Source organism: Oryctolagus cuniculus, chromosome 1, assembly GCF_051225735.1.
Source record: "Oryctolagus cuniculus isolate XC-2025 breed Fujian yellow rabbit chromosome 1, ASM5122573v1, whole genome shotgun sequence".
Lineage (NCBI taxonomy): Eukaryota > Metazoa > Chordata > Mammalia > Lagomorpha > Leporidae > Oryctolagus > Oryctolagus cuniculus.
Genome location: NC_142867.1, coordinates 42,801,583 through 42,873,671, shown reverse-complemented (window position 1 = coordinate 42,873,671; position 72,089 = coordinate 42,801,583).

Genomic DNA, 72,089 nt, shown 5'->3' with positions numbered 1-72,089 from the left:
ATCAATTGAATAAAAAGCCTGCTTCTGTGCACTTTTACTACATTAATTGGTTAAAACAAACTCCAAAAATACACTATTTGATGAGAATTTGTATTTCTATACATGAATGTCTATTGGAGTGCAATCCTCTATCCCTGCCATCATTCTTCTATAGGATGTAGATTTAATGATTTGTTTTTGCCATCATTATAGAATAATTAAGGGGATCTGGCCTGGCTAGCAAATCCAGTCTCTCTGGTTAGACTCTTAAGCTTTTATTTACTAAACAATTAAAACAGTCCATCTGATAAACATTCATTTCAGGGGAACACTATGTGACATGAGAATCCCCAAACCAAAATTAAGACAGCGGCAGTTGCTTTTAGTAAACTTGTTGGCTTCATATGAAATTGCATGTCCTTGACAAGAGGAGAGAGTAGAATGATATGTTTGGAGGGTCTATATAATATAAACTTTCCTATGTACGGGAGAAAAGTTATGATGCATAACTAAAAGAATAGGTATATCACAATAGGGAGTTCTCTTTCAAAGTACATGAAGAACCAACAATTAACAAAAGTTCTTACTATTTATGTTCAAAAAAGAATTTAAGTGAGCTTCACAAAATTAACCTATTCACTTCACCTTTGACATTTTAAATATTTGGAATTTGGATTATGGTGAGAAGAGGTCTTTGTTATTTAAGTTATGCTTCCAATTACTAAAAATCTCTTTAAATTTTTGAGCTTTAATTTGGAAAAAAATAAAATAGTTTATAAGTCATGTCTTCCCTTTTAGTTATAAATACAAACTGATAAATTATTTAGATTATGTAAATAATAGAAAGATAAATAACAACACACAATGTAAATTATTTATTCAAAGTATCCTTTATTATTTAAAAGATCTATCTTAGATGAAAATTAGTGTGTAAACCAATCAATTCAGGGCTAAGTTAATTCCATTTGATGACTTATATGGAATCATAAACTCCTGGACAGTGGAATTTTACTTATCAGGTTATTTGTTTAAATTCTACATCACACCATAAAGGTATGGTGATTTTTCAATTATTGGGAATATGAATATTGAAAGAGAATCAAAAAAAAGACTGCATGAAAACTATGTACAACTGTCTTTCAATATCCAGGAACCCCAAAATATTCAGTTGAATACCCAGATATACAGATGGTCAGGTACCTTATATACAATGGCATAATATTTCATACTATCTACATTTATCATCTTGCATAAATTATATCAGATTTTGATTATTTATAACAATTTGCATGGTGTATAAATTGTTGCCATAGTTTTTGTTGTCTATTGTTTACTGAACAATTACTAAAAACATCTGTGCATATGCAATACAGATTTTTTTTCAAAAATTTTCCTTGTATAGTTGTTTGAGTCCACCAATGCAGAACTCACCCCTCAGATTAGGAGAGCTAATTATAATAGATGAATTAAGCACTGTTAAGTCTCAGAACTTAAAAAGTGAAATAAAAGTCTCTATACTAATTAGGAGGGGAAAAAAGAAATTCTAAGGGTAAAAACCTTAAGATAAGTTACTTAAATATCCATTTGTTTTATGTGTGCTTATAAAAGTCAATATAATGTATGATAGGGAGACAGTATAATGGAAATTTTAATCAGAACCTAAGTTTCAGCATGATGTAGCCTATACATGACTTTCCTAATATCATGACAAAACTTGCTTTTGATCCCAGTCATGTGTCACACAACTGTGTTTTCCTCAACAACACACTGTGTATACCATGATGGTTCCATGAGATTTTAATGGTACTGAAAAATTTCTAGTACTAAATAACATATAGCCGTTATAAAATGCTTTGTATTACTTGCATTTTGTGGTGATGTCAGTGTAAGTAACATCATTGTACTGATTTTCTTGATTACACTATGATTCCATTATTTGATTGACCCATGGTTCCTAGGTTTATGTAAGTATAATTTTGAAATCATATATACAAGCATTCTTTATAGCTTATGAAAATATGTGTTATAAGTAAAACTATGTGTGGATTTCAAACTCCATTTCCCCACAAACCTTTTGAAATATCCTCACGCACTCTGGCATGTTCACACAATGTCAGAATCACCCAATGACAGGTTTCTCAAAACATGTCCACCACTAACCACAATTGTATTTTTCAGTTTATCTTTGATACTGTTTGTATGCAAATAGACACATTTTGGAATTAAACTCAGAGATTTCACTATTCTGTATAAAATGTGTGTTTTAAGTATATTGCTATCTATAATAGAAAAGTTTAATAACCCTCTACATTAGATTTATCTGATTTTGAATAATCACCTATCAACACTATAAACAATTTGAGCACATTAGTATTGGTGAGTGGTGATGAATGGAGAACACTAAAATATCAAATACCTTGAAATAAGAATACATTAGTTTAATGGTATAGAGTTGCAGCAGACTGTGAAGCGTTAGATAAAGAATTTGATTAAATAAATGTGACCTGGGATTTATGATAATTACTGTGAACCTATTATTAATACCAGCCAAAAGCAACTGAGATGAACAAGATTTTATTGACTAAATTAGTTAAGTGATCAAGCTGAGAGTGATCAATTTAAGTCATGATCAGTAACAGCTGGTCTATCTTTGCTACACAAAAGAACCACTAACCAAAGACTAAGGAATGTTAGAGAAGTCAATGTGACAATCTGATGGGGTACACTACAGTTAGTATTACTAGGCAATGTGTCCTGCAGATGGCTCAAATGGCTCAGTTTATATATCCCATTCTCTCTATTATTATGTGTAGAATCCCTAAGGCAAGGCAGCTTTCTGTAGCTGAGATACTTCTTTTTTAAGATTTTTATTTATATATTTATTTGAGAGGTAGAGCTAGAGAAAGTGAGAGGTAGAGACAGAGAGAATGGTCTTCCTTCCGTTGGCTCACTCCTCAGATGGTGGCAACGGCTGAACCTGTGCTGATCTGAAGCCAGGAGTCAGGAGCTTTCCCCATGCAGGTGCAGGGGCCCAACGACTTAGGCCATCCTCCACTGTTTTCCCAGGCCATAGCAAAGAGCTGGTTTGGAAGAAGAGCAGCCAGGACTAGAACCTGTACCTATAAAGGATGCTGGCATCACAGGCGGAGGACTAACCCACTGAGCCACGGAGTCGGCCCCTAGCTGAGATATTTCTTAAAGGAGCTGGAAGGAGAATCCTGCGCACTGATTGCAATAACTTTAATAAAGAGCTAGCTGGAGGCCAGCATTGTGGCATAACAGGTTAAACCGCTGGAATCTCATATGAGCACCAGTTTGAGTCCCAACTGCTCCGCTTACAATCCAGCTCCCTGCTAATGCACCCAGGAAAGCAGCAGAAGCCGTGTGGGAGACTTATAAGAAGCTCCTAGCTCCTGGCTTTGGCCTGGCCCAGTCTTGGTGTCAGAGGTTAATATCCACAACAAAGCAGCCAAATTTGGGAGGCAAAATAAAGAGCAAGTGGAGAAAATATTTTACCTGTTTAGCTGGCTGGTATCAGTTATATTCTGGCTTTGGAATGCCCTATTTCTGTTACAGTATATACATGAATATCTGAGCTATAATTTCAGGAAAAGATACCCCACATACACCCAAGATTTGGGACTCCTATTTCTCAAATTTAATCAAATCCAATACTACCCAACCCAACCCAACCAAACCCATTCTAATTTCTGTCTCGCACTCTCTGTAGCTTCTGCCTTTCAAATACAGAAAATAAATCTTATAACAAAAGGTTTGGTATCCTCCTTGCCTCTGGCATTTGGATCTACTTTGTTGTTTGCTTTCAGACAGTAGACAAGAGAGCCTATTTTGTCAAAGGGCACATAACTAGTTAAATGTCACACCTGTCACTCTGATGCTAATCATGCAACACAGAAATTAGAAAAATTACAATATATCTAATGGTTCGTAGTGGTATTTATCTCCCTCCTCACTCTCCATTCTTGATTCCCAACACCTTCAGAGCATTCACATTTGTGGCCTCAATCTTGGGCACGGTGAGGTTACCTAAAATCTTACTCCAAAAGTAGCCTGAGTGCTGCTCTTTTTGGAACATAAGTGTTGTAACAAAGGTAATATTTGGGTTCAATGTGTATTTTTTTTTGTATCCCACTGAGTGAAAGCAACTCTACATCCTGCTAACGTGGCTTATGCCTGCCTAAGTAATGATTCATTTTCTTTTTTTTCCCAAAGAAACCTTAATTGAAAGAATACAAACTTCATGCATTTCATAATTAAAATTTTAGGAATATAGTGATTCTTCCCACCATATATTCTCCCACCTCTTCCCCTTCTCCCGCTCCCATTCCCAGTCCCATTGAACTTAGGTATGCCAATAGGAGAGATGCAGGTGTCTTAACTGATAAAGTAATTGTGAGGCCAAATATTCCCGTTATGTTGATTTGTTAATTAGATAGTGTTAATTCTCAAACTTCCCTCTCTGTTACCATCTCATCAAAATAAACAGAAAAATGGGTTAAATAATATGGAAGTTCACTTCCGCCTGGTGTAACTCATCAGCATTAGCTTTCCTAGGGCTAGAGGAAATACTGCCATCTCCATTCAATAATATTTGAGGTTCCAGAAATTAGCCCAGCTGTAGTACAGAGAGATAAAGTACATTGTACTGACTTAGGGATTAGTGAGTGATTAATAACTCAATAATTCTGAACAAAAATATAATCTGGATTCATTAGATCTGACCTGGAAATTTGTAACTAAAACATTCTCAAAGGCCTGGACTGGCTAATTATCAAGTGGGGTAGAAAAAGATGTCATGAAATATGAGAAAAGACAAGCTTAGAATATGAAATTATAAACAGAAGAAGCTGGTTGATAGTGGGATAGGAAAAGGAGCAGATGAGCTAAGCTGAGTCACATATATTCAAATACAGGATCATGAAAATGCAGGTGTACTTGCTACTGAGGTTTAACATCTGCAAAACTTCCAAAACCAGCTCACAGACTTAACCATATCATACTTCCTGTTTTTGAATCTTCATCAATGTATATTAAAATCTTTCCAAAATATATTAGCACGCTTCCTCTTCTTGATCAAGATAAAGAAGGCTCTTATTCCTTACCATTTGCTGAAACTGAACAAAAAACCCAAAGTCATCAATTTTTCAAGTCTAAAGGACATCTAACACAGAAGTTGCAGTTTGAAAACCATCATATTCATTGTGCAATTTGGTGGATTTTGTGGTAACAAAATTATCACAAGAAGTATTTGGCACATTCAGTAATGGTATACATGGACAGAGTTGTATGATTTTCTCCAATGCACAAATTTGTGTCAATTTCTATTCCCATTTTTTCATTATTAGGTTTGTACTGCTAAGATTTTTTCATATAATGCATAAATTACCTGTATTATAGCTATGCTGATATTGACAAAGTGCTTATTCACTGAGGCAAATTATATGCACTTATTCTTGTCATATCACTGCTGTTCAGTATAAGGTGTCCTTACTTAACGACAAACTGTAATTAAAAGTGTAATGAAAACATATTCCTTGTCAAGACCATGATCATTTTTGATGTTGAATAAGGACAGTATTGTTGAGTCTATGAGAATGCAGTTCTCAGATATTTAAGTTTTTTCAATGCATTTAAGATTACCATTTTGAAATTATTGGTTTAAAATCATAGCAGGTGTTAATCCACTAAAAAATGGAAAATTCAAACCAATATTTATTAAATATTTATCAGACACAGACATTTTACATGTGTAATAAAGAATGAAACATGTAATAATAATTTCTTCTTTTTTAAAAGATATATTATTTATTTGAAAGACAGAGAGATCTTCTTTCCATTGGTTCACTCCCCAAATGGCCATAACTGCAGGAGCTGGAATATTCTGAAGCTAGGAGCTAGGGTCATCTTCCAGATCTCCCAAATGGGTGCAGAGGCCATCCTCCACTGCTTTCTCAGGCCATAGCAGGGAGCTGGATTGGAAGAGGAGCAGCCGGGACTCGAACCGGCACCCATATGGGATGATGGCACTGCAGGTGGCAGCTTTACCTGCTATGCCACAGCGCTGGTCCCAACACTGATATCTTTAATTAATCTGTCTATACATTTGTGAGTTCTTTCTGCCTTTGTAGTCACTTGTGGATTTCCATTAACAGAGGTTTAAAAATAATTGTAACTATGCTATTTGCTTACAAGGAAAAACATGAAAATTTGGGTAAAGAAGATGTTAAAGAAAAATGGAAAGAAAAGTAAGTTGTTGTTTTTTATTTTGATTTTTTTTAAGATTGGCCTTATCTATTTTGTGACCTATCTCCATTCATTTATTTTTTTATTTGAAAGGCAGACACAAAGCCCAAGGTAGAGATACAGAGGAAATTCAGAGTTGAGAAGACTGAAGTTTGGGGGGAGGGGGGAGAGAATCCTTGTCCACACACACACACACACACACACACTCACACTCACATACACACCCTTTCTTACTGTTCCTGACACTTTCCTCCTTAGTAATAGGAATATGAATGTGTTTTATTCTCAGCAAAATAAATAGCAGAGTTAATCATAATGAATTCCAAAATATTTGCAGGAAATAGTATAGATAAATGTTCTTTTTACTGAGGCTGCTAAATTTGAGGATTCTGTTTCAGAAATTGCAGCAGTTATTTAATCTTTCCATAGAGAGAAAGCCTTACTATTACTGTAGCTAATAAAGAGATAAGAAATAAATAAACTTTTAATCTGAAGGGTTTTTTTTCTTTTTTTTACCTCCTGTACTTAACTGTGTTCGAAGCTTTCCTTGTTGAAGTCCATACATTTTTGTTTTTTAACAATCAGAATCAAGTTACTTTTTTACTTTAGGTTGTTTTATTTGGGTTAATTTGTTGCAACTGAAAAATTCCTGCTAAATTCAAGCAGGCTGAAATCAGTATTTAATGAGACTAGAGAACAGCAGTTGTTTTTCTTTAATGATGTAATCACATTTTAACAATGTGCTCTATAAAGGAGGATTTATTACCCAGTCAAATCCAATAGGTCACACTGCATACATTGTAGATATTTTACTTCTGTTCTACTGTGCTTCTTTTTTTAAAAGAATTCTTCATTTTATTTGGAAGTCAGAGTTACGTAGAGAGAGAAGGAGAGACAGAGGTCTTCCATCCACTGGTTCACTCCCCAATTGACTGCAATGGCTGGCGCTTTGCTGATCCGAAGCCAGGAGCTAGGAGCTTCTCCCAGGTCTCCCACATGGGTGCTGGGGCCCACGGACTTCGGCCATGTTCTACTGCTTTCCCAGGCCATAGCAGAGAGCCAGTTCAGAAGTGGAGCAGTGGGGACTTGAACCGGCACCCATATGGGATGCCGGCACTGCAGGAGGCGGCTTTATCCACTATGCTACTGCACCTGCCCTTCACCATTGTTTTTTACAGAAGTATTCATTGGTTAAAAACTTCTGGAAGCAGTCAGAAGGCATCAATAGGTTGCTGAATAATAACCAATTATATTCTCATAATAAAATACAAAGCATCTTAAAAAAGCATCAATCATTTTTAAGTGTCCATACATACCAGACTACTCATATACTACTTTGCATATTATTCTTTCTTTGAGTTTTGTTTTTAATTGACACATAATAGCTGTACATATTTATGGAGAAATCTTGTATGTGTCAATACTTGCATACATTATTGTGTAATAATCATTTCAGTGCATTTCATACATATATCACCTCATATATCTATCATTTCTTTGTGATGAGAACATTCAAAATCCTCTTCTAGCTATTTGAAGCATTAAATAGTATTAAGTTATAGTCATTCTATTGTGAACTAGTTACCAGAACTTATTCCTCACATGAATTGTAACTTTGTATCTGTTGACCATTCTGTCCCTGTCCCTGCTCATTCCAATTCTTCTCAGCCAAACATAACCCCTTTATCTCTACTTCTATGGCATCAATTTTCCTAGATGTCACTTGTGAGCCAGATTATAGAGTGTTTTTCTTCTGTGCCTACTCTGTTTTATTTAACCTAATATCTTCCAGGCACATCTACATTGCTTCAAACAACAGAATTTAATACTATTCAATTTAATCTATTAACTCATTGATAAACATATAGGTTGAATCCACATTTTGGCTACTGTAAATACTACAGCAATAAACATGGTAGTGCAGGTATCTCCTGAACATGTTGTTTTTTTTTTTTTTTTTTTTTGACAGGCAGAGTGGATAGTGAGAGAGAGAGACAGAGAGAAAGATCTTCCTTTTTGCCGTTGGCTCACCCTCCAAAGGCCGCTACGGCCGGTGCGCTGCGGCCGGCCCACCGCGCTGATCCGAAGGCAGGAGCCAGGTGCTTCTCCTGGTCTCCCACAGGGTGCTTGGGCCATCCTCCACTGCCTTCCCGGGTCACAGCAGAGACCTGGCCTAGAAGAGGGGCAACCGGGAAAGAATCCAGCACCCCGACCGGGACTAGAACCCTGTGTGCCAGCACCGCTAGGTGGAGGATTAGCCTATTGAGCCGCGGTGCCGGATGAACATGTTGATTTTATTGTTGGGATATTTATTCAGTAGTGGGATTGCTGAATCATATGGTATTTGTACTTTTAATTTTTTGAGAAACTTCCAGAATGTTTTCCATCATGGCTATATGAATTTACATTTCTACCAATAGTAGTAAGAGTTTTCCTTTCTCTACATCAATGCTAGCATTTAATATTTTTGTATTTTCTGAATTTGGCAATCTTACTAGAGGGAGATGACATTTCATTTTATTTTTGATTTGCATTTTTTTCCGGTTAGTGCTTTTGAGGATTGTTTTCAAATACATGTTGAGCATATGGCATTTCTAATGAAAAATAGAAATATCTGATTAGGTTTTTTGCCAATTTTACAATATTACTGCTGGCCAGCAGCAGAAGATTGCCCAAGTGTTTGGTACTCTGCCACCCATGTGGGAGACCTAGATGGTGTCCCATACTGCTGACTTCGGTCTATCCCAGTCCCAGCAATTTTGGCCATTTGGAGAATAAACCAGGTAGAAGATTTTTCTCAATTTTTTTTTTTTTTTTTTTTTTTTGTGACAGGCAGAGTGGACAGTGAGAGGGAGAGACAGAGAGAAAGGTCTTCCTTTTGCCATTGGTTCACCCTCCAATGGCCGCCGCAGCCAGCGCACTGCGGCCTGCCCACCACGCTGATCCAAAGGCAGGAGCCAGGTGCTTCTCCTGGTCTCCCATGGGGTGCAGGGCCCAAGCACTTGGGCCATCCTCCACTGCACTCCCAGGCCACAGCAGACAGCTGACCTGGAAGAAGGGCAACCGGGACAGAGTCTGGCGCTCTGACTGGCACTAGAACCCAGGTTGCTGGCACCGTAGACGGAGGATTAGCCTATTGAGCCGTGGTGCCGGCCCTCAATCTCTTTCTCTTTCTCCCCTCCCCTGTCACTCTGCTTTTCAAATAAATAAATAAATAAATTTTTAAAATTTGAGTTGATACTCTCATACCTTGCCACTGCTTTATCAACTAAATTTATGAAGTGTAGATATTCTAAATACCTGGCTTTCATTTTAACAGTGTTCGCGGGAGTAGATTCTGCCCTCAGAAACCATTTTCTTTGCTCTTCCATAAGAAACAAGTACTCATCCATCAAAGTTTTATCCTGAGATTGCAGTAATTCAGTTACAGACTCGATCTCCACTTCTAATTCTGCTTCTCTTGCTATTTCCACAAGTTCTGCAGTTACTTCCTCCACTGAAGTCTTGGGCCCCTCAAAATCATTCACTGGGGTCAGAGTCAACTTCTTCTAGTCTACTATTAATGTTGACGTTTTGACCTCCTACCATAAATCATGAATATTTTCAATGACACTAAGACTTATTAATCCTTTCCAGAAGCCTTGTCATTCATTTTGCTCAAACGTATCCAGAGTAATCATTCTCTAAGGTAACTTTAGCCTTACAAAATGTACTTTTATTTGTTATATAAAAAGACTTGGAAGTCAAAATTACTCCTCATGCCTGGGCAGCAGAATTCATATTGTATTAGTAGGCATTGAAACAGCATTATTCTTATTGTACATCTCCATTTGTGCTCTCAGGTGACCGGGTACATCATCAGTGACAAGTACCATATTGAATTTTTTTTTTTATTTTTTAACAGTAATTCTCAATGGTTGAATAAAATATTCAGCAGCATAACTTGTATATAGGTATTTGTACTCATCTAGATTTTGTTGGGCTCCTATAAAGCAGAAGAGGATATTCTCCATAATTTTTAAGGACCCTAGAATTTTTGGAATTCAGCAGTTGCTGTCACTCCTAACAAGATATTCTCAGTATTCTTTGAATCTCTGATCCCAGGCAATGATCTTTTTTTTATTTTTTAAAATTAACAAACTTTATTGTTTTTTTAAAGATTCATTTGAAAGGCAGTTATATAGAGAGAGAAGAACAAAGAATCTTCCATCCAGTGGTTCACTCCCTCCCTAAATGTCCCCAACAGCCGGGACTGGGCCAGGCCAAACAAGGAGCCAGAGTTTTTTCCAGGTCTCTCATGTGGGTGCAGGGATCTAAGCATTTGGACCACCCCCCACCGCTTTTCCAGACCATTAGAAGGGAACTGGATGGGAAGTGAACCAGCACCCCTATGGGATCACAGCATCACAAGTGGCAGCTTAACCCACCGTGACTCAATGCCGACCCCAGCTCCAACAAACTTTATTTTATAGAAAAGTTTTTTTTAGGTTTTCAGACAATTTGAGCATACCTGCAGTTTCTCATTATTAGCAACTTGCTTTTGTGTGGTATCTTAGTTACAGCTGCTGAGCCAATACTGAGTTAAGGTGGGGCTCACTCTTGAGTTCTGACAAATGTGTAGTGAAATGTATCCACTCTTACAGTAGCTGTCAGTATAGTTTCACTGCACCCAAAATCCCTGTACACCACCTTTTTATCCCCTGCCTGTCTCAAAACTTTTTGGCAACTACTGCTGTTTTTACTAGCCCCATAGTTTTGCCTTTTCTAGAATGTTATACAGCTGGCAATATAAAGCCTTTCCCAATTGGCTTCTTCCACTTTGCAGTCAGCATTTAAGGTTGCTCGTGCCTTTTCTTACCTTAATAGTTCTTTTAATCAATGAATAATATTCCATTGTCTGGAGGTGGCCATAGTTTGTTTAGCAATTGACCTGGTAAATCTTAATTGCTTCCAGGTTTTGGCAGTTATAAATAAAATTGTGGTAAACATCCATGTGTAGGTTTTTGTGTGAACACATGTTTTTAGCTCATTGGTATTTATAGCTGAATTGTATAGTAAGACTATGTTTAGATATTTTAAATTACCAAACTGTCTTCCAAAGCACATCATTTTGCATTTCCATTAGCAATGAGTGGTAGTTCCTATTGCTCCATTTTCTTTCTTTTTTTTTTAAACTTTTATTTAGTAAATATAGATTTCCAAAGTACAGTTTATGGATTACAATGGCTTTCCCCCATAACTTCCCTCCCACCTACACCCCTCCCCTTTCCATCTCCCTTTCCCTCTCCCATTCCATTCACATCAAGATTCATTTTCAAATATCTTTATTTACAGAAGATCAATTTAGTATATATTAAGTAAAGATTTCATCAGTTTGCACCCACACAGAACACAAAGTGTAAAATACTGTTTCAGTACTAGCTATAGCATTAATTCACATTGGACAACACATTAGGGACTGAGATCCTACATGAGGAGTAAGTGCACAGTAACTCCTGTTGTTAACTCAACAATTTGACACTCTTGTTTATGGCGTCAGTAATCTCCCTAGGCTCTAGTCATGAGTTGCCAAGGCTATGGAAGCCTTTTGAGTTTGCTGACTTCGATCTTATTCCGACAGGGTTATAGTCAAAGTGGAAGTTCTCTCCTCCCTTCAGAGAAAGGTACCTCCTTCTTTGATGACCTGTTCTTCCCCACTGGGATCTCACCCACAGAGATCTTTCATTTAGGTCTTTTTTTTTTTTTTTTCCAGAGTGTCTTGGCTTTCCATGCCTAAAATGCTCTCATAGGCTCTTCAGCCAGATCCAAATGCCCTAAGGGCTGATTCTGAGGCCAGAGTGCTATTTAGGACATCCGCCATTCTATGAGTCTGCTGTGTATCCCACTTCCCATTTGGATCATTCTCTCCTTCTTAATACTATCAGTTAGTATTAGCAGACACTATTCTTGTTTATGTGATCCCTTTGACTCTTTGACCTATCAGTATGATCAATTGTGAACTGAAATTGATCACTTGGACTAGTGAGATGGCATTGGTAAATGCCACCTTGATGGGATTGCATTGGAATCCCCTGGCACATTTCCAACTCCACCATTTGGGGCTAGTCAGCTTGAGCATGTCCCAAATTGTACATCTCCTCCTTCTCTTATTCCCACTCTTATATTTAACAGGGATCACTTTTCAGTTAATTTAAACACCTAAGAATAATTATGTGTTGATTACAGAGTTCAACCAATAGTATTAACTAGAACAAAAAAATACTAAAAGGGATAAAGTATTAAATTGTACATCAACAGTCAGGACAAGGGCCAATCAAGTCACTGTTTCTCATAGTGTCCATTTCACTTCAACAGGTTTCCTTTTTTGTGCTTGGTTAGTTGTCACCGATCAGGGCAATGTTCTTCCCCTCACCATGGACTTATTAGATTGCATTTGCTTCCAGTAAAAGTTTGCCTTTTCTTTCCTTTCTTTCCTTTCCTTTTCTTTCCTTTCCTTTTCTTTTATTTTCTCTTTTTTAAAGATACATTTATTTATTTGAAAGTTAGAGTTACACAGAGAGAGAAGGAGAGGTGGAGAGACAGAGATGTCTTCCATCTGCTGGTTCATTCCCCAATTGGCCATATCAGTTGGAGCTGTGCCGACCTGAAGCCAGGAGCCAGGAACTTCTTCCAGGTTTCCCACATGGGTGCAGGGGCCCAAGGACTTCGGCCATCTTCTACTGCTTTCCCAGGCCATCGCAGAGAGCTAGATTGGAAGTGGAGCAGCTGGTACTTGAACCAGTACCCACATGGGATGCTGGCACTTCAGGCAGCAGCTTTATCTGCTACACTACAGCGCCAGCCCCAAAGGTTGCCTTTTCTACAATGAAATTTTGTTGTTTAGTGTAACCATCTTCATCAATTATCTTTGGAAGATCTTTTGAATGTCCTGCTGTGGCTTCAAAATCAGCAACTTATCTTTTATTTTGTACTTTTATGTTATGCTAATGGCTTCCTTCCTTAAACCTAATGAACCAGTCTCTGCTGGCTTCAAATTTTCTTCTTTGGCTTCTGCACCTCTCTAAACCATTTTAGACTTAAACTTATGACCTTGTTCTGGATTATGCTTTGTTTTAAGGGAATGTTGTGACTGTTTTGATCTACCCAGATCAAGAAAATGTTCTCCATATCAGCAATAGACTATTTCACATTCTTATCTTGTGTTAAATGGAGTAGCCCTTCTAAGTTCTCTCATAACATTTCCTTTGCACTCACAACTTGGCTAACTGCTAGACCAAAGAGATTTTAGGTTTTGTCCTCTCAGCTTTTCATGCTTTCTTCATAAGCTTAATAATTTCTAGTTTTTGACTACTCTTTTACGTGAGCACTTAGATGCCATTTCAGGGTTAATTGGCCTAAAATCAACACTGTTGTGTCTCAAGGAATAGGAAAGCTTGAGGACAAGGAGTGAGATGGAGAAATATCAAGCAGGTGGAGCAGTCAGAACATACACAGTCCTTAGCACTTAATTTTTCCATCTCACATGGGTGACATCTGGGATGTCCCCCAAATTATAATGGTAACCTTGAAATATTATTGAATCTCTGATAAAGTACTACTACAACATATGTAATGTATCGAAATATTTGAAATATTGTAAGAATTATCAAAATTTAACTCTGAGAAGATTAAAAAAAAGTTTACAGTACTGAAAAATGGTGCTGAGTCTTGCTGGAAATGGGATTGCCACAACTTTTGATTTATATAAAAATTGTGAAGCACAGTGATATGAAGCTTTCTATAAGCATGACTATATTCAAATTACAATTATTGTTTTTTATTTTTAATTTAATTTTTTGACAGGCAGAGTTAGACAGTGAGAGAGAGACAGAGAGAAAGTTCTAATGGCTGCCATGGCCAGTGTTGCGCCCATCCGAAGCCAGGAGCCGGGTGCTACTTCCTGGTCTCCCATGCGGGTGCAGGGGCCCAAGCACTTGGGCCATCCTCCACTGCCCTCCTGGGCCACAGAAAAGAGCTGCACTGAAAGAGGAGCAACCGGGACAGAATCCGGCGCCCTAACCAGGACTAGAACCTGGGGTGCCGGCGCCGCAGGTGGAGGATTAGCCTAGTGAGTCAGGGCTCCGGCCTTACAATTTTTGTTTCTTCAACATTTTTCTTTCATCTTTATGAGTTTTAAAATATTGTTACTTCAGTTTATTTTTATACTAAAATAAAAATATATTTTTGTATGATGTTTTGATTATATATTAGCACTTTAGGTACAAAATATTTTTGCTTAAAACAATATATTGAACCATTATTTTCCATTTTGCCTTATTACTACATATTAATAGGTTGAATTTTAGTGTATTTTAGTAGAATGCATATTAATGAAATGCATTTTAATATGTTGCATTTTATTGAGTTTTTCTAGTTTGATTGATTTGTGGTTGTAGGACTTTTAAATTTGTATTTAAAAATATTAAACTCATTTTTTTCTGAAACTATATGCTTGTACAAGTCATTCTCTTAACTCCACAGTCCCCATCCTCCATTATACAGTTCATAGCCATTAATAAGTACATACAAACTAAATAATTGGACATTACATTGCCTTTTTGAAATTTTAAAATGTCTGTTTCCTTGATTGCTTTATTTAATTCACTTAGCTCTTTGTAAAATGTTCTCTGATGGTGCTGTGATTTACATATGTCTTCTATATTTTAATTTTTCTATTTCATATTGAGTCTATCCCCATATTTTTGGAGGACAAGTCTTATTCTGGCTCTTGCATTATATTCAATTCTACTCTAGCTAAACTTTGCTATTCAGCTAATCTATTTAACTATTTACACAGCTCGTATGTTAGTAATTTTCATGATCTTTGATTGATTATTTTTCATAAAAAACTATGTTTTATGGATGTGATAGCTCCATATTCCTGGGGCTATTAATTGAAAGTATTTACTACATCCACATTTGTGTTATTAACATAAGTATTTATGGCTTTTTTATTGATTTTGGTGTTCTTCATACACAGCCCTTCAAACAACCCTCTGATGATTCTTGACTTTGCAGATACTTTCATTTTAAATTGCCATTTGACTGTCTGTAGATGTTGTTTCTTCTTATTACAAACATATTGTACTTGTGTGGAAGGTGCTGAAATTATTGCTGAAATTAGAAGAGAATTAACATTATTTCATTCCTAGTATGGGCCTTCTCCTTTTTCTTTGGGATAGATGCCTTGTTAAATCATGGCTCTGTGTTTCTCTTCATATTTTTCACAAGCACATTTATTTTCAAAAGGTTTTTTGATACTAAGTCAACTATTCTTTAGGATTTGAGAATTATTTGATATTGCAACATTATGCTTATTGAGCTTGATAATGTTTTCACTTTATTTCAGCCTTGTATAGGATCTCAGGTCTTTGATTTTAATAAGAATGAATAAAACATTGGTTTAAAAATGCAGACAAAGTATATAGAAGTATTCTGAAAAATTAACTTATCTTTCAGTCTTCAAAATGGAGTCTCATGATTTTAAATTCGATTTTTACCTTTGTGGAGAAAAGAGAAAAATACTCTGAATTAGTCTGGATACCTCAAAGAAACAGAACCAATCATACATGTTATCTATCTATATAATATTAATATTAATAAAGTATATATGATTTTAACATATATGTTCATAAATATATCATATGTATGCATAAGTTTGTAAATATGCAAGCATGCATCTGTGTGTGGGTGTGTTTGTGTACAGTAGAGGTTGACTCACATACTTAGAGATGCTGCAAAGTCTCTCTGTCTATAAACAGAGAACCAGGATTTTGAGAGCAGAAGATGATAGATGTCCCAATTCAATTGACATCAAATTTGCCTTTTGCTACCTTTCTTTCATCTATTCATGTCCTCAGTGACCTGAGACATTCCCACCCAAACTAGTGAGGGCAATTACTAGGTCTATCAACTCAGACATTGATGTCTTCCAGATAGCACCCCCCCCCCCACACACACACACAAATACAGAGCAGGGGAGAGAGAGAGAGAGAGAGAGAGAGAGAGAGAGAGAATATGAATGGGGCAGATGCAAGCCATGCCAGGGTCCACAGGCTGGCAAAAGATTATAAGCTGGAATTTAGGCACTTTAGACACTTTTGCCTGTGGGGTCTCAAAAATGAATAAGACAGAATGTGGACATCTTCATCTGAAGAGTGCTTTGCCACATAGTTTTTGGACAGCACTTTTATTAGATGGTACCAGAAAGTCTACAAGCTAGTAGGCATGTAGGCAAGCTGTACATCAACTTTATGGTGGGAACAAGGCAAACGAATCCAGTCTGGGGATCCATGATAGAAAACAGACTGTGATGTACATCATGACAGACCCATCCCTTCAAATGCTATAGCAAGGTCACTAGTTCCTGAAAACACCAAATACAAATTAAGTTCCATTAGCCCCCTGTTGCCTTCACTGCCACATTCCTTTGGGGGCATGTTTGCCCATCCCTTGGCCTGTTTTGGCAGAAAACAGAAACTACAGCTGTGCGTCTAATTTCAGGGGAGTTTGCTCTCCTGAGAGACACTTGGGCAGTGTTCTGTACATTTGCCCACATTCCTAGGCTCTCTTCAATAAGAAGAATTCTGCACATGTGTAGCTCTACCAGATCATTGCTTAGAAACACTGACAAGTTTTAAAGGCAAAACAGCTTACGTAAAGATTTCTAAAAGTTACTTTGATGTTTTTATTCTATAAACAATGTGGAAGTTCAAAGCGCTATTTTGACATGGTCATTTTTGTTGCTTTTTAAAAAGATTTATTTCAAGGAGTTGCAGAGAGTGAGGGACAAAGAGAGAAACCAGGAGTTTCATCCATTTCTCATATGTGGGTGGTAAGGGCCCAAACATTTGGGACATTCCCTGTTGCCTACCTAGGCACATTATCAGGGAGCCAGATCAGAAGCAAGGCAGCTAGGAAAAAAATTGGAGCCAACATGGGAAAATCTGGAAGCTTTACATCATAAAATGAAATCATATAGAGCTTTTCCAAAACAATAAAAATGTTGTTGATACAGTAATACTTCTTGTCATAATCCATTAAATAGCTTCTTAATTTGATATGATCCCATTTTATAGTGTTCCTTTAGTTGTCTATGCTTTGGGGGTCTTATCCAAGAAGTCAAACTGCAATGATATCTTTAAGGGTTTTTCCTAGATTTTCTCCCAGCAGTTTCTTAGATTCACATCCTAAATTTAGGTCTTTGATCCACCTTGAGTATATGTTTGTATATAATTAGAGGTAGAGATCTAATTTCATTCTTCTGCATATATCCATCCAGTTTTTACAGCACCACTTATGGAAGAGATTATTCCTTCTGCAAAGTATGATATGGACATTTTTGTTCAAAAATCAATTGGCTTTATATGTGTGGATTAATTGCTGGATTCTCTATTTCATCAATGTTTAATAATTTCCATTGCAGAGAATTGTCACTTCTTTGGTTAAAATTATTCCTAAATATATTATTTTTTGTGTCTATTGTGAATAGGATTTCTTTCTTGATACCTCTTTCGGAGAGTTCATCAATAGTGTATAAAAAGTTCCTGTTATTTCTGCATTTATTTAGCAAGCTGCAACTTTACTGAATTAGTTTGTCAGTTCTAACAGCTTTATCGTGGAGTGCTTAGGTTTCTCTATGCACAACCTCATAAATCTGCAAACATGTATATTTTGACTTCTATTCCAATTTTGCAGTTTTGCATTTTTTTCTCTTTATTTCTTTTAGCTAAAACTTTCAATACCATGTTGAGTAGGAGTTGTGAAAGTGGATGTCCTTGTTTTATTCCAGATCTGTGGGGAAATGCTTTCAGTGTTCCCTGTTGAATCTGATATTGACCATTGACTTTTCATATATAACCCTTATAATTTCGAGGTATGTTCTTTATATACCTAATTTGTTGAGGGTTTTTTTTTTTTTATCAAGAAGGGATGTTGAATCTTATCAAAGGCTCTCTCTGCATCTATTGACATGATCATATGGTTTTAGTTCACCATTAGTTGATGTATAATGTTTATTGATTTATAAATGTTGCACCACCCTTGCAAAATTGGGATAAATTCCAATTGATTCTGATGGATGATGTTTTTGATGTGGTGTTGGATTTTGTTTACTAGTATACTTTCTTGACAATTTTGTATGTATGTTCATAAAGAATATAGATCTTTAGTTTTTGTTTCATGTGGTATCTTAGTTCAGTTTTGGTATCAGAGTGATGTTGACCTCATAAAAAGAGTTTAGCAGACATCCAACCTGTTGAACATTTTGGAATATTTTAAAAAATATTGGAGATATTTCCTCTTTTAATATTTTTTGGACATCAGTAGTAAAGTTATCAGGTCCAGGACTTTTTTAAGATGGGAGCATTTTCAATCTTCTTGTTATGGATCTGTTTAGATTTTTATATCTTTCTTGTTTTAATATTGATAAATTATATATAGGAATTTATCCATTTATTTGAGGTTTTCCAATTTGTTAGCATATGTTTCTGGTAGTTTCTTATCATCCTTTGTATTACAGTGGTGTCAGTTGTAATCCTTTTTCATCTCTATTTTTTTTTTTAGTTTTTCTCTTTTTTCTTTGTTAATGTGGCTAAAAGTTTGGCTATTTTATTTATTATTTCAAAGAACCAGCTTTTGTTTTGTTGATATTTTATATTTTATTTTAGTTTCAGTGCCATTTATTTCTGCTCTGATATTAATTATTTCTTTCTTCTTGCTAATTTGGGGTTTGATTTGTTCTTTATTTATTTATTTTTTTTTAATCCTCAAGATGTATCTCTAGGTCATTTACTTGAGACCTTTCTATTTTTTAATGCAAGCATTTAATGCTGTAAAATTCCCTTTTAATGTGTTGTCATTTGAACTTCTCTCAAGAACATAATGATATCCCCATCTTTCCTCCTTTCATCCACCCCATATCTCTTGCTTCTCTCTCTCTTTCTTTCCCTTCCTGCCTCTTTCTCTCTCTCACTCTCTTTCGTTCTGTCTTTTGTTTATTAACTTTGACAAACTCTGTGAATTTATCTCTTTTCTCTCTCCATCTTAACTCTTTGTCCTTCTGCTGAGTCTCAAAATACACCAAACTCTTTCCTGACTCAAGATCTTGGCTTTTGATGTATCCTCTCTATAGACTACACACCCTAAAATATTCTATATACATTTTTGTCTTATTGTCTACAATCTGGATTCAAAAACTACCTACCCTACATATACTAGAAGTTCATGTGCTTAGTTTTTAACTTGCTATATGATTCTAATCAAATAGACTCCAAACCCAGAGTAGATTTTTAACAGGAAGTGATTAAAATGCACAATTCGGCACGTGAAAATTCCAATATCCAGAACTCCTGTGGATTAATCTGTACTACATGTTTTTCTTAGTTCTTATTTATGTAGCTGTATCTCTTTGTCTTCCTGTTTGTAATTGAGTTGGTAAAAGATATTGCTATTGCAAAATAGTTTGTAGTATCTTGAGTCTTAAAACGCATTGTTTACAGCCCTGGTCTCTACTGTTGAGGAACAGTGTTTTTTCTTCATACTTTTGGCTGAATTCTTTACTTAATGTAGGCTTAAGCTCATGAGTATAAAGTATATTGGAATTGGATCTTTGTAAAACTTTAGAATGGGAGTAGGAGAAGGAGGAAGAAGAAGGGCTGGAGCATGGGTGGGAGGGAGGTGGGTGGAAAGTATCACTATGTTCCTAAATCTGTATACATGAAATACATGAGTTTTGTATACCTTAAATAAAATTTTAAAAATTTATTTTTCCATCCTGATAATATTTATTCTTCCTTATGTGAATATGGAAAGCCTGTGATTAACTGAATTAAGTTACAGAGATTGAAAAATTTATATTTAATAAAAACCTTCAAAGGATTAAATTTTTCATGGCTTGTACTTTGTCCTAGAATGAAACCTGTGGTGGCTAACATGAAGAAATTCAGTTTTATCAGAGCACACTTTTTTTCTATACTCTAAATTTCAATCCACCCTGATTAATCAAAACACATCTCAAACTGATAATTTGCTGTTTCCTTTACAAGCTAACATTCCAGAAGAAAATTTCATCAATTGAAATATTGGTCTATATTCTAACAAAGAAAACATAGAATGGGAAGTGAATACATTAACAAAATTAATATGTATTATTATTTATATTATACTTTTTAAAAGAGATTAGAGAAACAATGAAGTATGAATATATTTCAATGTGAATTCTTTTGGATAATAAAGTGACTGTTAATAGATAAATGAATCAAAGATGATTCCTGGATATGATGAGGTTAGAATCATGAATAGAGAGGGACATTAATACACAAAATGTCTCCTATATATCATGGCCCAATAAGATAGATTATGATCAAAACAAGGAGCTGGTCTATCCTTCAATATTTTTGAAGTCTACTGAGAAAGACTGAGAAACAAGAAACAATTAAAATATAGAATATTAGATGGTATAAAAGGGGAGTTATTGAATGTTACAAAAACAAATAAAGGCCACAGATTTTATGTAGAAAATTATGAAGAGAGAAAAGTGAGTAGTAGTGGACACCCTTAACAGTTGGAGAGAGGGGAGTGTTTCAAAACTTGGAAACAGAATATGTTGGTGAGATCCTGGCACATTTTAGTGAGTGGAAGTATGGTGATATAACCTGCAGAAGATATGACTAAAGAAGAAAGTAAATCAAAAATGATTTTAGGACTTTGTATTGGTAGCTATAGTGAACTATGCTTTAATATGTGCATGTACTTATTTAGATGTTTAAATGTCAATGCCCTACAAAGTTAGAAAACATTTTTAAAATGTTGCACTTCACTTGAGAATTAGATATTTAAGTGTGAAGATTGAATGAAACCTTTAAAAAAAATTAAAACATCTTCTTTGATACATATTTATGCCTTGCAACATGAACATGGAGTTACAACTTTAGTTCAAATACCAACATCGACCATTGTGCAAATGTGTCATTTAATCTTCCATAGCTTCAGATGAGAGTTAATCACAACTAAAAAAATAGTTAACAGGGGATATCATACAGATAAAATGAATGTATAGGTAACAATAAGGATGGATGTTCAAAAATACTATTTCTCTTCAATGGCATCACAGATTTTAAGGAAACATATGAAAAGGTGTTTAAAATGTCACAGTTGAAACAATCTTTTAGATGCAGCCAACTCTATATTGACAAATGCTAGGCACTACATTCTAAACACTAAATCTATTCTACAGCAATACAGGAGCTGCAAATATTTCCTTCTAACACTCTCCAGATGACAAATAAACTCAGCAATACATCACCCTCCTTGTCATAAATTTTCTCATGATTTATGTCTTTTCTCTTTTTTGACAGGCAGAGTGGACAGTGAGAGAGACAGAGAGAAAGGTCTTCCTTTGCCATTGGTTCACCCTCCAATGGCCACCGCGGCTGGCGCGCTGTGGCCAGCGCACCGCGCTGATCTGATGGCAGGAGCCAGGTACTTATCCTGGTCTCCCATAGGGTGCAGGGCCCAAGGACTTGGGCCATCCTCCACTGCACTCCCTGGCCACAGCAGAGAGCTGGCCTGGAAGAGGGGCAACCAGGACAGAATCCGGCGCCCCAACCGGGAGTAGAACCCGGTGTGCCAGCGCTGCAAGGTGGAGGATTAGCCTAGTGAGCCGTGGCGCCGGCCCATGATTTATGTCTTTCAAAGTATAAATATAAGCTTCCATTATATATATTTTTATACTTTTTAGGCTTTTATTCTATCCCCTTAATCACCTTAATCCAAACAGATTGTAATCAATAGGCCCCAAAATGCGGCAAAAAGCTTAGAAACTCATCACCCCCACTGTATTTCTTAATCATAATCCAAAATAGCTCTTATGCCTCTAATTATTTGTAAAACTATAAATAAGAATGCTATAATATTGATATCAGTGCTTGCACAGACAGTTGTTTCCCAAGTCCTTTTTCAGTGTAGACTGTGAGGTAGCTGAAATCATGCATAAATGCAATTCTAACTTCATGCATCTATTTGCAAAGACCAGTCTTTGTTTTAGCTTCTGGTGAAGGCTTCTGTATTTGCAAGACAGATCAATAACTCAATTATACCACTCTGAGACTGAACGAAGGAGACCAAACAACAATACTTTCTTTTCTAGTTTATTATCACTGGTTTTACAATGGGGTAGTGGATATTCAAACCATCTCTAAATATTTGTCTTCAAACACACACAGAGATCTATCACAGTGAGGACATAGGACATACAGGAACTCTTTTCAAAATGTTTTTCAACTAATTTCATTTTCATCATAGTACCCTAATATACAAAAAAGAGCAATGTTAGATTAAACCAATATGTTTTAATACTGAATCCACACTTTTGATGCATTCTTTTTTCAGGAATAAGCATTGGAAAATTCATCATTCAATTTATTAAAAAATGAAAAATTTATAAATAATTTAATTTTATATATTTGTATTTATTTTAATATTTTAATGTAGCAATATTTGTTAATATAAATTGAACAGATTTCATGTATTCCATAGGTATAGTTCCAAGAAGACAACAACACTTTCCTCCCTCCCCTTTCTTCCTTACATCAGTTTTTGCAAACACATAATTTTAATCAATCTATAATAACTGGCTTAGTTCATCACTATCCATAATATTCAACAAGCTAAAAGTAGGAGGACCACAGTTCCACAGGAGTATATACAAGGGGTAAAAACAACAATTGTGTCATGAAATGTCTGTCTCATTCCTATACATTTTTTGTATTCTACATTAACTGCTAAATATCAGAAAAAACATAATGATATGTGTTTTTTTTTTGAGACTTGCTGATTTCACTAAGCATCATGGCTTCTAGTTGCATCCATTTTGCTGCAAAATATAGGATTTCATTATTTTATATGGCTGAGTAGTATCTGATAGTGTCTATTTATCATAATTTCTTTATCCAGTCATCAGTTGCTGGACATCTGGATTGATTCCATATCTTAGCTATTGTGAATTGTACTGCAATTAACAAGGGGGCACAGATAACTTTTTTTTTTAACTTTTATTTAATGAATATAAATTTCCGAAGTACAGCTTATGGATTACAATGGCTTCCCCCCCAAAACTTCCCTCCCAACCACAACCCTCCCCTTTCCCGCTTCCTCTCCCCTTCCATTCACATCAAGACTCATGTTCAATTCTCTTTATATACAGAAGATCAGTTTAGCATACATTAAGTAAAGATTTCAACAGTTTGCACCCACATAGAAACATAAAGTGAAAAATACTGTTTGAGTACTAGTTATAGCATTAAATCACAATGCATAGCACATTAAGGACAGAGATCCTACATGAGGAGTAAGTGCACAGCGACTCCTGTTGTTGACTTAACAAGTTGACACTCTTGTTTATGGCATCAATAATCTCCCTAGGCTCCAGTCATGAGTTGCCAAGGTTATGGAAGCCTTTTGAGTTCACTGACTCTGATCATATTTTGACAAGGCCATGGTCAAAGTGGAAGTTCTCTCCTCCCTTGAGAGAAAGGTACCTCCTTCTTTGAAGACCTGTTCTTTCCACTGGGATCTCACTCATGGAGATCTTCCATTTAGGTCAATTTTTTTTTTCTTGACTGAGTGTCTTGGCTTTCCATGCCTGAAATACTCTCATGGGCTTTTCAGCGGGATCCGCATGCCTTAAGGGCTGATTCTGAGGCCAGAGTGCTGTTTAGGACATCTGTCATTCTATGAGTCTGCTGTGTATCCCGCTTCCTCAAATGCTGATTTCATTTTGTTTGGGTAAATTCCCAGAAGTGGGATGACTGGATCATATGGTGGATTTATTTTCATATTTCTTTGTTGTTTATTCTATAATGCAGGGACAAGTATTTTATTGAAGCCCTGATATGAAATTGACATTTTCTTCAAATAGATTTTCAGAAAATACTTTTGGGTGTGTTTGGGGAAACTAATTTGAAAAACAAAGACTACAATAGACAAAAACAAATAAAACAGAGCTCCTTTAATACAATTTTAAATGTATCAAATATTGGGCTAATATTATTACAATTATTGATAATTATAGTGGGTATGAAATTTACAGTCCAAATCTGAGAATAATAATCTCTAACTTAACTTCTTATTGCTCCTTAAGCCATATTTCTGCCAACTAAAATAGTTTTAGTATTTTAAGTTAACTCAAAAATTAAAGTTTAAAATTTATTCCATTTCAGTAAATGTTTAGTAATTCTTGGCAACCCCCTCTCTTTTCCAGAAGAGGCGTTATTTTCTGTTTTGGTCCCATGGGCCATGACAGTTTCTTACGTGCTTGTGATAGCCATTGTTTCTATCAGCACATGGAAAGGACACTTGGATACATTCTTAGGAGAATTGTTTCAGACTTTTTGAGAAGTCTGATATTGTCTTAAAATCTTGTGATATGATTGTCATTTTTAGTCCTTGTTTATACTCCTGCAGAACTGTGGTCTTCATACTTTTTACTTGTTGAATAGTAGGTTAGTGGTGGATTAAATATGTGATTGTAGAGCAGATTAAAATTATGTCTTTGCAAAAATTTATGAATAAAAAAGAAGGGTGGGGGATTGGAGAGGGAGATACATATGTCTATCTTCTTAGAACTATGAAACACATGAAATCTGTTCTTTTTGTATTAATAACAATTGTATCTACAAAAGATAAAGTGGAAAATGGTAATTGCTTAAAAAAAAGTTGTATAAATGCACGAAGTTTCCCAACTCAAGGATTTCTAGTAGTTTGTCCTAGTAAAATTATCACGTATGCTAGCAAAGGTTTAGCTATAAGGTTAACACAGCATTTTTATAACTCTAAAAGTAGCAGATGGCTATTAAAATCAGCCATAAAATGGAGTATTAACCAACCACTGAAATTCAGAGAACATTCTATCTCTTACCACAGATTTGGCAAGCTATTTGCTTCTAATCCTACATTATTGTCTTTTTTCAGTTACTATGGATGAATTGTCAGATCTTATCTCTTAGGTGTGCCTCTGTCTCCTGTTCAATTATTCAACCCACTGCTCACATTTTGTCCAGTGACTCACAATTAATGGATAAATGCATTAAGAGTACAGCAACAGATTTTTTTCTAACTCAAAGCTCATCCTCAATTCTATAAGTGAAAATATTTAAAAATTTGTAATCACTGCTAGCAGATTGGTTGTTTTCAGTTTTCCTTGAATTGAAATATAAAAATTAAGTTGGTAAGCCTATTATGATTTAACTTCTGCTATCTCTCCAATCATATCATTATAGGAATTATATCCCCTCTCTTGCTTATCCATGTATCTTATGTACATGTAAAATTTAATGCTTGTCTTCATATATTAATTCAATCATATTTCTCTAATACATTTTGCATTATGCATATTCCATTTTGTTTCCTCCCACCTTGCTTGAACTCACTCCAATTTGGATTTCATCCCCAGTTATTCTGACTTAGCCCTGTGCAAGTCAGCAAAAACTTCCAAATCACTAAAACTGAGGGTCATATTTAGTTTCCAACTTTATTTTGACTGCTCAGCACCATTATACATTTGATCATTTTCTCCTTCTTTTTTTTTTTTTTTTTTTTTTTTTGACAGGCAGAGTGGACAGTGAGAGAGAGAGACAGAGAGAGAAAGGTCTTCCTTTTTGCCGTTGGTTCACCCTCCAATGGCCGCCGCTGCAGCCGGCGCACCACGCTGATCCTGGCAGGAGCCAGGAGCCAGGTGCTTTTCCTGGTCTCCCATGGGGTGCAGGGCCCAAGCACCTGGGCCATCCTCCACTGCACTCCCTGGCCATAGCAGAGAGCTGGCCTGGAAGAGGGGCAACCGGGACAGAATCCGGCGCCCCGACCGGGACTAGAACCCGGTGTGCCGGCGCCGCTAGGCGGAGGATTAGCCTAGTGAGCCGCGGCGCCGGCCCTATTTTCTCCTTCTTGAAATACCATATTCACCTGATTTATGGAAATTAATAACCTACTTCTAAATAAGGGAGTATTTCATAGCTCAGGAGCTTTCCTTCTAATGTAAGCCACATACATAATTTTAAATTGTCAAAAGAAACAAAAGCAGGATTTCAATTTTAGTAATGCATTTTATTTAATACAATATATATTAAAATCTTTCAACATGCAGTCAGTATAATATTGTTAATTAGGGTGGAGGTGGACATTTAGACTAGCCATTATGATGTAACTTAAGATACTCATGTCACACTGGAGTGTCTTCATTCAATTCCTGGCTGTGGCTGTTCAGCTCAAATTTCTGCTTATGTAGACCCTGAGAGGTAGTGGTGATGGCTCAAATGATCAGGCCCTTGCTATCTACATGAGAGTCCTGGATTGAGTTCCTAGGTCACAGCTTTGTCACAGACCTAGTCCCAGCTGTTGTGAGCATTTTTGGGGAGTGAACCCACAACAGATGTGAGCTCCCTCTCTCTCTCTCTCTCTTAACTAAAAAGCAAGAAATACAAATAAAATATTGTTTATTAATTTTCACACTAAATCTTTAAAATAGCGTTTGTTTCATACTTACAGTATGTGTTGATTCAGACTAGTCGCATTTCCAGTGTTTAGAAGCAGCACATGGGGCTGCCACTATAGCACAGCTGACTGCTCCACTTCTGATCTAGACCCCTGCTAATGTGCCTGGGAAAGTAGCAGAAGATGGCCCAAGTGCCTGGGCCCATGCACGTATGTAGGAGACCTGTATGCATCTCCTAGATCCTGGATTCAGCCTGGATCCTGGATTCAGCCTGGTCCAGCCCTAGTCATTACAGCCATTTGAGAAGCGAACCAGTAGATGGAAGATCTCTCTCCTCTTTCTCATTCTCTGTCTCACCATCGCTTGCTGTGACTCTTTCAAATAAATAAGCAAATCTTTTGACAAAAAAAAAAAAAAGAAAGAAAACACCATGTGGTTTAGTGGCTGTCATACTGATCAGTGCTGTGGTGCCACTTGCAATGCTGGCATCTCAAGTTGGAATACTTCTTCATGTCCTAGCTACTTTGCTTCTGATTCAGCTGCCTGCTTAAGTGTCTAGGAAAGCAGTGAAAGATAGCTCAAGTACTCAGGCCCCTGCCACTCAAGTGAGAGACACGGATGGTGTTTTTGGCTCCTGACTTTGGCCTGACATAAACCTGGCTTTTGGAGCCATTTAGGGAGTGAATCTGCCAATGAATTATCTTCCCCGTTCCTGTTTCTCTCACTCTCATATCTATTTATGTATGTACATATATGCCACATATAAATATGTACATGTGTAGATATATGCATATCTTAATTAAGAACTCTAAAAATAACATATGTGGGACCACTTTTCTGAAATCGTATTCCATAGAAATCTAGTTGGAATCTCTACTTGGATGTCATAGCCATAGTAAGCTTTTGCACAAAATGATTTTCAACACTTACTCCTATAATCTTTCATTTATCTTTCTCATTTCATATACTCGCAATTCATGGTTACATTTGAATATTGTTCAACACCCAGCATTCAATTTGACAGTTAGTGAGAAACTTTGAGGAGTGTGTTATGGAGAATTTGGTCATTTATCTCAATGGCTATATCCTTGTTCAACACGCTATTAAATCTTCTCACCTAGAATGTTATTATAATCTTATAAGTGATTGCCACGACTTTTTCATTGCATTTACCGAGTCCATTATCCTGTGTCTTTTCCAGCTTCCAAGAATGATTCTTCTGGAATTTTAAACATATCACATCTATCCTGTGATCAAAACCCATTAGTGGCCAATTTTGCAAGTACAGCTAAACTACCTGCTTTTTCTATAAATTACCACATGATCTTCTTCACAACTATCTCTATTTTCCCCCAGTTTTCTTTTTTGCTCAAATCAAATGTTTTCATAATAAGTATGCAGTCCTAGAATGAAATAATATGACATAACTTTAATAATATTTTCTCAATATCAAGTATCTTAGACTATTTAAATTATCTGGTAATCAGTTAATCGGTCATTTATTACTCACAAAGAAAGCTTATAGACAGAAAAAGTTTCTGATAAATGGCTTGAAGGATCAACCAAAAAATTTTCTGAATAAATATTTCATATAGAATTTTATATTCATGGCTTTGAAATTTTATGAATATTTTCATTTGAAATATTAATTTGACCACTTACAATTATCAACATAATCTCAATGTAATCATCCAGTACTAGTTCCATCAAATATGAGTTTTTCAATTTCATTTTTCTGTTGAGGACATTCATTCTCTTGATTAATTTTTACTTTAGTAACATATAGATATAGATATAGATATAGATATAGATATAGGAGTTTCTTGACTATTATTGTGATTGTCAACTTGAGCTGATGCTTAGTTTTTTCCTTCCTCCTAAACCTGGCAAATTTATTTACACATCCATCAGTGCCTACCTATAATGCTAAGTCCTTCCATGTTTTGTCACTTAGAATTGCTCTTCTGTTTGTAAAATTGTATTTCCACATTAAGAAATTCCCTGCCTAATTTTAAATATCTGCACATATAACTCGATTAATTAATAAAATCCTTTAAAGAGGATGGTTATGAAATTTGCATTTAAATATCTCAGAACTAATCTATTTTACTAGATACAGAATAACACACATAATTTATTTTAATTTTTGGCAATTAAAATAGGAGATAACACCTAAAATTGGAAATTTCCAGGTTTTCTTAAAATAACTGAAGAAATAGAATCCTGGAGACACAATTGCACCATGACTGCAATCAACTAGAACTGAATAAGAAATTACCAATTGAGACAGGTCCTTTACATTTTTGTTTCCCATAATTCTCATTATTTCCCTGATATAAGGTACAGGCAGGATTTCTGTTTGGTTTTGCTTTTTGTAGTATATTTACTGTTTTTTTCTGTTGGAACTTTTTGTGTGTGTATATTTGTGTGAGTATGTTCTAAACAACACTATCGAATAAAAAATAAAAGACAGACTCAGTGAGTTGTGTAATGTAATGTTTGTCCTTATCTAATTTATTTATTTGCTTTGACTGACTACTATAGGAATTTTCATTTGCAACAATAAGTTATAGAATATGAAACAAAATGATACAAGTAGGGGAATTTAACATGACTTTGCTGGAATCTGTACTGTTCATTGCATTAATGATTTGATGATACCATTGCAATGCTATTTCCCTAAGTCATTAAGGAAAATCATTCTTTCATTTTATTTTGAAATTCAGTAGTTGAATAGCTGTGTACTTTTACACTTCATGTGATGGTGCAAACAGCATTTAGGAGACTCATATTAACAGGAAATTAAACACACTTACATACCACTATTCACTTGAGAGGTTTTGAACTTCGAATCTACAGGTATCTCATTCCTCAAAAGACATGGTCAGAAATACTGTATGAGATAATAATTATTTCTAATTGAATATTTCATTTATGTGAAAAATTGCAGTGTGTTATTTGTAATTTGTAGCTTATACCATTTTTCTGCTTCAGGGTTGGCTGTATATGCTTATCTCAGAAAGTTATTGAGAAGAAAACACTTTTCTGTATTTCCCTTGATATTATGCTGAATAAAAGCAATTTTAGATCATTATTACACAAAGAAAAAAGAACAATGGAGATTATTATTTTCCACGTATGTTTACTATTATGTCAGATATACTGCCCCAGTCCTCAAGGTGAAATTTTAAAATAAATAAAATCCCAAATAAAAATTATGTGCTCCTGGTTAGTTGAGTTTACAATAGAATAAAACATCAGCAGCATTTTTTTTTTTTTCTTTCAGAGTGAAAGTTAACTTCTTTGGGGACTGGCACTGTAGTGCAGCGCGTTAATGCCCTGGCCCAAAGAGCCAGCATCCTATATGGGTGCCGGTGCAAGACCCAGCTGCTCCACTTCCCCTCCAGCTCTCTGCTACAGCCTAGGAAAGCAGTAGAAGATGGCCCATGTCACTGGGCCCCTGCACCCGCGTGGGAAACCTGGAAGAAGCTCTTGTCTCATGGCTTCGGATTGGCGCAGCTCCGGTCGTTGTGGCCATTTGGCAGTGAACCAGCAGATGGAAGACCTCTCTCTCTCTTTGCCTCTTCTCTCTTTGCGTAACTCTAATTTTCAAATATATAAATAAATATTTAAAAAAGTGAATGTCTTTGTTTTCACAATGCAATTATGAGGAAGCATTTAATCTGTCAAGTAAATATACATACAAGGCTGTTGACATAAGATGTGACGTCACATGTGAGGAAAAAGAGGATGTCTATTTAATGAAAGGAACATTAAACTTCACATTAACCAAAGTTTACATGAATGTAAGATGAGATGTCATGATGGATATATAGTTAGTATTATCATTGGATAATTTAGATCAGATAAGAGACAATAGTATGCATTCACTAGCTATTTCACTGTGAATTTATTGAGCACCTGCTATATGCCAAGCTCTGTCTAAGGCCCTAAGCAGATAACAGGGAATAAAGCAAAGACTTGTTTCTAGAAATGGGATAGACAATAAAAATAGAACAGATACTCATATATGTTCAGAAATTTTAAGTTGTCTGAGGACAAATGAGGCAAGACAAGAGAATACAATATTTGGTGGGGAGAAGATAGTTTACATGGGGTGTCAGGGATGTCTCCTTGAGAAGGAAAAGTAAATTAAGCAGAGGCCTAAATGAAGTAGGCTGCATATAACATACTTGATGAATTGGTTTGGAAACAGGGAGTATGTGAAATCTGTTCATGTTTTCTGGATCAGAGTTTAGATATGTTGTATCTTCCATGAAAGTTGTTAACAGAGCACCAACAAAACTGTAAGGAAAATGTATTCTATCAGTTAGTATTAGCAGACACTGGTCTTGTTTATGTGATCAATTTGACCCTTAGCCTATCAGTATGATCTATTGTGAACTGAAATTGATCACTTGGACTAGTGAGATGGCATTGGTACGTGCAACCTTGATGGGATTGAATTGGAATCCCCTGGCACATTTCTAACTCTACTATTTGGGGCAAGTCTGGTTGGGCATGTCCCAAATTGTACATCTCCTCCCTCTCTTATTCCCACTCTTATATTTAACAGAGATCACTGTTCAGTTAAATTTCAACACCTAGGAATAAGTGTGTGTTAATTACAGAGTTCAACCAATAATATTAAGTAGAACAAAAAAAATACTAAAATGGATAAAGTATTAAGTTGTACATCAACAATCAGGACAAGGGCTGATCAAGTGTTTCTCATAGTGTTCATTTCACTTCAATAGGTTTCCTTTTTTGGTGCTCGGTTAGTTGTCATCAATCAGGGAGAACATATGATTTTCGTCCTTCTGGGACTGGCTTATTTCACTCAGCATGATATGTTCCCAATTCCTCCATTTTGTTGCAAATGACTGGATACCCATGAGAGTATTTTAGGTGTGGAAAGCCAAGAAACTCTGGCAAATAAATAAATAAATAAATAAAAAACCTAAGTGAAAGATCTCTGTGAGTGACATCCCCAGTGGAAAGAACAGGTCATCAAAGAAGGAGGTACCTTTCTCTGAAGGGAGGAGAGAACTTCCACTTTGACTATGACCTTGTCTAAATAAGATCAAAGTCGGTGAACTCAAAAGGCTTCCATAGCCTTGGCAGCTCATGACAAGAGCCTAGGGTGATTACTGATGCCATAAACAAGAGTGTCAATTTGTTAAGGCAACAACAGGCGTCCCTGTGCACTTACTCCTCATGTAGGATCTCTGTCCTTAATGTGCTGTACATTGTGATTTAATGATATAACTAGTACTCAAACAGTATTTTACACTTTATGTTCTGTGTGGGTGCAAACTGATGAAATCTTTACTTAATATATACTAAATTGATCTTCTGTATATAAAGAGAATTGAAAATGAATCTTGATGTGAATGGAATGGGAGAGGGAGCAGGAGTTGGGAGTGTTGCCGGTGGGAAGGAAGTTATGGGGGGAAAAGCCATTGTAATCCATAAACTGTACTTTGGAGATTTATATTTACTAAATAAAAGTTTAAGTAAAAGAAAATGTATTGACACTGGTATGAATGATGAAAGAGCAACAAGAGGAAATTTTAAGTCTTCCAGCTTGTACCAGTGCTATTATTAATCACTCTTGCACACTCATAAGAAGTTTAATAAAGAATATTAGTGGTCTAAGAACTTGCCAGCATTTTAAACTCTATGTTCTAATGTATAAAATGTGTGATGATTGTCTTAAAATGTTTATAATTAGTCATCATATTTGTTTAATAATGTTCCTCTATCAAATTCATTTTATTATGTGTAGTATGCCAATACTGAACTGGCAGGCTGCAGTCTCTGAAGTTTTTTTTTTTTTTTTCTTTTTAAGTTTATTTTATTATTTATTTGAAAGCTAGAGTTACAGAAAGAGAGAAAGAGAGACAGAGAGACACAGATATTCCATCAGCTGGTTCACTCCCAAATGCCCTAAAGTCGTGGCTGTGCCAGGCCAAATCTAGGAGCCAGTAGCCAGGAGCTTCCTCCAGGTCTCCCACTGGGTGCCAGGGATCAAGCACTTGGATTATCTTCTACTGCTTTCCCAGGCATATTCGTAGGCTCTAACAGAGCCCATATGCTGTTGCTGTACGCCATGGCTTTAGCCCATTTTTCCATGGCGCTGGCGCCACAGTAGTTTCTTTGAATTGAAGACTGATATGAGCTTCATGGTTACGGAGGGTGGTGGAATTATGTCTCACAACAGGAACCTAACTCAAGAAAAGCATTTGACAGTTGCAGTGTCTGTTTCCAAATGTTTTCACCAATTTTAGTTTCCAAAATAAACAGAAGCCCACTGTGTTCAATAATTTTAATTACCAAGTTGTCCTCTAATTTGGTCTTTTAACAATCTGTCAGTGTTTTCCTTAAAATAACTCTTTAAAGGGATAAAAATTGTATTACTTAGTCATTTTCATTTCCAACAAGGTTAACATTTGGCATTTTATTGGGACTGATGTTTCATTTTTCCCAGAAAAGCTATTCATTAATCATGTAGACAATGATTTAAAAATGTGCATAAGCACTGAACTTGCACTGAAAAGTAACTATGAAAGCATATATATATATGTATTTAATATACATACATACATGTTATGTGTGTGTATGTAGGTGTTTGTGTGTGTGTATGTGTTTGGTAGAGTATAACTTCAGAGAGCCCATTCCACATTACTCCTATTCCCCATCAACCCTGAAGGAATCACAGTTAGTAGAGAAATTCTCTTTAGCATGAATCATTCAATCACTTGCAGTCAAATGACTCATTCATTCTAGAAGACAATCCTAGCATGGCTAGAGCCAGGAGTTCTGAAAATTTGGCTAAACTCTACATCTACCAGTTGTGGATTGGTGTTTCTCCTTTAGAACCTCACAATCTTCATCAATGAAATGGAAGCAGTAATAGCAGGAGCTTCATAGTGTTTCTGAGGTAATTAAGTAGACTTAACTTTAAGGATTTTGCCTGGCTCCTGGTAAGAGCTGAAGGAATGCTGTCTCCTCTTGATGTTCAGAGAACTATAGTGAACACCAAGAGTGTCCATTCAAAATAACAAAATGAACCGGCGCCGCGGCTCACTAGGCTAATCCTCCTCCTTGTGGTGCCGGCACACCGGGTTCTAGTCCTGGTCGGGGAACTGGATTCTGTCCCGGTTGCCCCTCTTCCAGGCCAGCTCTCTGCTGTGGCCAGGGAGTGCAATGGAGGATGGCCGAAGTGCTTGGGCCCTGCACCCCATGGGAGACCAGGATAAGTACCTGGCTCCTGCCATCAGATCAGCGCGGTGCGCAGGCTGCAGCGGCCATTGGAGGGTGAACCAATGGCAAAGGAAGACCTTTCTCTCTGTCTCTCTCTCTCACTGTCCACTCTGCCTGTCAAAAATAAAAAAAAAAAATATTAAAAAAAGATAACAAAATGAAAGTGCTACTTGGTATCTATCTTTTAAAAACTTCAATTGTTGTAACCTAGGAAGCTATCTGCAAATAAGTCCAAATAACTTGAAGCCACATAACTGCTTTTCTCATCTAACCATATTCATCATATTTGTTGTTACAGGCTGAAATTCAAATACACAGTTGTGTTATCAGGGAGCAATGGCTTGAACTCTAGTGATTTCAACAGGCCTGCTACAGATATATTTGTCATTAACATGGTCAAGGAAGAAGGGGTGTGGGAGGGGACAACCACTGTTCTTTGTCCTTTATTCAGGAAATCCAGAGATTTCCTCCCAATTCCCAATATAGTTTGACTGGTACTATCTGTGTCATGTGATTATTCTCCACTGCCAGAGGTACTAAAATAGCTTTGCTGTCTCCAACAAATTCAATATTATATGAGTATTAGCAGAAAAAAAGGTGGGGAATAGGGGTTGGGTAGTATTTTAGTGTCTGCTGTAATAGTTATCAAGGGAAACATTAGAGTTTGGTTAGATCTTCAATTACTCATTTTATGGTTTAGTATTTATTGTTTTAATATTGAATTGCCTGTGGGAAAATGGCATCACAAACTTTTCATTACTTGGTTCCTTTGAAGTTTTAAAGGAGTACTGGTATGAGGAGATTTTTATTTTGCACATGTAATTTTATGTGTTTCTTTTATCTTAAAAGCTTCAGTTGGGGGAAAGAATCACTAGAGAAATTATTCCACATCACTCAGCTCACTTGTTATAAAGTAGCTATACTGGCATTTCTTATTTTCTCAGATACTCCAAACTTTACCCTATCTTTCACACTTGCTCCTAACCTCAATTTTAGAAGGAAACTTCTGCAAGCCAAAACTCCCAGTTCTCATCGCCACCTTTCCAGCCACTGTACTTGTGTTCAAGTTATTCCTTTAGATATGTTTCAAATGTTTCCTCCCCAGTGATTTTTTTTTGGAACAGGTGCCCCTTTCCATCATTTCTATTTCATTAACCATATTTTATTTTTGCCATTTTCCTTTTTAAATATCCTTCTTGAGATACTATCTCTTCTATTTAGGCACTTACTAGCTGATTGGAAGATTTTTTCAAATTTAGTTTTTTAATAGAAAGATATTTGTCTTAATTATTGAGTTTTCTGAATCTAAAATATCACTTTGTATATAATAGTTACTTAATATTAGTTAAACAAATGAAAAAAATTCTTTTTTTAAGATTTATTTTTATTTATTTGAAGGACAGAGTTACAGAGAGAGGTAGAGACAGAGAGAGAGGTCTTCTATTTGCTGGTTTACTCCCCAGATAGTCGCAATGTCCGGAGCTGTGCTGATCCGAAGCCAGGAGCCAGGAGCTTCTTCTGGGTGTCCCATATGGGTGCAGGGGCCCAAGGACTTGGGCCATCTTTTACTGCTTTCCCAGGCCATAGCAGAGAGCTGGATCAGAAGAGGAGTAGCAGGGACTAGAACTGGCACCCATACGGAATGCCTGCGCCAGCGCCTCAGGCCAGGGCATTAACCTGCACCGGCCCCTGAAAAAAATTCTTATCCTAGGTTTCTTGGTCAGCATATGTTAAGAGCAAGATGAGTTATATAAATGTCAAACATTTTAATATTCAGTTACATAGAAAGAAAACAGACTGATCTCTTCATTCAGCAATTGAGATGGATTGAAAATGTGCCTTCTTAAACCTAATAGCATTGGAGTGGGCACTGACGTTCAAGAAGCTCTCATTTATATCATCTGAGGCTGAAAGAATGCTGGTAGTGATATGAAGAAAAAAGAACTCTCATAACATTGCTGAAGGGAGTAGTTTGGAAGACAATTTAACAGTTTCTGACAAAAGTAAATATATTTTTACCATATAATCAAAGAATATTATGTTCCATGTTATTTACTCAAATGAGTTAAAATGTGTATTCATGCAAAAATCGGCACATGAATGATCATAGCAACTTTATTTTAATAGTCAAAACTTGGAAGTAATCAAGATGAGTTTTGGTACATGAATGGGTAGACAATGGGATGGAATATTACCCAGTTATTAAAAGAAGTGAGCTTCACAGAGTGATGTGTGAATACAGAGCAGCTCTGCAGGGGTTCTGCGTTAGTAAATTATAGGAAGAAAACTTGAAAGGATTGACTTGCTTTGTCATTTCTATCAACAAAGACACTGCTTTGAATAAATCTTTAGTGAGGTTCTTTGGAATCTTTCTGACTGGGCCTATCTTTATCCTTTTTGTCCTTGGTAATCCAGTTTTAGTAAGAATCTTAAAGTTAATTTAATGAAAACCCAAACTCCTGGTATTTGATCACTCCCAACAGCTCATCACCTGCAAGAATTCTCTTGAATAAGTCTATAAGAATTCTCTTATTCCTGATGTTTTCCCTTAGTAAATTTCCTTCCATTACCTCTCATCCTGCTCCTTGGATTCTACAAATCCATACAAAGCTCAGTCTTTCTTTCTCACTGCAAGAATCTGTCACAGTGGTCCCTATACTAACCATGACCATCGGCCTTCAATAGAGGCTCCCTTATCGTCTTTAAGAACAACTATTAATAACTTTTTATTTAACTCTATCAAATAAATTTATTTATTTTAAATCCCCATGTTAGGCCGGCGCCGTGGCTCAATAGGCTAATCCTCCACCTTGCGGCGCCGGCACACCGGGTTCTAGTCCCGGTCGGGGCGCCAGATTCTGTCCCGGTTGCCCCTCTTCCAGGCCAGCTCTCTGCTATGGCCAGGGAGTGCAGTGGAGGATGGCCCAGGTGCTTGGGCCCTGCACCCCATGGGAGACCAGGAAAAGCACCTGGATCCTGGCTCCTGCCATCGGATCAGCGCGGTGCGCCGGCTGCAGCGGCGGCCATTGGAGGGTGAACCAACGGCAAAGGAAGACCTTTCTCTCTCTGTCTCTCTCTCTCACTGTCCACTCTGCCTATAAAAAAAAAAAAAAAAAAAAAAAAAATCCCCATGTTAGTTAAATATTCAAAAGCCAAAACCATCCTCTAATTATATTATTGCAGGATCAAAAGATTATGTATTTTTAAGTTCTGTCGCAATAAGTCTTATGATTTGTAACCACACAAAATATCAACTTTCTCAGACATCAGTGTGGGTTAGGAAACAAATGGCAAAAAGCAACTAAAATGGTAATTGACTGTAAGAAACTGTTTTCTTTCTTCCCACAGAAAGTGAAGTTGTGGTTTTTGATATAAATCAACTTTCTCACTTATTGTAATAGCATATAGAAATTGAAGTGTCTCATTTTGCTATTCATGCAATAGATAATAATACATGATCACATATTATATATTTGGGTAAAAATAGATTATTGATCTAGCAGAAAACTAAAATTAAGGTGCCTTAATGTCTCCTAAAGCATGCGAATTACATAGAGCAATCAAACTCATGTTGTTTCATACAACATAGATTATTCCTGTGGCTTTGGGGGTCACAATCTAGGATAAATCAAAGCTTGAGTATCAAGCTACATTGAAGAAAATTAAAAATATATTAATTAATCCATTATTTTCACACTTAAAAAATTGCATCGTCTCCCTAAGATTTTAAAAATCATAATACTTAGCCTTCATGATTGCTAGCTAATAACAGTTTCACAATGGTTTCCCTTTTCTTTTTTTTTATTTCCTAAGAAACATCTATAGTGAAGTAAAGGTTATAAAACTGGCTGTCATTTACAAAACCTGCCTGATTCATTGATTGCTGGTCTGCTGACTTACACTTACAACTAGCTAAAAGGTTATCTTATCATTGAAAGTCTTCAAGGAGGTGAGGCAATAGAGTATATTGATGAAATGTCTACAGGCAAAAAATACAATTGTAATTCACTGTGAAATTCTAATTGAGGATCTGTTTTATACTTCACTGTTGAGAGGTGGTTTCATTTGTTTTCTATGCTTATAAGTCAGTGTTTTAAAATTAGCTTATTGTTAGAGCAAGCAGTAATGATAGATTCTTAATTACTTTCCCAATGATCTGATGGCACAATTGAGAGAATAAAGATTTGTTTTTTTTTTTTTATTCTCCTTAATATAAATAAAATCTACTCTCCCCAGGATCACATGTACTTTTAGCTTTCCCCTAAGGAGGATCATGAAAATTGTTAAATCAGTTGCAGTCTTCTCCACAGCCTTGAATAGACTTTACCTAGCCTTCAGTGGTTGACATTACAGTCCCCACTTTTCACTGTAGAAATTTATCCTTAAATAACTTATAAAAATGTTTCAAAATTAGGATGCAGTGATATTTGATTAGTACAACCCTGATTGTTTTTGCCACTGTGTCTATTCCCCAGATATGTACCCTGAGCTAACCATAAGGGGAGTCACTGAAATTTATTATTGCTACACTTTACCTTTCACATCAACCTTCATGTACAAATACGTTCTCAGAAACTTGGAGTTTTGCTATTTTCACACTTCTTCCCTGATAGAATTTGTTAATCTCTTAGTTACACCTCTACATTTATTACAACTTTGAACATAGACTTAGATGTGATCAATATTTATGATGACCATCTGCTTTAAACCCTGACCTCAACATTTCTTACTGGTTTCTCCACGAATCTTCCACCAAATTACACTCAAGGAAGTAGTTACATTTTTCTTTACACCCCTAAGTATTTCACAAATGAAATGTTAGCCTATAGCAACAAACTTTCTACAATATTTGACTTAATATATCTCTTTTGGTTTTAAAAATTTTTATCCATTACTTTATTGTTTCCTATCTTGGCTTCTCAATCAGTTAGCTCCTCTAGATTCCACTTTCTCCAATAACAGTCTAGTACTAATAGTAGAATTAAAGGTAACTAGGTACATGTTAATCTACATGTGTAAGAGGGACTGAAGAAAACAGAAATTATTTTAAGAAAATGGTAATTAGGGCCTGAGCCATGCACAGTAGGTTAATCCTCCGCCCATGGCACCAGCATCCCAGCCGGTTCAAGTCCTGGCTGTTCCTTTTCCGATTCAGCTCTCTGCTATGGCTTGGGAAAGCAGGAAAAGATGGCCCAAGTCCTTGGGACCCTGCACCCGCATGGGAGACCAGGAAGAATCACCTGACTCTTGGCTTCAGATCGATGCAATTGATATTCTCATATTTATTTCACAGTTTCTTTAATTTTTTATTTATTTCTCTACTATCATTTCAATAGACTCAAATATGTTGAATCTGTTTTCTTTAAGAATTTTATCATGTTGCATTGAATTATTATATTTTTGTGACTACTGATTTTGAATTACTGGGAGCAGAATTCATAATCTATTTTTGTTCAGTTCCCTAGAATTGTGTGCAGTTCTTGAATGTTCACTGTATGTTGCATGTGAATAGATTAGTGAATTCATTTAAGACTAGAAGTTCATAAAAATGTTAAACTCAAACATAATATAGGAATACAAAAACACTCTTGACTTCCTATGTGAAGCAATGGAATTTCTCTCCTAATTCTGATCTTCAATTTCCCTATTTGTGAATTAAAATAATATTACTTGTTCTATGTACTGCATAGTCTATGCTGAGATAAACCTTGGATAAAATATGCTTTAGGAATTCTGAAATCTTAGTTATAATTTTCCTTATTTTTCTTCCAAGGAAGCATTTCCACATCTGTGCCATTCCACAAATAAATGAACATGATAAATATATATACAACAAAATTAATCTAAATTTATATTATTAATGCTACAATATTCCTAAAGCACTGATTTTATTGGCCACATTGATGAAGTTAACATTTACTAATCCTTTGGAATGTATTTTCCTCCTAGATTTTCAATACCTATATTCAACAGCTATATTCTATAGTGAGTTCAGTTTTGATGTTGATCACCACTCTCTTTTTTAGCACATTAATTGTAAGGACCCAGCAATTATTTTACATAAAACATTGAGACATAATGGAAAATACAAAATATAAAATATAAAATTTAGTAGAAATGCAGACAATTTAGAAAACAGTGATTGTTACCTTACATTTCTAAACTGATTCTGTTTAGTTTTGAAGATCATATGTGTTAGAAATAAAAAAAAAATACTTAAATTTCTTCAGGACTAGATCAATAAAGTACATGTATATCTATTATGAATCCAATAATTATTATCTCTTTTTTACATATGAGTAAATTGATGCTCAAAAAATACACAAGTTATCCAAGATAAGCCACTATTAAAGAGTTGGCAGGATGTGATCAGACCAAACTTGGTACCAGTTCCTATGGCTCACACATTAGGCAGCCATATATACTTGCCTAAACAGTGTGGGGCTTTCCCTAGACAATAGTGAAAATGCTCACATATTTAGAAAGAGCAGCAAAAAGAAAAATTTACACATAGAAATTACAAAGCATACCAGACATGAGTTACTTTTTCTTCTTGTTTCCTTCTTTCTTTCCTTTTCTTTTCCTTTCTTTCTCCTTCTCATTTCTCTCTTCTATTTTCTCTCTCTCTCTCCTTCACTCCATCATTTCCTACTTTCTGTGTACTAATTTGAGGAAGTTTAAGACAAGATTAGAGGAGCAGCTGGTGAAGCAGATACACCAGAGTATTTTGTAATAAATATGTGCAAACATTAAGATTTTCAAAATGTTTTAATTAGTAAAAAAGTAAATTTTTAAAAGTTAAAATCAGAAAAAGAATTGTGGCCCTTTTAGTATTTTTTGTCCTACTTAATGCTATTACTTGAACTCTGTAATTAATACACAATTATTCTTAGGTGTTGAAATTTAACTAAAAAGTGATCTCTCTTATATATATGAGTGGGAATAAGAGAGGGAGGAGATGTACAATTTGGAACATGCTCAAGCTGACTTGCCCCAAATGGTAGAGTTAGAAACGTGCCAGGGGATTCCAATTTAATCCCATCAAGGTGGCATGTACCAATGCCATCTCACTAGTCCAAGTGATCAATTTCAGTTCAAAATTGATCATAATGATAGGTCTAAGAGTCAAAGGGATCACATAAACAAGATTAGTGTCTGCTAATACTAACTGATAGTATTAAGAAGGAGAGAATGATCCAACATGGGAAGTGGGATAAACAGCAGATTCATAGAATGGCAGATGACCTAAACAGCACTCTGACCTCAGAATCAGCCCTTAAGGCATTTGGATATGGTTGAAGAGCCCATGAGAGTATTTTAGCATGGAAAGCCAAGACACTCTGGCAAAAAAAAAAAAAAAAAAGAGAAGAAAAGAAAAAAAAGAAACTAAATGAAAGATCCCTGCAAGTGAGATCCCAGTGGAAAGAACGGGTCATCAAAGAAGGAGGTACCTTTCTCTGAAGGGAGGAGAGAACTTCCACTTTGACTATGACCTTGTCTAAATATGATCAGAGTCAGTGAACTCAAAAGGCTTCCATAGCCTTGGCAACTCATGACAAGAGCCTAGGGTGATTACTAAAGCCATAAACAAGAGTGTCAATTTGTTAAGTCAACAACAGGAGTCACTGTGCACTTACTCCTCATGTAGGATCTCTGTCCTTAGTGTTGTACAATGTGAATTAATGCTATAACTAGTACTCAAACAGTATTTTATACTTTGTTTTTCAGTGTGGATGCAAACTGTTGAAATCTTTACTTAATATATTCTGAATTGATCTTCTGTATATAAAGATAATTGAATGGCCGGTGCCGCGGCTCAGTAGGCTAATCCACCACCTTGAGGCGCCGGCACACTGGGTTCTAGTCCCGGTCAGGGCGCCAGATTCTGTCCTGGTTGCCCTTCTTCCAGGCCAGCTCTCTGCTGTGGCCGGGGAGTGAAGTCGAGGATGGCCCAAGTACTTGGGCCCTGCACCCCATGGGAGACCAGGATAAGCACCTGGCTCCTGTCATTGGATCAGTGTGATGCGCCGGCCATAGCGCGCTGGCCGCAGCGGCCATTGGAGGGTGAACCAAGGGCAAAGGAAGACCTTTCTCTCTGTCTCTCTCTCTCACTTTCCACTCTGCCTGTCAAAAAAAAAAAAAAAAAAAGATAATTGATAATGAATCTCGATGCGAATGGAATGGGAGAGGGAGCAGGAGATGGGAGGGTTGCTGGTTGGAGGGAACTTATGGGAGGAAAAATCCATTGCAATCCATAAGCTGTACTTTGGAAATTTATATTTATTAAATGAAAGTTTTTAAAAAATCAGAAAAAGAACTGAAGGAAAATATTGGCACATTAAAGATGTAAGATGAAGAATCAAATATGGGAGTTTTCCAACATCATTGGATTTCAAATTAAATTGCCTTGCATATAATGAAATCTGTGTTGTATGATTCATAAGGGATAAGTAAAATTCTTTAGAAATGATGTTTTCAAATTTTTAAATCTTAGTAGTAGAGAAACTTAGTCAGAATATAATGAGTTTGGAGCCTGCACCATTGTGCAGTAGGTTAAGCCATTTCCTGTAGTGCTGACATCAAAAATGTGTACTGGATACAGTCCTGGATGCTCCCCTTACTGTCTAACTTCCTGCTAATGGCCTGGGAAAACAGTGAACAATGATCCAAGTCCTTGGGCACCTGAACCAACATGGGATGCCCGGAAGAAGCTCCTGTCTCCTGGCTTCGCCATGGTCAAGCCCTGGCCATTGTGTTCATTTGGGGAGTAAGCCAACAGATGGATGATCTCTCTCTGTCTCTCCTCTCTCTATATAACTCTGACCTTCAAATAAATAAATAAATGTTAATAGGCTACAGAGACTCAATGAAGAACAGGTACATTCTTCACTACAAATGTAGTGTTGCTGTAAAAACAAGAAATTTTGAGCTAGATTCCAGTCAAAAGAAAGACCATATCTGTGTCTCTCTCTAAATCTCAACTTTCTTTTGTCTAAAAAGGAAATTAACAAAGATTTAATTCATAGTGTTTGACACATGATCTATTATATACTAAACTTAAAAATAGCCTATTTATTAACTAATAACCCTTGCATTTAACAGTAGAGAGCAGTCACTCTTTCTTCTAAGGCATGACCAGCTTTGAGGAATATAAAATATGAAATTTTGTAATATATTATGGTGTATAATGATATGCATAATGACCTTTCTTGTCTCTTTTTACTGCTTTTGTTTTGCAGTCATTTTATCTCATGAAATAATGGCTACTCCTGCTTTTTTAAGGTTCTCTTTGCATGGAATATGAAATTCTGTATCTTCAGTTTCAGTATATATATATGTCAAAAGGTTAGGTAAATTTCATATAAGCTTCATATCTTTAGGTCTTATTGTTTTAGCCAACCAGTCTCTGTATGTTTTTAATTGGATAACAGTATCTATTTTCAATCTGGTTATTATCAAACAGAAGCTTCTTCTTAATGCCATTTTGTTTCCTATAGTGTTATAGTTATTTTCCTTCCTACCTTACTACCTTTCTTCTTCCCTCCCTTTCTCCCTTCCTTCCATAATGTCTTCCTTCCTTTCTTCCTTTCTTCTTCCTTGCTTGCATTTCTTCCTTCCTAATTCTCTTTAGTATTTCTTGTATAAAAGTTCTGGCTGTGATAAATTATCTCATCCTTTGTTTATCTGGGGATGTCTCTACTTATTGTTTGGCAGGATTTCTTTCCTCAGTGCTGTAAAAATTCATCCTATTCCTTCCTAGCCTGTAAGATTTCTGCTGAGTCTGCTGTCAAAATAATTAGAATATCCTTATGTGTTTTTTTGTTGTTGTTGTTGCTGTTTGCTTCTGTTACAGCTGCGTGAAATGTCTTATTGCCTTAACCTTTGAGAGCTTGGTTATATGACCTGAGCTATACTTAATTAATGTAAATCTGGTGACCTAAGACCTTCAATTGTCTGGATATTTTCATCTTTCTATAGCTTTGGAAAATTTTATAGTATTAAACCCTTTGAATATGCTTTCAACCCCTTTGGAATTCTTTTATTTTTAAAGATTTATTTATTTATTTGAAAGTCATAGTTACACAGAGAGAGGAGAGGCAGAGGCTGAGAGAGACAGGTCTTCCATCCACTGGTTCACTCCCCAAATGGTCTCAATAACCCGAGCTGTGCTGATCTGAAGCCAGGTGCCAGGAACTTCTTCCAGGTCTCCCACACGGATGCAGGGGCCCAAGGACTTGGGACATCTTCTACTACTTTCCCAGGCCATAGCAGAGAGCTGGATTGAAAGTGGAGCAGCTGGGTCTCAAACTGGCACTTAATGAGATGCTAGCACTGCATGTAGCAGCTTAACCTGGTACACCACAGTGCTGGCCCCTCCCTTAAGAATTCTGAAGTCTGTCCTGAAACCAAATAAAAAAAAATATTTATTTTGGTAATGCTGCCTCAGGGCTATTATAAGCTTTGACATTACCCTTTTTTTCTTTTTTTTTTCTTTTTTATATTCCAATTGAATAATTTCTTATCACCTGTTTTCAAATTCACTGGGTCTTCTGCTTGATCTATTCTGCTATTAATTCCTTCCATTATAGTCTTCCTTTCACTTTGCATATTTTTCAGCTCAATGACTATGACTTAATTCTATAGAATTATTTCAATATCTTTAATATGTTTCTCTGATAACATATTGAAAAGGTTTTCTGTGTTTTCTCAAAGTACATTGAGTTTGTTTACAACAGCTTTTTTAAATCCTCTGGGTATTATTTCATAAATATTAATTTATTTAGCATTAGTTTTGGTAATTTGCTGTGTTCATTATCTGAAATTATGGCTTCCTGAGAGGTCTTGATGCTTGTTAGCATATAATGATGTCTGAAAATTGAGGGATTTGGTATTTTTCCTAGTCTTCATAATATAGCTTTCTTTATGCTTTTCCTTTCAGAATTTGAAGCAAACTGCTTATTTACTCTAAGTTTATAGTCACTGATGTAATTTCAGAACTACATAGTACCTCAAGTCCAGGTTCGCTGCATTGTACTACTGTAATGTTTCTATTATTGTAGCACTAGAGAGTGTCCTAAGCTATTGTGTCACAAATCATAGGTTGGTATGTTGTTCACTATGGACTAGAGGAGTGCCTAAAAAGTGAAGTCTGTATCTAAAACCCTGCATCTGAAGGTGGGGCAAGTCTGGCTTCTTCATCCACAGTCACCTGTCTTTGCTTGGGTTTCTGCCTTGAACTGGGCTTCCCTATGGGGTGATCAGCCCTGGGTTCCCAGGAAAACTTGACATCTCTCTTCTCCCTCCAAGTAAACAATGACTCTGTAAATATTGTGCTGTCTAGGGTTGGAGGAGGAATGAAATAAACAGTTCCCATAGATACAAGGCTATAATTTTGGAATGCACTAAGAATCTACATCCTATTATCCAGCACAACAGATGGGTAGGATCAAACCTTTACTTCGGCACCCTTCCTGCTGCTGTGGGGCTAATTATGAACTGATATTGCTGCAGTGAACTACAGATGCTTTTGTCCAAAATCCAAGCACATCCCACTGGTAACATGGACCTTCACTTGGCACTGATATCAGTCCAAATCTCCATCTTTGAAAGCAGTGGCCTAGGGACAGAGGCTTTTGGAATCTTCCCAGTGTTGAGTTTCAGCTGCTAAGCACTGAGTTCCAAGACAAAGTCCTCTGCTTCTCCCTGTGCTACTCTCAAAGTGGGTGAAGGCTTTCTTTGCATGATGCTTCCTACAGTTGGAGGAAGAGTGACAGAGCCTGTCCCTCGATAGCTAAATTTGACAATAATCTATATCACACCCAAGTCACATGACTGTAGGAACATTCATAGTCTCATGGTTGCAGCCTTTGGCACACACCATGGCTAGTCACGATACAGAGTGATAAACAAATCTTTCTTGCTGGGACATAGGTCTCTGGTGTGAGGGAAGACTGAAGTTCCATCATGAGTTTACCTGTGAATGGGACCAGTTGAATTTCACTGTGCAAGGCCTGGATCTCAGTTCCAAGATAAAATCTTGTACTTAATACCCTGTCCTGTTCCCCAGTGGATGGAGTATTGCTTCTTGTTCTGTAAGCAAGGTCAGTAAAGGGGTAGAAGAGACATTCCATTAGTTGCTAGACTAACTTGGGTCTAGAGACTTGGTTTTTGTGCCATGGTTTTGGATAGGATCCATGACACTCTGCCCAGTAACAAGTTTTCCAATAGTGAACGTAGTGCTCTTTCACAAGTCTAACTATCTCTCCTTCTCCAAAGCTGGATACAATTCCCCATGGCATTGTGTAAAGTTGTAAAGGCAGGGAGCTCTTTCCTTCCTACCTTCTTAAAGTATCTTCTCTCATGATTGTTCTAAAACCACATACTCCAATCTCCGTCTTCATTTCCTTAGCATTTGTGAAAGTAGTTTCATGTGCAAATAACTATTTAAATGGTTGTTCCTATGGGGAGAAAATCACAATCTGTTCCTCTTCTCTATTTTATTCCTATTGTAAATAATCTTAAAATGCTGGTGAAGACATTAGGTATTCACATTTCAGAACCTTATTTCTCATCAAGTATAGAAAGCTACTTTAATTTTGAACTTGCATCATGAGTATAAATTAAGATATTTCTTTTTTTGCTAACATTCTTAGAGCAATTTCTTTGCGTGCAGAACTATTCTGTCCATTTAACATGGATAATCTCTCTAATCCTCATGGCCTTTAGAAGTGGAGCATTGTCCTCATTTTATAGAAACAAACATGAAAAATAGAAAAGGGCATAGCTGTGAAAGTCAAACAGTTACTAGGCAACAGAGTTGGCATACAAACATAGGCCTTTCTGAGCAATCAGTGTTCCTGTATTGTTTATTCCTAAAATTCTGAGAAATACTTTTCAGGTGTGAATCTTAAAAACCTCAAGAATAAAGAAATAACATATTAATATTTATTCACTCTATTAGCAAATCAAATCTGCTATTTGCAGAATGGTAATGGGAGATTCAACTATATGAGACCATCCCAAATGAAAGACTTATTTATGTCTTCAATTTTTCTTATATTTAGTAATTTTAAAATGACTAAAAATCTCCTGACAGATTTTCCAGAATATCTTAGCTATGACAAGATTTTGACATATTCTGTAATTTAGAATAACACAGGGGAAATGAAGAATATTCTAACTGATGAGGATATGAATCCTGAAATAAGATGACATGTGAAAAACACTTGGAGGGTTTAGTAGCTATTTATTCCAGAATGAGAAAGACTAATCTTTCTGGCAGTATTTGAATATGGAAGGATATCACTGAGAGTATTTGAGTATGGAAGGATAAGAAGGCAAAATAAAGACTAAGAAATGTTTGAAACTTCCAAAGATAGGCTCAAGAAGGGACAAAAATAAGGAAAGGTATCATAATTAAGAAGAATTTCCAACCAATTATTCCAAAAATGATATGGGGTTTCACAGCTATGGTTGAAGAATGATCAGCAGCAGTAAGTTTCCCTCCAGATTGTGGGAATGCAGTACAGATTCACTCATTAACTGAGAACTGGAGTGACAATGCTTCATAGCTACGAATTTATGACAATCGTACATCACGTTTCTGCTTAAACACTAGGACCATATTTTTCCTTTGGGGGGTCCATGTTTTATTGATTTTTCGCTCCTGATTTTCTCAAAACCTAGGAGTGATCAACTGAGCATCATTATTTCTTTGAAGATGGACACAAATGTTCTGACTTCAAATGAATATTAGTGATTGACAGCTAAGAAGGCCTATGACAGTCCATTTGCCCAATAGGTTTTTCTTATCAATTCACAAAATAACCAACCTTTTAATGCAAACTAATTGAGCTGAATTAGGTACCAAGGTTCTGCTTCATATATTGAACAAATCTCTTTAAGCTTTAGCAATCTATTGCCACAAGACACTTCAACTTCCTATAAAAGTTTTTCTATATTGTCTGATTGCACAGCTATAAAACAAACATAATTTTCAATGAGATAAATTAATAATGCAATGTACAAACTTAAGGACTAAATTGCACCACTGAAATAATGATTAAATAAATCAAAATAGTCTTTTTTTTTTAATTTGTGAAAAGGCTATCAAATAGTCACTAACGGCCCTGCATTTTCAAAAATATATGCCCAGAGTTGACATAAACAAAACATTAAGTTCTGTTGGAATTCATAAGAGAGTTCAGTAAAGTTGCAGGATATAAAATCAACATACAAAAATCAATAAACTTTGTGTACACAGAGAATGCCATGGCTAAGAAAGAATTTGTAAGATCAGTATCATTCACATAGCTACAAAAAGTTTTAAATACCTTGAAATAACTTTGACCAAGGAGTCAAAAAATCTGCACAATGATAATTACAAAACATAACAAAGAAAAAAAAATAATGGACAAATCTTCAAAGTTTGTGAATTAGAAGAATTAATATAATCAAAATGTCCATATTAGCAAAAGTAATTTACAGATTCAATGTAATCCCAATCAAAATACCAATGCAATTCTTCTCAGATCTAGAAGAAGCAATGTAAAATTCACATGGAAATACAAATACCCCAGATATCTTAACAAAAACAAAGCCAGAGACTTCACCATACTAGATTTCAAGACATACTACAGAGTGGTTATAATCAAAGCAGCCTTGTACTGGTACAAAAATAGACATGTAGACCAATAGAACAAAATAGAATCCCAAAAATCAGTTCATGTTCAACAACCAACTAATCTTGAAAAAAGAGCTAAAAATCAAGCCAAAGAGAAAAGGCAGTCTTCTCAACAAATGGTGCTGGGAAAACTGGATCTCCACATGCAGAATTATGAAACAAAACACCTATAATACACCTTATGCAAAAATCAACTCAAAGTGGATCAAGGATCTAAATCTATGCCTGATACCATCAAATTACCAGAAGAAAATTTTAGGGAAACTGTTGGACATCAGCATAGGCAAGACTTCTTGGAAAAGACCCCAGAAGCTCAGGCCATTAAAGTAAAAAATAGACAATTTGGATTACATCAAGCTAAGAAACATCTGCACTATAAAAGGACAAAAAGGGAGAAAATATTAGCAAATTATGCAGCTAATAGGAATTAATACCCAGAATCTATAAAGAGCTGAAGAAACTCAACAACAACAAAACAAACAATCCAGTCACTAAATGGGCAAAAGACATGGACAGGTAGTTTTCAAAGAATAAAATTCAAATGACCAACATACACATGAAAAAATGTTCAAAATCACTAGCCATCAGGGAAATACAAATCAAAACTACAAAGTTTCACCTCACCCGAGTTAGAATGGCTCTCATAGAGAAACCGACAAAAAACAAACACTGATAAGGATGTGGAGAAAAAGGCACCCTAATCCATTGTTGGTGGGAATGAAAGTAGTATAGCCATTGTTGATGATAATATGGAGATTCTTCAGAAATCTGAAAATAAATGTATCATATGACCCAGCCATTCCTCTCCTGGGAATTTTCCCAAATGAATTGAAATCAGCATATGAAAGAATTTTCCTTACCTTCAAGTTTATTGCAGCTCGATTCACAATAGCTAAGATGTGGAATGTACCCAGATTTCTGAATTAAAAATGTGGTATATGCACACTATGGAATACTTCTCAGTTGTAAAAAAAAAAAAAGGAAATTTTGTCTTTTACAAAAAAAAGATGCAACTGGAAAACATTTTGCTAAGTGAAATAAGCAAGTCCCCAAAAAGGCAAATATAATAATTTTTTTCCCTGATTTGAGGTAACTAATAGAGTACTAAAAGTATAATATATGGTGCTAGTGCTGTGGCATAGGTATCCCTTATGGGTGCTGATTCATATCCTGGCTACTCCTCTTCTGATCCAGCTCTGTGCTAATGGCCTTGGAAAGCAGTGGAATATGACCCAAGTGCTTGGGCCCCTGCACCTACTTGGGAGACCTGAAAGAAGCTCCTGGCTCCAGGCTTCACATTGGCTCAGTTCCAGCCATTGCAGCCATTTGGGGAGTGAACCAGTGAATGGAAGACATCTTTGTGTTTCCTTGTCTCTATCGGTAACTCTCTCTCTCTCTCTCAAATAAATAAATAAATCTCTTTTTTTAAAAAAGTATAATGTATATGAATGAAATTGACATTTTGAAGTTTGATTATCATTTACAGCCCTTGTCTCTACTGTTGAGGAACAGTCCCCCCCCCCCTTTTTTAAATATTTATTTTGAGAGGCAGAGTTACAGAAAGAGAGGGAAAAACAAAGAGAGGCCTTTCATGCACTGGTTCAATGCCCACATAGCCAAAATGGCCAAGGCTGGTTGAAGCAGAAGCCAGCAGCCAGAAGCTTCTTCTGGGTCTCCTATGCGTTTGCAGGGTCCCAAGCACTTGGGCCATCTTCTGCTGCTTTCCCAGGCACAGCAGGAAGCTGGAACAGAAGTGGAGCAGATGAAACTCTAACTGATACCCACATGTAGGGAAATTAGGCACACTTGGCAATTCAAAGATGGCACCCAAAGGAAGTAAGGTGGGCGGTATCCAAAGTTGTCTACCACCAAAGCTGATTGCCTGCACAGCATCAGGGGAGGTGACGACAACTGATGATGAGTGTACAGACATATGGCTGGTCCTGTAGAAAATCGTCCTGTAAAATGAACTTTTAAGTAATTGGTTGATCCTTATGCCCTGCCTCACTAATCCTGCAGTCTTGTGCTTTAAAAGGCTTTGCTACATGTGCAACAAACTGAGTTCTTGCTTGCTTGACTTGACTCCCAGCTGCATCTGACTGTCCCCGGGATCAGGGGGCTGGGGAACGGGCTAGCAGCACACTTACCTTTCTTTGGACCCAGTCCATCCTCGTTTGGGTGGACTAAGACCCTTCACCCACATGTGATGCCAGTGCAGTAGGAAGTAGCTTAATCCATTATGTCACAGCTCCAGTTCTTTTTTTTTCCTTCTTCTTCTTCTTACAATTCATTGAATTATTTACTTAGTGGGTGGGGTTATGCTTCTGATTATAAAATAAATTGAATGTATGTCATTGTAAAATGAAAAAGTAGGAAAGGAAGGAGGATAGAGGTTTGGATCCTGGAGGGAAGTAGGAGGGACTGAAAGTAGGAAATATCACTATGCTATGCATATGAGAAACATGAAAGTTGTTCACCTTATATAAATAAAAATTATCTAAAAATTAAGTTCTTAACTTTGGGGAAATGTATGTTATAAAATATTGGGCTTAGTAAAGGGTATGAAGTATCTACAATGATGATTCAATTATATTGAATAAAATGTGATGGAATCATATAGGAAGGATCTAAATGTATTACTCTGAGTTCTGAAGATAGAGTAATTAACTATGACTGGAGAGGCAGAGGTGAGGGAAATAGGAACAAGAATAATTTTAGACACATGGATATTGTGAAAGGAAGACAGTTACAAAGTATAATAAAAGAAACAGAAAATTCAAGGAAGGGTTGGTCAAACATTTAGGTTGGATAGGGAACCCTCGAGAAGCAGTGAAACAAGGCTGTTAAACATTTTGGGGACTTGGTCAAGGAAGGTCTTTCAAAAATACATTTAGAAAATATTTGAGAATCCGAAATGCTTTAGGAAAATATCCTCAGTGTTCTCTGAAGGCTGGATGGGAGGTCTCAGATAAGTCAAATGTTTTACTGGGGGAACTCCACCATTGCCTCTGCAATACTCTCTGAAAATGAGACATAAATATACCAGCACATAAAAACTTGACAAATAGGATTCTACTTTGCTACTATATCTTTCATTGTAATTTCTCATTAATTTTCCTTAAACAACAAAACTATACTATTAAGATAAAATTTTGTATTTGAGATCACTGTCAAATCTTCCAGGGGAAAAATAATGAAAGCCCGTTGAGGCTGTACATTGAAAAGTGGGCATTGTCTGATTGTGGTGGATGATTGATGTGTATTTGTAAAAGAACCTATTTTGAAAGGAACACAGAATTCTCCTGAAAGAATAGCCTTTTGTCTCTTTCATTTTATTCTCATTTCTACCTCAGTTACTGTGTGAGTATAACCTTTGATTTTACTACTTCTTCTCACACTAGGTAATCCTTTCACAACTAGCATATTTAGAGGTTCATTTCTATTATGTTTTCTTTCAATTCAGGGAGTGATACAGAGACAAAGGTCTTCTCCCAGCACACTCCCATTGCTTCTGCCAGATTATACAGTTTGTGCTACAAAATTATCTCCTGTAACAGATTTCCATTGAAAAGAGCCTGTCAGGGTCACTAAGTGAGGGAAAGAGAAAGGCTTCCTTATATAATTATACTCATTTATAACACAACCATACTGAGCAAAGACAGTGCAGACATTTTTAGAACTAACAAAATATGATATAAAGCATCGTCATCTTTAATCCATTTATCTCATGCTTTTCTACGCACTATTTTAAATACCAAATTTCATTTATAATATTCTATTTCCAATAGTACTGCTCTGGAAGAATTATCAAGCACCTTGAAAATAATAAATCTGATGAAATGTAACACCAAGAGGTCCTATGGTATACTATGGTGTTATACCATGTATCCTATGGTGTTACACTAGATACATTTGTTGTCAGATAGCCTGGCATCTAAGGAGCTTGATACAATCTTCCTACTAAGGCACTAATATTTGCTTAGGATAAAGATAATAAAATACCTAATAAAAGTTGTTGTCTGCTGAAAGGCAAAAACTAGAATAGATCCTGTGGTTTTTTATTTATTTATTTATTTTGTTTTGCTTCCTTCACTACCAAAGGTATATTTAGTCACAGGATCCTTTGCTTGATGAATACTGGCAACTGTATTATCCTCATGAAAGGACATTATGTCCTAGATAGTACGCATCCAACTCTCTTTAGTGATTATCTTGGAAAAGATTTTAAATGGTACTGTTATTTTATTTAATTCTGTGTGGCTCCTCTCTTTCCCTGAATGGATGTTACTGTATTTGTCTACACTATGTCATACGTAGTTTTCTTTTTTTTTTCCTTTTTTTCCCTTTTATTTAATGAATATAAATTTCCAAAGTACAGCTTATGGATTACAATGGCTTCCCCCCCCATAACTTCCCTCCCACCCACAACCAACCCCTTTCCTGTTCCCTGTCCCCTTCCATTCACATAAAGATTCATTTTCAATTCTCTTTATATACAGAAGATCAGTTTAGCATATATTAAGTAAAGATTTCAAAAGTTTGCACCAACACAGAAAAAAAGTGAAAAATACTGTTTGAGTACTATTTAGAGCATTAAATCACAATGTACAGCACATTAAGGACCGAGATACTACATGAGGAGTAAGTGCACAGTAACTCCTGTTGTTGAATTAACAAATTGACACTCTTGTTTATGGCATCAGTAATCACCCCAGGCTCTTGTCATGAGTTGCCAAGGCTATGGAAGCCTTTTGAGTTCACTGACTCTGATCATATTTAGACAAGGTCGCAGTCAAAGTGGAAGTTCTCTCCTCCCTTCAGAGAAAGGTACCTCCTTCTTTGATGACCCGTTCTTTCCACTGGGATCTCACTCGTGGAGATCTTCCATTTAGGTTTGTTTGTTTGTTTGTTTGTTTGTTTTTTGCCAGAGTGTCTTGGCTTTCCATGCCTGAAATACTCTCATGGGCTTTTCAGCCAGATTAGAATGCCTTAGGGGCTGATTCTGAGGCCAGACTGCTGTTTAGGACATCTGCCATTCTATGAGTCTGCTGAGTATCTCGCTTCCCATGTTGGATCGTTCTCTCCCTTTTTTATTCAATCAGTTAGTATTTGCAGACACTAGTCTTGTTTATGTGATCCCTTTGGTTCTTAGTCCTATCATTATGATCAATTGTGAACAGAAATTGATCACTGGGACTAGTGAGATGGCATTGGTACATGCCACCTTGATGGGATTAAATTGGAATCCCCTGGCACGTTTCTAACTCTACCATTTGGGGCAAGTCAGCTTGAGCATGTCCCAAATTGTACATCTCTTCCCTCTCTTATTCCCACTCTCATATTCAACAGGGATCACTTTTCAGTTAAGTTTCAACACTTAAGAATATGGGATATGTACTCTTTAGAATACTATACCGCAGTAAGAAACAACGAAATCCAGTCATTTGCAACAAAATGGAGGAATCTGGAACACATCATGCTGAGTGAAATAAGCCAGTCCCAAAGGGACAAATACCATATGTTCTCCCTGATCGGTGACAACTGACTGAACACCAAAAAGGAAACCTGTTGAAGTGAAATGGACACTATGGGAAACGGTGACTTGATCAGCATAGCCCTGACTGTTAATGAACAACTTAATACATTATCTCTCTTAGTAGTTTTTTTTGTCTGTTCTACTTAATATGACTGGTTTAATTCTGTAATTAATACACAGTTATTCTTAAGTGTTAAAAATTAACTGAAATGTGATCCCTGTTAAACATAAGAGTGGGAATAAGAGAGGGAAGAGATGTATAATTTGGGACATGCTCAAGCTGACTTGCCCCAAATGGTAGAGTTAAAAACATAACAGGGGATTCCAATTCAATCCCATCAAGGTGGCATGTACCAATGCCATCTCACTATTCCAAGTGATCAATTTCAGTTCACAATTGATCATAATGAAAGGACTAAGAGTCAAAGGGAGCACATAAACAAGTCTAGTACCTGCTAATACTAACCGATGGAATAAATAAAGGGGAGAGTGATCCAACATGGGAAGTGAGATACTCAGCAGACTCATAGAATGGCAGATGTCCTAAATAGCACTCTGGCCTCAGAATTAGCCCTAAAGGCATTCGGATCTGGCTGAAAAGCCCATGAGAGTATTTCAGGCATGGAAAGCCAAGACACTCTGGCAAAAGATCTCTGCGAGTGAGATCCCAGTGGAAAGAACAGGTCTTCAAAGAAGGAGGTACCTTTCTCTGAAGGGAGGAGAGAACCTCCACTTTGACTATGACCTTGTCTAAACAAGATAAGAATCGGAGAACTCAGAGGGCTTCCATAGCCTTGGAAACTCATGACTGGAGCATAGGGAGACTACTGATGCCATAGACAGGAGTGTCAATTGGTAAAGTCAACAACAGGAGTCACTGTGCACTTACTCCTCATGTAGGATCTCTGTCCTTAATGTGCTGTGTATTGAGATTTAATGCTATAACGAGTACTCAAACAATATATTTCACTTTGTGTTTCTATGGGGGTGCAAACTGTTGAAATCTTTACTTAATGTATACTAAACTGATCCTCTGTAAAAAAAAAAAAATTATCAATTCCCAACTTGACTCTCACTGGGATTAAACATGACAATAGGTCTGATCTGATTTCATCATCATTTAAAAAATCATCTATTATTTTTTACTTTATGTTTCTGTGTGGGAGCAAACTGTTGAAATCCTTACTTAATGTATACTAAGCTGATCTTCTGTAGATAAAGAGAATCAAAAATGAATCCTGATGTGAATGGAAGAGGAGAGGGTGTGGGAGAGGGGAGGGTTGCGGGTGGGAGGGAGGGTATGTGGGGGAAGCCATTGTAATCCATAAATCGTACTTTGGAAATTTATATTCATTAAATAAAAGTTAAAAAAAAAAGAATAACTGTGTATTAATTACAGAATTAAACCAGTCATATTAAGTAGAACAGACAAAAAATTACTAAGAGGGATAACGTATTAAGTTGTTCATCAACAGTCAGGGCAAGGGCAGATCAAGTCATCATTTCTTTTAGTGTTCATTTCACTTTAACAGGTTTCCTATTTGGTGCTCAGGTAGTTGTCACTGATCAGGGAGAACGTATGATATTTGTTCCTTAGGGACTGACTTATTTCACTCAGCATGATGTGTTCCAGATTCCTCCCTTTTGTTGCAAATGACCAGATTTCATTGTTTTTGACTGCTATATATTCTATAGAGTACATATCCCATAATTTCTTTATCCAGCCTACTGTTGATGGGCATTTAGGTTGGATCCAAGTCCTAGCTATTGTGAATTGAGCTGCAATAAATATTAAGGTGCAGACAGCTTGTTTGTTTGCCAATTTCATTTCCTTTGGGTAAATTCCAAGGAGTGGGATGGCTGGGTTGTATGGTAGGGTTATATTCAGGTTTCTGAGGAATCTCCAGACTGACTTCCATAGTGGCTTAACCAATTTGCATTCCCACCAACAGTGGGTTAGTGTCCCTTTTTCTCCACATCCTCACCAGCATCTGTTGTTGGTAGATTTCTGAATGTAAGCCATTCTAACTTGGGTGAGATGGAACCTCATTGTGGTTTTGATTTGTATTTCCCTGATTGCTAGTGATCTTGAACATTTTTTCATGTGCCTGCTGGTCATTTGGATTTCCTCTTTTGAAAAATGTCTATTGAGGTCCTTGGCCCATCTTTTAAGTGCATTGTTTGTTTTGTTGTTGTGGGGTTTCTTGATCTCTTTGTAGATTCTGGTTATTAATACTTTCTCTGTAGCATAGTTTGCAAATATTTTTCCCATTCTGTCTGTTGCCTCTTCACTCTCCTGACTGTTTCTTTTGCAGTACAGAAACTTCTCAATTTGATGTAATCCCAAATGTTAATTTTGGCTTTGACTTTCTGCACCTCCAGAGTCTTTTCCAGGAAGTCTTTGCCAGTTCCAATATCTTGGAGTGTTTCTCCAATGTTCTCTAATAATTTGATGGTGTTGGGCCGTAGATTTTAGTTTTTAATCCATGTTGAGTGCATTTTTGTGTAAGGTGTAATGTAGGGGTCTTGCTTCATGCTTCTGCACATGGAAATCCAGTTTTCCCAGCACCATATATTGAATAGACTGTCTTTGCTCCAGGAATTGGTTTTAGATCCAACCTGAATGTTGGGTTTTTTAATAGTATCCTGTAGATTCCTGACAATATTTTTTTGGATTTCTAATTTCTTTTCTTTGGTTTGACTATACTTTCCTGTTCTCTGTCTTCTAAGTCCAGTGTTCTCTCTTTTGCTTCACCCATTCTGTTTGTAAGGCTCTCTAATGTGTTTGTCATTTGATCTATTGAATTCTTCACTTCATTATGATTTCTCGTCACTATCACAGTTTCATGTTCTCCTAGTTGTTTCATTTCATTTTGATTCCTCCTTAATATTTCATTTTCGTGAGAAAGATTTTCTATCCTGTCCATTAAGGATTTCTGTAGTTCAAGAATATGTTTTTGAGAACTTCTTAATATTTTTATCAAATTTTGAGACCCGCTTCTTCCATTTCTTCTATCTCATCATATTCATAATCTTGAATTGGGGTGTCTTTTTCATTTGGGGGCATCATAGTGTCTTCCTTGTTCTTGTTACCTCGGTTTCTGCATTTGTTTGGCATTGTGGAGATATTCTTTGGTTTCTTTTGTGTGATGCTTTTTCTCGTTATACTATGACTCTAGATTAAGTGGACTATCTGCTTTTGATGGATCCTTAGAGGCTGTGATGGGTGGGGCCAGAGAGCTCTGTTTGGTTCTTCAGGGTTAAGGGTGTGCCAAAGGTGACTCACCCAGATTGTTCTCTTGCTTGCTCACTCACTCTTTTTTTTTTTTTTTTGACTCAGTTGGGAAGTAATTCCACACAGCTGAGTGGAATTGAGGGTAGTTGATGTATGTAATCTGGCCCCTGTGGGTATTCATCTGCTCTACCTCTGGGACCACACAAAGAGTTTATGCAGCCCTCAGTGTGGTCTCAAATTTCTCTACAGTCTCTCACCGGTTGCCAAGGTTACTGAGTTTGTGTACTTGGTGAGTTGTCTCGCCCCCCCCTCAGTTTTTCACAGTCTCAGTTCATTAGTTCCACACTTTCACTAGGTCTTAACCTCCTGTTATTTCTCCCCACCAGAGTCAGGTTTTTCTGCTTGGCTGATGGTGGGCGCCGCTTTTCATATGTCCAAAATGGCGCCTGCTCTTTGTCTTGCTCGGCTTTGTAAGGTGAGTGGAAAGAGAGGCTAGTGTCCGTGCTGGTTCCCCTTATTTATTCGTTTTTTTCTCTCCTCCAGTCAGCCTGGTGAACTCTCCCCAGCGGGGCTTCAAGCCTTTTTCCCTCTAGGCTCTTTCTGCCTTTCCCCACCAATGTCTCGGGTTACTGAGGTTTTTGTCTCACCTCCCCTTCCAGTGCTGGTGCGCAGACCCTGCAGCTGGGCTTTCACGTGGTGGGTGACCTTGCTCTCCCTGTAGGTCCTCCGTGTCACATCCACTAGATCTGGAAGAGTTTCCTCTGCAATTTTTTCCTGAGCCTTTTCCTGAGACTACACTAACTCCACTTTTATTAAACTATCTTTTCCCGGACTATCAGTGCGCGCCCTCACTGTTCCGCCATCTTGGCTCTCATATGTAGTTTTCAACTACTATTATTCTTATTTTACAGATGACAAAACAAACAGGTTGTATGCAATAAATAAGATAATATTATTTGCAAATATGTACATGTGTTCAATAAATAGTAGCTTATTATTTCATGTATTTCATATCTGCTCGCAGGCCAAAGAAAGTTCTTGTATCCCAAATCAATGTTGAAATAGAGTAATGGAGAATCTAATATATTCATGCAAAAATAACTTATGTGATTAATTATGGAAGGTATCTATATTGTGAATGTATGTTCTATTCTAATTCCTTTTCTCTTTGCAGCCTTACATTAACAAAATCTAGGTTCTGAATTTGAATAATATACATAATAATAATTGATTTTCTTTAAATGACACTTTATTATGAGAATTAAACAATGAGAATCTCACTTGGGAAAAATTAACAGTTATGGATTATATGTACCATAAGGTAATGGGGATAAAAGAACCATTAGAATTCAAAAATTTCATTAATAAGTATAATAACAATTAGCTATCACTTTCTAGGTTGAAAATTAGTGAAATTAATATTTGGCAATGATATATATATGCATATGTATTTACAAAGCAGCTCTATTTATAAGAAGCTTTTGTTTTCTATCATAGTTAAGTGTGGTAAAGCAGAATGTCCAAAACCTTGGACTATGTACTGTTAGTTTTTTACACCTTCATTTATATTTATTTGAAAAAAGTTATAGGATTATTCAATCTAAAAACTTTCTGTAAAATTTTCATATTTTGTAAAATTGAATGTTACATACTTTGTAGTACTAGTGTTTATAACTATAAAAAGGAGAATATAATGCAAATTTTTAACAAAAATCAAGTATTAAGAGCCTTCAGATTAAAAACATGACAAAATACCAAAATGTTGAGATGATATTCAGTTTTATTTAACCCTAATAAGTTTAGGCATAAACTATGCTATGACCCAATGCCCAAAATCCAGTGTTTGGATTTAAATGTTCAGTTTGAGAGCAGATGAATGGAAACACTTTTTACAATATCCAATTTTAAGCCAAATTAAAAAAAAAAAGGGAGGTAATAGGCATATCTCAGGCTGGGTTTAAAAAAGCATGAGAAATTCATTATCATACAATATTTCTCAGTGGCTTAATGTTTTTAAAAGGGAGCTAAAGACCAGAGTTGTAGCACAGTAGGTTAAGCTGCTGCTGCCACATTGGCATCCTATATGGGCAAGTCCTGGCTGCTATACTTCTGGTAATGTTTCATGGGAAAGCCCCAAAATATGGCCTAAGGGCTTGGGAGTGCCAGGCTCCTGACCTTGGCCTAGCCTAGCCCTGGCTTTTGCAGCCATTTGGGGAGTGAACTAGTGTTTGGTGATCTTCTTCTGTGTCTCTGTCTCTGTCTCTGTCTCTGTCTCTCTGTCTCTTTCTCTCTCTTTATGTGTGTGTATGTGTGTGTGTAATTCTGCTTTTCAAAGAAAAAAAAATCCTTAAAAAATAAAAAGGAGCTACAGTTATTCAACAGACCTTCAAGGTATACTATGCTATGCAACAGCATGGGAAATTAAAGTGCTATGAGTTCATTTGAGTTTATTCTAAGCACTCATTAGTTTATGTAATACTTACTCTAATCTTCCCCAGAGTAAGCTAAATTATGTAGAGTCCAAGTCAGGAATTTGAGTAGCAAGCTCATAAATTACAGATGATAGAATTACTGAATCTCAAGAACCTTACAGCCAATCCAAGTCATTTTTCTTCAGTTGAGAGAAGAGGAAATTAATGATGTCAAAGCTTTCAAAACATTTTCACATATATCATGCTGTTTTTACTCACAGCAATTTTGGAGCTAGCAGCATTGATAGAATTAATGCACCTTTACAAATTGTGGGAACAACACTCAGAGACTGTCTACGGGTTGCTCAATGGAGGCAGCAAGAAACCTGGGAAACTGTGAAGAATTCTGATACCTTGAAGGCAGATACAGAAAACTCAGTGCTTAATAAGGACTGCGGAACACCAGAATTCTGCAGCATGAATCTGAGAGACTCAGCTGAAATCTCCAATAGTTCTGGTATTGTGAGACCTCAGGTTTCAGGAGATGCAATACAGCTACTCAGAGTGAGGGAGGAGAATGAAGGTGGGCTAGAGATCAAGTTGATAATCTGCCCAGGTCCATCTTGGGAATTAAGGGAGCTGGACAGAATATAGTCTCCACTGGTAATGAGAAGAACCTAAAAGGTAAGAAAATTTGCTACTGCAGCTCCAGGGAAGCTGAGGACATCGCTGTTCTAAGGAGATTGAAGCAAGATAAACATGAATGCGAAACCAGACACCACTTTTGGGTGTGGACCTGAAGGAAGTCAATTATTTATCCTATAACACAATATTTTTGGTTTTTCAATATCTTAGAATGCCTATTCTAGACTTACATAATTTCTTTTTTTTTTTTTGGCGGCTCTTTACTTCATATTATCAAGAATTTCATGTTATACTTCCAATAATGTTATACAGTGAGAGAGAGAGAGGGAGAGAGAGAGAGAGAAAGGTCTTCCTTCCATTGGTTTACCACCCAAATGGCCGCTATGGCCAGTGCGCTGTGCCAATCCAAAGCCAGGAGCCAGGTGATTCCTCCTGGTCTCCCATGCAGGTGCAGGGCCCAGGGACTTGGGCCATCCTCCACTGCACTCCCTGGCCACAGCAGAGAGCTGGCCTGGAAGAGGGGAGACCAGGACAGAATCCGGCGCCCCAACCGGGACTAGAACCCGGGGTGCCGGCGCCACAGGCTGCAGGTAGAGGATTAGCCTAGTGAGCCATGGCGCCAGCCAAGATGTTTCAAATCTTAAGTTACTAAGTGTAAGAAACTGGTCTGACAAGCCTACATTCTGTTTGCTTCCAACTATGAGACATTCTGGAAATGGCAAAATTGCAATGGCAGTAAGAAGTTCAGTGATTACCAGAAGTTGGAGAGACCAAATGAATAGAGAACAGAGAATTTTTAATGCACTGACTGACATTTCTCTGTATTATACTATAATGGTGACTGCATGCCGTTACAAATTTATGTATAGCCATGTAGTATGCAACACCAATAGTGAATCCTAACATAACATGTGGACTTTGAGTCAATGTAGCTCCATCAATTTTACAAATGCATCACTTTAATTGGGGACATTGATAATAGGAATGCTATGTTCAGAGGCAAGGAATATATTCCATCTCTAATCTTTCCCCTGAATTTGGCTATGCACCTATATCTTTCCTTAACCCCCCAAAAATGAAAAAGAAAAAGAAAAAATGTATTAAGTTACAAGAAAACTTGTTTAAAAAATCCAATGCTTCTTATAAGAAATTAACTTTAAATTCAATGATATACATGGATTGAACATAAAAAGATGGGAAAATTAGCAGTTGTTAAATCAGTAAGCAATCAAAAATAGGACAGTAATGATATTAATATCAAATAAGTAGACTTCAGAGCTAAGAAAACTACTTTAGACCAATAATGACTTATGTAATTATAAAGGATCTGTCTACAATGAAGACACAATCCCAAATGTATATGTAAATAACCTCAAATGTCAGAATATCTGATAAAGCTGTAAAGTGCAATAGAGAAATCAATAGTTATGTATGACTTTCAACATTGACCTCTCACAACTGATAGAGCCACTAGACAGAAAATCATCAGTGATGCAGGGAATCTAAGGAACACAATTGTTCTTCAATATCTTCTGAAACACATTGAACACTTTGCTCACTATCTACAAGTGCCTGTTATCTAACACTATCCATAAAGCATACATCAATACAAACCATATTCATGGTTATAAACCATGCTTTTACAAAATTATTGTTGCTATGGATCCTCACCAGTTATTTATATTTCTTTTTTCAGTTTAGCTATATTGTTTGGTGTGCATTGGTTTTTCAGTTTTGCATTAATTTTTAATGACTAAAGATAAATCATGTTAAGTATCTTTTCAAATTTTGTTTGTGGAGACTCTCTGAAGTGTAGATGCTGATTTAAAAATTTGTTCAGTTAGTTTACTTGAAAATCAGAGAGAATGAGAGAGAGAGAGAGAGAGAGAGAGAGAGAGAGAGAGAGAGAGAAAGAGATCTCCCTTTCATTGGTTCACTCTAAAATGCTCACATGCTCACATGCTCACAACTGAGACTTGGCTAGGCTGAATCCAGGATCCAGGGATCTCGTCTGTGTCTTCTACATGGGTGATGCGATTCCAGTTACTTGAATCATCTCTGTTATCTCCTGGTGTGTATTAGCACAAAGTAGGAAAGGAGAGTAGAACAGGGAGTTGAACCTATGCACTTCAGTGTGAGATGTGGGTATCCTAAGAGGTACGGAACCCATTGAACCAAATTCCCTCTTTTGCTCTCTCTCTCTCTCTCTCTCTCTTTTTAAGTTATGTATTTACTTGCAAGGAGAGAGAGAGAGAGAGAGAGAGAGAGAGAGAGAGAGAGAGAAATGTTCCTTCCCTAAATGGCCACAAGGGGCAGAGCTGGGCCTAGCTGAAGCCAGGAGCTCGGAGGTTCTCTCAGGTCTCCTACATGAGTGCAGGACTTAAGCACTTAGTCCATCTTTCACTATTTTCTCAGGTACTTTAGCAAGAAGCTGTACTGGAAATGGAGCAGGTGGGATTCAAACCAATGCCTACAGGGGACGCTGGTGCAGAAAGTGGCAGCTTTACTCTACATGACAGCACTGGCCTCCCTATTTTGTTTTTTAATTTGTGAGTCGGATGTCTTACTGTTGAGTTTTAATAGTTATTTCTAGATTTTGAGCTAAGGCATTTATCAGATGTGTTTTTCTTCAGTTTTATGGCTTGTCTTTTGACTCTTAAGACTTTTTTTATTGAGAAGCAATAAATTTTAATAATACCAACCTACCAATAATTTCTTAACAGATTATCCTCTTTTTAGATGTTTCCATTTGTAAAATAAAGTTAAAAACAAAAACTCTGAATGATGACTTTTCTTGCATTTCATTCACTTGTAATATAATTGAAAACCTGTATTATACATTTTAAAAGAAGACTGAAATTAGAAATCCCCATGGGTCAAGTCAATGTTATTTAGACACTTCAAAAGTTTATATGTGGCCGGCGCCGCGGCTCACTAGGCTAATCCTCCGCCTTGCGGCGCTGGCACACCGGGTTCTAGTCCTGGTCAGGGCGCCGGATTCTGTCCCGGTCGCCCCTCTTCCAGGCCAGCTCTCTGCTGTGGCTCGGGAAGGCAGTGGAGGATGGCCCAAGTACTTGGGCCCTGCACCCCATGGGAGACTAGGAGAAGCACCTGGCTCCTGCCATCGGATCAGTGCGGTGCGCCGCCTGCAACGTGCTGGCCGCAGCGGCCATTGGAGGGTGAACCAACGGCAAAAAGGAAGACCTTTCTCTCTGTTTCTCTCTCTCACTGTCCACTCTGCCTGTCAAAAAAAAAAAAAAAAAGTTTATATGTATGTGTGTGTATATGTGTGTGTATGTGTATGTGTGTGTGTGTTACGTATCGTTTGAGTTTGTATTTTCTCCTGATTCCCACTGGATCTCCCTGTATCAGTTGTGAGCTATTATCTGAAAATATGAGTTGAGTCCTGTGGAGTTCAGGGAAACATTTCCTAATCTGACATCCACAACCTCACTTTCTGCTATTATTGTCCTTCAGATCTTTTTGTAACTGTCCAAATGGGGCAAAAATAGACCCTAGTTCAAGAAGAGGCTAAATGTGGTATGATGCATACAGAATAACTTAAGTCAGTTAAGTATGGTCAGTTAAGTATGGTAAGTAGGCATTCTATGACAAAGATCCTTGAAAGTAATAGTGAAGATTAATAATGAACAAAGGATTGTTCAAAATTCAGTATGTCTTATAAAATATGCAATGTAAGGTACACATCATCAACATTCCTATTTGACAGATAAGAAAACAATGGAATGAATAAGTTAAACAACCTAACTAATGTAACACTGTATAAACTAGGACAAACATTTGCACCAAGAAATCTTGTGTAAATGTCCATGCTGTTAAATAACATTACCCTGCTTCTTTTAAAATATTCTGTAATAGTGTAAAAAGAGTAAATCTAGGGAACACAGTGAAGACTGAAGGAGCAAGTTAAGATTGTATCTGGCTATTGATGAAAAAATCACATTTTCACTTGATTATTTGTTTATTTTAACTTTAAAACGGTTAGTAATAGACCTGCACTAGTATTGAAGATCTAAGCACAGATATATGACTTCTATATGAGGTCAACTCAAAGTTTAGCCTTATTCTGTCAGACATAAAGGAAGAACAGTTATCAAAGAAGAAGTATGCCCAAGACTTAGCTTCAGAAATTTGCAGGAAAATCTTTGTAATATTATTTCCCCTTTCCCTACTCGGTCAAATCTGAGAAATGCTCATATTTAGTTAGCTCTCACAGATGCTGTTTCTTCCTGACCCTTACCTAATATAATTCTATAGTGAATATCCAGCTTAGTCTTAGTTCTTTTCTATTGCCCTTGTATTTGAGAAAAATTCATCTAATTTATTCTTGTATAAGAAGCATCAATTCATAATACAAGGAAAAGATTAGAATTACCCAGTATTCATTATAGGGGTGATTATACTGTTGTGCACTTTACAAAACTCAGCAATTTTTCCAACAGTCACTTTTCAAAAAGAATATAAGACAAAATATAATTTTGTATGACATTCGAATTAAAGTTCATTAAAATCTGTAAATGTTCCAGCAATGCCAAATGCTGAATAATTCATCAGCTGCTTCTCACATTTAACATTCCACATTATTGTTTTGTTTGTTTGTTTTAGTTTTGCAAAAGGATTTCGTGTTTTCCAACTGCAAGAATACAGAAGTTTAATTGCAATTTTATTAACACCGAACTTTTCTAACCTCAATTTGTGGAATTAGCTAACACCATTCTCTGTGTTCAAATTAAGGGACCTCACTACAGTATTTTAAAAGTATTTATCATAGATAAGTTTCAGTCTATTTATTTGAGCAGGCAATGGAGGAGAAAATGAATCTTTCCAGCTTTTTAGACAACAGTTAGATAGCTGTTGTGCTTCTATTTAATTGCCTGATCTTCAAAATTGGAAACAAATGGAAAGGATTTAAACAATGCTGTCTTTAAACTTAAACTGAAAATAATAAAACCTGAACTAAATTCACTCTCAGAAGTAAAGGAGCCTTCCCTAAATGAAATTAATTTTAAATATAAATTTTGAAAGATTTATTTAATTTTTTAAAAGGCAGAGCGAGAGAGAGAGAGAGAGAGAGATTCGGGGTGTAAGGGGATGCTCGGGGTGGGGAAGCAGAGGAGAGAAAATGCCCACAACAGCCAGAGTTGGGCAAGGAGATAGGAATTCCATCTGAGTCTCCCACAGGGGTGGCAGAGACTCAAGCACTTGAGTCTTCTATTCTTTCTCAGGTGAGTTATCAGAAAGTGGGATTGGAGTTAGAGTAGCTGGGAATTAAACCACACTCCAATATGGGATGTTAGTGCTCCAAGCATTGGCTTATACTGTTATGCCACAATGCTAGTCCCTAAAATGTAAATTTTGGGTTTATTTATTCATTAATTTCTTGAAATTTTATTACATGCCAGTAACTATGCAAAATGTTACAAGGTTCAGGGAAAGAATTTGTAACTACAATGTAGAATCTGTGCTGATGCAAATGTAATATTCTTGAATGGACCAGAATATAAGGTTTATCAATTATTGTGCTTTAAGGGAAATAACAAAACAAAACAAATTGACTTTTTTATTATATAAAATTTTAATCAGCAGTTAGTTCTCACCCACAATGGCCGTAGATTTTTAAAAGTGGTGACAGGTACAGAAGTAAACAAAGTGTAGCGCTTGTTTGGTAAACCTTCATCCTCACTACATTTGCTGGACACTCTCATGTGGATTCAATATGGGACATTCCTTATCCTTTGGCCCAGGTAACTTTGTTAATCCTGGTATTAATGCACATATCTGGGGTTTCCATCTCTTCCACAGCAAACTTGCATCTGTCTTTGAGTCCCTGAGGGGGCATGCTTCTTGAATCCCATTCCATGGGTACACTTCCAATTGTTGCACTCTTGGGTGACCACTGTGTTGACAGCAGAATGACCCTTCTTCTTGCTATCCTTCTTTGCAGAAGCCATCCTGTAGAGTCCCATGTTGGAAAGGAGGCAAACTATTTTATTACATATTTGTGATTTTTTTATAAAAGTATACTTTGAATTAATCCTATTTATCAACATAGATGTTTCATTTATAAGGAGACAAAAATATCTCAGTAGACTTTCTAAACTGTCAAGGTCCTTTTTAAAAAATCGGTAGTTTCCATCTTTCTGTATTTATTCATTCCAATTTTGAGAATATAGAAAATTCAGTTTCACATAACTTCCACTACTACTTAGTGTTCTTACCAATGTATTTTCAAAATTTCTTAATGTATAAATTTAAATAAAAATATTTTATGATTTCAAGACCATAATATAGTGAATATAATGTTTGAGTAAAGTCACGTATGTTATTTCATAGAACAAGAAAACAAAAAAAAAAAGAATTTGAGCATTTATGATAACTCTCACCCTTAAAATTCTGTGTAGAAAAACTGCAAAATTAAAAGAATAAAGATTATAATAAACCTATATACCTATGTTGGTCTTAAACTTGAATCAAACATATGAAAGTAATTTTCTCTAAACATAGGGGACATATTTCTTATATCCTTAAAGTGTCAACATGTTATTTCCATATAGTTAAATGTGTCAAATTATATCAATATTATATATTATATTATTGATATTATATATATCAATATTATATGTTATATATTACGTATTTACAATATTAAGAAAAAAATAAGGGACTAACTTTGTGGCATAGAGGGTAAAGCAGTGCTTGCGATGCCAACTTTCCATTTGGGTGCGGGTTTATGTCCTGGAAGCCCTGGCCCATCTCCTTGCTAATGGCCTGGGAAAAGCTGCAAAAGGTAAACCAACCAAATGGCGGGGCCTCTACCAACCATGTGGGAGGCTTGAGTGAAACTCCTGGCTCCTGTCTTTAACCTGGCCCAGTGATGGGTTTTGCTGCCAACTGGGGATTGAACAAGTGGATTAAAGATCTATCTCTAGTTTTGAATTTCAAAATAGACAAATAAATAAATTTTAAAAAAGAAAAAATGAGAAAAACTCTACACAGATAATGAGACATTCAATATTTATCGAGTCCTACTATATTGTAGTCTTTTTTTTTTTTTTTCTGATTTCTAAACCCCAGGACATCTTATTCATTCTTTAAACTTTAACAATCAAAGCCTTGGGTTTAGAATCTGACAAATTTGTCTTCAAGCCCTTGCTCAGTATTGTAAAGATTATTACTTGTTTCCAAAACAAGAAAACAAGTTTGGGGGGAGACACATAAATGAAGGGAAACAACATCGAAAGACGTTTCCGCTTCTTCCTTTTCATCTTAGTCCCCTTCCTTCCTTCCTTCCTCTATTATTACATAAATATTTAATTTACTGCTTCCTTGTTTGGGGAGTAGCAAAGTTCTCATACAGAAGTTGTATTTCTCAGCTTTCTTTCCATTTAAGGATGAACATGTGATGTGACTTTGGTCAATGAGATGTAAAAGTTTTTGGATAGGGAGTTCTTAAAATCAGTTATTAAAATCTTAAAATCTTAAAAATACACTAAACCAAGGATTTTGTTCATTCACTTCTTCCTCTGTGCAAAGGAAAGTCGATGATAAAATTGGAACATCTGCCTTTCCAATACAACCAGAAAACATGTGCTAGGGGCCTGCGCTGTGGCGCAGGGGTTACAGCCTACAGCGTCGGCAACCCATGTGGGCACGAGTTTGAATCCCAGCTGCTCCTCTTCCAATCCAGCTCTCTGCCATTGCCTGGGATAGCAGTAGAAGACGGTCCAAGTCTTTGGGCCTCTGCACCCATGTGGGAGACCTGGAAGACGCTCCTGGCTCCTGGCTTTGGTTCAACACAGCTCCAGCCGTTACAGCCATTTGGGGAGTGAACCAGTGGATGGAAGACCTCTCTCTCTCTCTCTGGATCTACCTCTCTCTGTAACTCTGTCTTTCAAATAAATAAAATAATAAAAAAACAAACAAACACAAAAGATAACTGAACATCTGAATATACCCAGAGGCAGAAGTTCAGTATCCTGATGGCATCAAGAAATTACTGCCCCAGTCCAAACTTCTATAAGAAAAAAATACAAACAATCTTTTTCATTTAATCTAGTTTTCCAGGTTTTAAAATTAAATTTAATCAATAACAGCTATGCTAATTATGAAACCACAGGTAGATACTACATCCTATCTGAACACTCCTTTTATTCATTCATAAAATGAATGTGTTGAAGTAATTATCTCAATAGATGTGATTGGAGGATAAAATTAGAAAGCATAAGGTGTTTAATGCAAAATTTAGTAGGGAATTTGCAATTGATTGATTGAATTACTAAAGTTAGGTACTATTTGAGAAGCAAGACTTCCCCTTCTTTACTTTTTATAATATTTGAGGGAAATGTTCAGGAACTGAATATCCTGCATTGTTTTAAAATAGAGATAAATATGTGTCTTTGCATCTCTTTCTGAATACAATCAGTCAGGAATCACAGAAATTATAAGGCAGAGTTTTCCAAAATTGTTCTAAATCTCTGCCCTTGAAAAGTGTTCTGGGGGACATTTTTATTCACTGCAAAATTCAGAGATGATCACTCTCTTTATAGTTGGGGATAGTAAAACTTTGATGAAGGTAAAATGAATTTTTAAAGTAGAACACAGATATTCCATATCTTATAAGTGAATAGAGTTAGATCAATTTGTTTTTACAGTGTTCTAAAAAGACAGAAGTGATGCTAATTTAGATGACTGAATTGTTTCAGATAAACAATGACTTAAAAGCAATTTCCAAAGCAATATGCTGTGGTTTTACAAAGGCTCTTTTAAGTAAAAATCCATCCAGCTGAGGTAATAAAAATATAAAGCACTGAATCTGAGTTGCTTTTTAAACTTATGCATTATTTATTTATTGCTTTTAGAATTTTTCCTCAACAGAGATAAATTTCTCCTGATTTAATATATAATTAAATTTCTTTTGAATAATTGTTTCTTTCATTTACATTTCTAAGAAATCATGAGACTTCAAAATAGAAAGTTCATTACAATGCTAATGTACAATACTTCAAAAAAATCCCTCTGTGCAAATAACTAAATTAACTGCTTGATTAACTCAATTTAACACTTTCCTTTTTTCTTTCAACCATGACATTTATTTTTTCTAGATTAACTCAGGAAGTGAATTCTCTGTACTTTATTGACAATTAAATTATTTTCTTTAGTTGACTTGTTGTCAACTGTGAACTTTGCAGTTCTTATATTGCTGTTGAAAATTATTTCCAAAGATCAGTTCTTACAAATGCCCAGCAGGCATAAAGTGTTCAAATGTATATTTTAGTTATCAAATCCTTCTGAAAACCTTCTCATCTGTCATCCATTTCCTAAAATCTAAAGTAAGCTTTTATAATCTGTAGCATGAAACAAAGATCTCAGTTTCTCAGTTACAGATTAATGAGGTCCTAAATGACTTGTTAGAATTAAAAAACGTGGATGTACTGTAAAAAATTAGAGAATATGTTGATTATAATGGGGTGGAAAATGATTCCTTCTTTAAGGTAAACAGAAACATAGCATTTGTGTGTTCCATTACCTCAATTACTTAGTGATTATTAAATGCATACATAGAATTAAATGAAGGATGAGCCTATGAATTACTTGAAATCAGGGTCTCTGCTCAATTCCTTTTTTATCATCACTGTTCTCTAACATTGACTAAGGAAAGAAAAAAATGAAACAGACTGCCGAAAGCAAAAAAAGCAATAAAAAGTAGAGGAAAAAGAGGAGCAGTGTTCGGATGTGAGTAGAAGGAATCCGGTGAGAGAAAATGACCTTAATCATCTAGGTGTACTCTTGCACTTCTGAAAAGTGTGCTTTGTGTTCCCATTGTCTTCATGTGGATAATATGAAAAGAAAAGTAGTGCCCATTGCTTATATACTCCTTGTTAGAAATAAATGAGATGCTATCTACCAAGTGAATACTCTGCACTGCATTTTTTTTTTTAATCTGACAGAGTGTATCTGCTTCAAGATTCTTCAAATCTTCTCCAAATTCTTGATGGTAAGTTGGATAAATAAATCAAGATCATGCCAATCAAGCTGATCTTACCTGACAAAGTAATAGATTAAATAAATTTTAAAGTCAAGAGTAGTGACTTACATAAAGCAGCCAAATAGTGAACTCCAATAGAGCAAACAAAAGTGTCAGTGTAGATAAAGTAAGAATTGGTGAATGGAATTATTTAAAAGAGGCAGAACATAAATAACAAATTCATAAACTTGGCCACAATAGACAAAGCTAATTATAAGTAGAAAAAAGCAGTAAATCTGAAAATTAATCATTTAGGAGTCCATTTTTCTTGCTATTGTGCATTGAGCAATTCCTCATTAGAACACTCAGTATTGGGGTCTGCTCTGTGGTGCAGCAGGCATTCCATATGGGCACTGGTTCTGGTCCCAGCTGCTCCTCTTCTGATCCGGCTCTCTGCTATGGCCTGGGAAGGCAGCGGAAGATAGCCTGAGTGCTTGGGCCCTGTACCCATATGGTAGACCCAGAGGAGGCTCCTGGCTCCTGGCTTCGGATCGGTACAACTCTGGCTGTTGAGGTCATGTGGGGTGTGAACCGGCAGATGGAGGACCTCTCTCTCTGTCCCTACCTCTCTCTGTGGCTCTTTCAAAAAAAAAAACTTTAAGAAAAAAAAAAAAAAAAAGAACACTCAGTCTTGCCCCAGCTACCTGATTTAAAAAAAAAAAAATGAACTAAAACCTAAAAAAGTTGAGGATAAATTATTAAATTATTAAATCAAACCCTTAGGAAGAAATGATAAAAGTAGTTTGAGCTCTTTGACTTGGAAGAAAACATTAAAAAGTGATATGATTAGCAAACCTTTGTTTCTTTTTCTTTTCCTCTCAACAGTAAAGTGAGCTGTCAAAACAAAAATCTCATCGAAGTTAAACAGGCAAGAAAGGCTGCTCAGGGCTACTGCACTAGAAGTGAGAAGCCAGAAAGCTGTCTAAACTCCAGTCTGCAGGAACATAAGGTGGGGTGTGGGTAATGTCATATAATATAAAATATATGATGATGTTTCAAACCCTTATGTAAAATGTTATCAAAAGATGATTATTTTGGTGCAAAACAATTTTGAAAGCCATGCATATAGCTTTTCATAATACACATTGTCTGAACTTATTGAAGAATCTTCATATTTGGCCTCAACTTCTGTTGGAACAGAATTTCTAAAGCACTTATAGATAAAAATGTCAAAAGAATGTTTTGTTCTTCTATTTGTCCTTTGACTCCAGGTGGCTCCTGACACAGAGCTCCTAAAACGTTTTTGCAGTCTTCTGAATCGTGGAAGTATATTAAACAGAGCTCCTAAATCCCTTGAAATTTCCTGGGAGACAAGAATATACTATTTTGTTTTCTAGTGAGATAATTTTAGTGAGTATCTGCATGGAAACTGGTAGCCAGGGGAAACTAATATGTGATTGTAGGGTCAAGATGTTGGACTTAACATCTAGACATCTAGGGAGTGAAGAGGGATTGCAGGTTGAGTTGATCACCAATGGCCAAGATAAAATCATCTTGT